Source organism: Nerophis lumbriciformis, linkage group LG27, assembly GCF_033978685.3.
Source record: "Nerophis lumbriciformis linkage group LG27, RoL_Nlum_v2.1, whole genome shotgun sequence".
NCBI lineage: Eukaryota > Metazoa > Chordata > Actinopteri > Syngnathiformes > Syngnathidae > Nerophis > Nerophis lumbriciformis.
Genome location: NC_084574.2, coordinates 19,439,347 through 19,511,435, shown reverse-complemented (window position 1 = coordinate 19,511,435; position 72,089 = coordinate 19,439,347). Strand labels below are relative to the sequence as shown.

At 36.8% G+C, this 72,089-nt stretch overlaps 1 long non-coding RNA gene across 1 annotated transcript; it reads left to right on the top strand.

The window, feature by feature from the left end:
• Positions 1-64,291: 64,291 nt before the first annotated feature.
• Positions 64,292-65,941, top strand: LOC140679948 (uncharacterized). The gene is made up of 2 exons (XR_012051222.1): positions 64,292-64,421; positions 65,733-65,941. It is a non-coding gene; the product is annotated as an uncharacterized lncRNA (long non-coding RNA).
• The last annotated feature ends 6,148 nt before the right edge of the window (positions 65,942-72,089 follow it).

Below are 72,089 nucleotides of genomic sequence, written 5' to 3'. Positions count from 1 at the left end.
AGTTTTACTGGAAAAAAAATATTTCGTAATGTTTGTACTGACACAAGTTAGTTTTTTTTACTCAATATGACAGTGTTACTGTCATACTAAATATGAAAGTTATATAAACATAACTCCAAAACCAAACATGCATTATCTCTAAAAATGCCTGTCATTTTGTATCCATGTGAGTTTTACTAGAATCAGTTGTTTTTGTAAGGTTTGCAAATACAAAATATGGGTTTTACTCACAGTATACTGTCACACTCAATCTGGCAGTTATATAAACATAACTCCTAAACCACACATGCCAAATGGCTAATAATGCCTGGAGAAATGTCTCTTTGTGAGTTTTGCAGGAAAACAAATATTTTGTAAGGTTTGTAAAGACACAAGTTAGTTTTTATTACTCAATATTACTGTAATACTAAATATGAAAGATATATAAACACAACTCCAAAATCAAACATGCATCATGTCTAAAAATGCCTGCAATATTGCATCCATGTGAGTTTTACTAGAATCAGTTGTTTTTGTAAGGTTTTTGCAAATACAAAAATTAGGTTTTACTCACTATGACAGTTATTTAAACATAACTCCTAAACAACAAATGCAAAATGACTAATAATGCTTGGAGAAATGTATCTTTGTTAGATTAACTAAAACAATGATCTTTTGTATGGTTTGCAAAGACACAAGTTTGTTTTTTGTACTCAATATGATAGTATAACTGTTATACTAAATATGAAAGTTGTATAAACGTAACCCCAAAACCAAACATGTAATCCGTCTAAAAATGCCTGTAATATTGAATCTTTGTGAGTTTTACCAGAATCAGGTATTTTGGTAAGGTTTACAATTACAAAAATTAGGTCATGATGACAGTATTACTGCCACATTCAATATGACAGTTATTTAAACATAACTCCTAAACCACACATGCAAAATGGCTAATAATGCCTGTAGATATGTATCTTTGTGAGTTTTACTAGAAAAAATATATTTTGTAAGTTAGTTTTTTTTACTTAATATGACAGTATAACTGTCATACTAAATCCATCCATTTTCTTCCGCTTATCCGAGGTCCGGTTGCAGGGGCAGCAGCCTAAGCAGAGAAGCCCGGACTTCCCTATCCCCAACCACTTCGTCCGGCTCTTCTCGGGGATCCCGAGGCGTTCGACAGCCCAGCCGGGAGACATAGTCTTCCCAATGTGTCCTGGGTCTTCCCCGCGGCCTCCTGCCCGTCGGACTTGCCCTAATGAAAAAAGCAATACAAATGTATTCAAACACAACTCTAAACCAAACATGTAAAATGTCTAAAAATGCCTGTAATATTGAATCTATGTGAGTTTTACCAGAATCAGGTATTGTGGTAAGGTTAACATTTACAAAAATTAGGTTTTACTCATAATAACAGTATAACTGCCACATTCAATTTGACATTTATTTAAACATAACTCCTAAACCACATGTGCACAATGGCTAATAATGCCTGGAGAAATGTCTCTTTGTGAGTTTTACTGGAAAAAAAAAAATTTTTAAGGTTTGTACAGATACAAGTTAGTTTTTTTTATTCAATATGACAGTATTACTGTCATACAAAATATGAAAGTTATATAAACATTACTCCAAAACCAAACATGCATTATGTCTAAAAATTCCTGTAATATTGTATCCATGTGAGTTTTAGTAGAATCATTTGTTTTCATAAGGTTTGCAATTACAAAATATGGGTTTTACTCACTATGACAGTATACTGTCACACTCAATCTGATGATTATTTAAACATAAGTCCTAAACCACACATGCAAAATGGCTAATAATGCCTTGAGTTATGTATCTTTGTGAGTTTTACTAGAAAAAAAATATTTTTCTAATGTTTGCAAAGACACAAGTTAGTTTTTTACTTAATATGACAGTATAACTGTCATACTAAATCCATCCATTTTCTTCCTGCTTATCCGAGGTCAGGTTGCGGGGGCAGCAGCCTAAGCAGAGAAGCCCAGACTTTCCTCTCCCCAGCCACTTTGTCCAGCTCTTCTCGGGGGATCCTGAGGCATTTACAGGCCAGCCAGGAGACATAAATAGATAGATAGATAGATAGATAGATAGATAGATAGTACTTTATTGATTCCTTCAGGAGAGTTCCCTCAGGAAAATTTAAATTCCAGCAGTAGTGTACAAAATTGTAAAAAGTGAAAAGTAAATAATGGGGGTACAAATTGAAACAAAATAGAAACATATTACAATAGAATAAAAATAAAAAGCAACAATGAGAATAAAAATATAACAGTAAAATAAGAATATAACAAGAGAAACTAGGCAGTAGTGACCATGTTTTGAAAAAATATTGCACTCTTATTGATTTGCATCCCCTGTCATCCTAGTAGCCCCCCTCCCCCCAGAGAGAGTTTGGCCTTACGCGCCAAACGGCAGCTCAGAGTACCCACCCTTTTTTGGATTCACTCGAGGGAGTACTGGAAAGTGCTCCACCGGGTGATTCCCTCATTCTACTGGGGGCCTTCAACGCTCATCTTGATGTAGTCTTGTGATTTTTTCCCCCACACATACATACTTAATATGACAGTATAACTATATATATATATATATATATATATAAATATAATATATATATATATATATATATATATATATATATATATATATATATATATAATATATATATATATATATATATATATATATATATATATATATATATATATATATATATATATATATATATATATTTATATATACACACATATATAAAAAAAACTTGACTTTCAGTGAATTCTAGCTATATATATATATATATATATATATATATATATATATATGTATGTGTGGGGGAAAAAATCACAAGACTACTTCAAGATGAGCGTTGAAGGCCCCCAGTAGAATGAGGGAATCACCCGGTGGAGCACTTTCCAGTACTCCCTCGAGTGAATCCAAAAAAGTGTGGGTACTCTGAGCTGCCGTTTGGCGCATAAGGCCAAACAACAGTCAGGACCCGTCCCCCCACCCGAAGGCGGAAGAAAGCTACCCACTGGTCCACTGGGTTGAACTCCAACGTGCAGGCTTTGAGCCGGGGGGCAACAAGAATTGCCACCCGAGCCCGTCGCCTCTCAACGCAAGCATTATAACTCCAAAACAAAAAAATGCTAATAATGCTTGGAAAAGTGTATCTTTGTTAGTTTTACTAGAATAATAATCTTTTGTAAGGTTTGCAGACACAAGTTTTTTTTTTTTTTTTACTCAATATGACAGTATAACTGTCATACTAAATATGAAAGTTGTATAAACATATCTCCAAAACAAAACATGCAATCCATCTAAAGATGCCTGTAATATTGAATCTATGAAAAATAGTTTTTTACTCAATATGACAGTATAACTGTCATACTAAATCCAACCATTTTCTTCCGCTTATCCGAGGTCGGGTTGCGGGGGCAGCAGCCTAAGCAGAGAAGCCCAGACTTCCCTCTCCCCAGCCACTTTGTCCAGCTCTTCTCGGGGGATCCCGAGGCGTTCCCAGGCCAGCCTGAGACATAGTCTTCCCAATGTGTCCTGGGTCTTCCCCGTGGCCTCCTGCCGATCGGACTTGCCCTAACGAAAAAAAGCAATAAAAATTATATTCAAACATGTGAAATGTCTAAAAATGCCTGTAATATTGAATCTATGTGAGTTTTACTAGAATCAGATGTTTTTGTAAGGTTTGCAAATACAAAATTTTGGTTTTACACATAATAACAGTATAACTGCCACATTCAATATGACAGTTATTTAAACATATTTCCTAAACCACACATGAAAAATGTCTAATAATGACTGGAAAAAATTATTTTTGTGAGTTTTACTGGAAAAACATAGTTTGTAATGTTTGTAAAGACACAAGTTAGTTTTACTCAAGATGACAGTATAACTGTCATAATACAAAATGAAAGTTATATAAACATAATTCCAAAACCAAACATGCATTATGTCTAAAAATACCTGTAAAATTGTATCCATGTGAGTTTTACTAGAATCATTTTTTGCGACTTGTCCGGGGAGTACCCCGCCTTCCGCCCGATTGTAGCTGAGATAGGCTCCAGCGCTCCCTGCCACCCCAAAAGGGAATAAGCGGTAGAAAATGGATGGATGGGCATTGTTTGTTGTCGTTACTAAATCCATCCATTTTCTTCCGCTTAACCGAGGTCGGGTTTTGGGGGCAGCAGCCTAAACAGAGAAGCCCAGACTTCCCTCTCCCCAGCCACTTCTTCCAGCTCTTCTCGGGGGATCCTGTGGCGTTCCCAGGCCAGCCGGGAGACATAATCTTCCCAATGTGTCCTGGGTCTTCCCCGTGGCCTCCTGCCGGTCGGACTTGCCCGAAACACATCCCTCGGGAGGCGTCCGGGTGGCATCCTGAGCAGATGCCCGAACCACCTCATCTGGCTCCTCTCAATGTGGAGGAGCAGCGCTTTACTCTGAGTTCCTCCCGGATGACAGAGCTTCTTATCCTATCTCTAAGGGAGAGACCCGCCACCCGGCGGAGGAAACTCAATTTGGCCGCTTGTACCCGGGATCTTGTCTTTTCGGTCATAACCATGACCATGGGTGCAGGATGGGAATGTAGATCGACCGGTAAATTTAGAGCTTTTAGTTCTGGCTCAGCTCCTTCTTCACCACAATGGATCGATATAGCGTCCTCATTACTGAAGACGCCGCACCGATCCGCCTGTGGATCTCATGATCCACTCTTCCCTCACTCGTGAACAAGACTCCTAGGTACTTGAACTCCTCCACTTGGGGCCATCTAGTATGTGCCATCGCCTCCTCAACCTGGAAATGGCACCCCACCCTTTACCGGGCGAGAACCATGGACTCGGACTTGGAGGTGCTGATTCTCATCCCAGTCGCTTCATACTCGGCCATCCAATGAGAGCTGGAGATCCTGGCCAGTTGAAGCCATCAGGACCACATCAACTGCAAAAAGCAGAGACCTAATCCTGCAACCACCAAACCGGATCCCCTCAACGCCATGACTGCAATTCTGTCCATAAAAGTTAACAACAGAATCGGTGACAAAGGGCAGCCTTGGAGGACCAAGGCTGCCCTACACTGATCATACAGGGAGCGACACGCCACAATCAGACAGTCCGATACCCCATACTCTTGTCTTTGAGCCGGGGGGACAACAAGAATTGCCACCCCAGCCTCTCATTGCTTGCAACGCCATAGTGGAAGAGAGTCCAGCCCCTCTCGAGAGAACAGGTTCCTGTGCGTCGAAGTGAGTCCAACTATATCTAGCCGGAACTTCTCCACCTCGCACACCAGCTCAGGCTCCTTCCCTCCCAACGAGGTGACATTTCACGTCAGAAGAGCTAGCTTATGTAGCCGATGATCGGACTGCCAAGTGCCCTGCCTTCGGCTGCCGCTCAGCTCACACTGCACCCGACCTCTATACCCAGCCCATGAGTGGTGAGCCCATTGGAGGAGGGAACCACGTTGCTTCATTGAGCTGAGCCAGCCAACAGGCGCTCGCCATCGTGCCCCACCTCTGGGCCTGGCTCCACAGGGGAGCCACGGTGACCCGCGTCCGGGCGAGGAAAAATCTAGGACCTCGATTTGTACTTTTCATAAAGGTCTTTGAGCTGCTCTTTGTCTGATCCCTCACCTAGGACCTATTTGTCTTGGGAGAGCCTACGAGGGGGCATAGAAGCCCACAGACAGCGTAGCTCCTAGGATCAGTGGGACACGCAAACTCATCTACCACGATAAGGTGGCGGCTCAGAAAGGAGGTTATATAAACATAACTCCAAAACCAAACATGCATTATGTCTAAAAATGCCTAAAATATTGTATCTGTGTGACTTTTACTAGAATGGGTTGTTTTTGTAAGGTTTGTAAATACAAACATTTGGTTTTACTCACTATGGTAAATGGGCTATACTTGTATAGCGCTTTTCTACCTTCAAGGTACACAAAGTGCTTTGACACTATTTTTACATTCATCCATTCACACACACATTCACACACTGATGGCGGAAGCTGGCATGCAAGGCCCTAACCACAACCCATCAGGAGCGTCCGTTGTGTCCCTCAAGGACACAACGGACGTTACGAGGTTGGTAGAAGGTGGGGATCGAACCAAGTTCTAGTTTTACTGGAAAAAAATATTTTGTAAGGTTTGCAAAGACACAAGTCTTTTTTTTTTTTTTTTTTACTTAACATGACAGTATAACTGTCATATGAAAAGTTATAAACCTAACTCCAAAACCAAACCTGCATTATGTCTAAAAATGCCTGTAATATTGTATATTTGTGAATTTTACTAGAATCCGGAGGTTTATAAGGTTTAAAAATACAAAAATTAGGTTTTACTCATAATGACAGTATAACTGCCACACGCAATATGACAGTTATTTAAAAACTCCTATTCCACACAAGCAAAATGGCTATTGATGCCTGAAATAATGCATCCTTAGGAGTTTTCCTCGAAACATATGCTTTTTTAAATCTTGCAAACACAAAAAGTAGTTTTTTACTCAATATGACAGTAATGTTCTTAAAATCCTGAGATAATACGAAAAAAGCAAAAACAAATGTATTCCATTATAATTCCTAAACCAAACATGCAAAATGTGTAAAAATGCCTGTAATATTGAATCAATGTATGTTTTACTAGAATCAGTTGTGTTTGAAAGGTTTGCAATTAGAAAAATTAGGTTTTTTTCAACATGACAAAGTACACTCAATATGACAGTAAATTAAACATAACTCCTAAACTACACATAAAAATGAGCTAATATTGCCTGAAATAATGCATTCTTGTAAGTTTTACTAGAAACATATGCTTTTTTAAGGCTTGCAAACAAAAAAATTAGTTTTTTACTCAATATGACAGTAATGTTCTTAAAATTCTGAGATAATGCGAAAAAAGCAATAAAAATGTATTCCAACACATTTCCTTAACCAACAATGCAAAATGTCTAAAAAAGCCTGTAATACTATATCCATGTGAGTTTTAATAGAATCAGTTGTTTTAGTAAGGTTTGCAAAAACAAAAATTAGGTTTTACTCTTTATGAAAGTAAACTGTCACAATCAATATGACAGTTTTTTAATCATAACTCCTAAACTACTAATGCAAAATGGCTAATAATGTTTGAAATAATGGATCCTTGGGAGTTTTCCTCGAAACATGTGCTTTTTTTCTGGCTTGCAAACACAAAAAGTATATTTTTACTCAATATGACAGTAATGTTCTTAAAATCCTGAGATAATGCGAAAAAAGCAATGAAAATATAATTAATCATATTTCTTAAATCAAACATGCAAAATGTGTAAAAATGCCTGTAATATTAAATCCATGTGAGATTTACTAGATTATGTTGTGTTTGAAATTTTTGCAAATACAGAATTTAGGTTTTTTTCACCATGACAATGTACACTCAATATGACAGTAAATTAAACATAACTCCTAAACTACACTTAACAATGAGCTAATATTGCCTGAAATAATGCATTCTTGTGAGTTTTACTCGAAACATATGCTTTTTTAAGGCTTGCAAACACAAAAAGTAGTTTTTACTCAATATGACAGTAATGTGCTTAAAATTCTGAGATAATGCGAAAAAAGCAATAAAAATGTATTCCAACATAATTCCTAAACCAACAATGCAAAATGTCTAAAAATGCCAGTAATATTAAATCCATGTGAGTTTTACTAGAATCAGTTGTTTTAGTAAGGTTTGCAAAAGCAAAAATTAGGTTTTACTCTTTATGAAAGTAAACTGTCACACTCAATATGACATTTATTTAATCATAACTCCTAAACTACACATGCAAAATGTCTAATGATGCCTCAAATAATGCATTCTACGGAGTTTTACTCGAAACATATGCTTTTTCAAATCTTGCATACGCAAAAAGTAGTTTTTTACTCAATATGACAGTAATATTCCTAAACTACTGAGATGATGCAAAAAAGCAATAAAAATGTATTCAATCATAATTTCTAAACTAAACATGCAAAATGTGAAAAAATGCCTGTATTATTGAATCCATGTGAGTTTTACTAGAATCAGTTGTTTTAGTAAAGTTTGCAAAAACAAAAATTAGGTTTTTCTCTTTATGAAAGTAAACTGTCACACTCAATATGACAGTTTTTTAATCATAACTTCTAAACTACTCATGCAAAATGGCTAATAATGTTTGAAATAATGGATCCTTCGGTTTTCCTCGAAACATATGCTTTCTTAAGGCTTGCAAACACAAAAAGTATTTTTTTTACTCAATATGACAGTAATGTTCTTAAAATCCTGAGATAATGCGAAAAAAGCAATAAAAATGTATTCAATCATAATTTCTAAACTAAACATGCAAAATGTGTAAAAATGCCTGTATTATTGAATCCATGTGAGTTAAACTAGAATCAGTTGTTTTAGTAAGGTTTGCAAAAGCAAAAATTAGGTTTTACTCTTTATGAAAGTAAACTGTCACACTCAATATGACATTTATTTAATCATAACTCCTAAACTACACATGCAAAATGTCTAATGATGCCTCAAATAATGCATTCTACTGAGTTTTACTCGAAACATATGCTTTTTCAAATCTTGCAAACACAAAAAGTAGTTTTTTACTCAATATGACAGTAATATTCCTAAAATACTGAGATAATGCGAAAAAAGCAATGAAAATATATTCAATCATATTTCCTAAATCAAACATGCAAAATGTGTAAAAATGCCTGTAATATTGAATCCATGTGAGTTTTACTAGATTAGGTTGTGTTTGAAATTTTTGCAAATACAAAAATTAGGTTTTTTTCACCATGACAATGTACACTCAATATGACAGTAAATTAAACATAACTCCTAAACTACACTTAAAAATGAGCTAATATTGCCTGAACTAATGCATTCTTGTGAGTTTTACTCGAAACATATGCTTTTTTAAGGCTTGCAAATACAAAAAGTAGTTTTTATTCAATATGACAGTAATTTTCTTAAAATTCTGAGATAATGCGAAAAAAGCAATAAAAATGTATTCCAACATAATTCCTAAACCAACAATGAAAAATGTCTAAAAATGCCTGTAATATTAAATCCATGTGAGTTTTACTAGAATCAGTTGTTTTAATAAGGTTTGCAAAAACAAAATTAGGTTTTACTCTTTATGAAAGTAAACTGTCACAATCAATATGACAGTTTTGTAATCATAAATCCTAACTACACATGCAAAATGGCTAATGATGCCTCAAATAATGCATTCTACGGAGTTTTACTCTGAACATATGCTTTTTTAAATCTTGCAAACACAAAAAGTAGTTTTTTACTCAATATGACAGTTATATCCCTAAAATCCTGAGATAATGCGAAAAAAGCAAGAAAAATGTATTCAATCATAATTTCTAAACTAAACATGCAAAATTTGTAAAAATGCCTGTAATATTGAATCCATGTGAGTTTTCCTAGAATCGGTTGTTTGAAATTTTCGCAAATAAAAAAATTAGTTTTTTTTTACCATGACAAGTACACTCAATATGACAGTAAATAAACATAACTCCTAAACTACACATAAAAATGAGCTATTATTGCCTGAACTAATGCATTATTGTGAGTTTTACTCGAAACATATCCTTTTTTAAGGCTTGCAAACACAAAAAGTAGTTTTTTACTTAATATGACAGTAATGTTCTTAAAATCCTGAGATAATGCGAAAAAAGCAATAAAAATGTATTCCAACATAATTCCTAAACCAAAAATGCAAAATGTCTAAAAATGCCTGTAATATTAAATCTATGTGAGTTTTACTAGAATCAGTTGTTTTTATAAGGTTTTCAAATACAAAAATTAAGTTTTACTCACTATGACAGTATACTGTCACACTCAATATGACAGTTATTTAAAAATAACTCCTAACTACACATGCAAAATGGCTAATGATGCCTCAAATAATGCATTCTACGGAGTTTTACTCGAAACATATGCTGTTTCAAATCTTGCAAACACAAAAAGTAGTTTTTACTCAATATGACAGTAATATTCCTAAAATCCTGAGATAATGCGAAAAAAGCAATGAAAATATATTCAATCATGTTTCCTAAATCAAACATGCAAAATGTGTAAAAATGCCTGTAATATTGAATCCATGTGAGTTTTACTAGAATCGGTTGTGTTTGAAATTTTTGCAAATAAAAAAATTAGTTTTTTTTCACCATGACAATGTACACTCAATATGACAGTAAATAAACATAACTCCTAAACTATACATAAAATGAGCTAATATTGCCTGAAATAATGCATTATTGTGAGTTTTACTCGAAACATATGCTTTTTTAAGGCTTGCAAACACAAAAAGTAGTTTTTTACTCAATATGACAGTAATATTCCTAAAATCCTGAGATAATGCGAAAAAAGCAATAAAAATGTATTCCATCATAATTTCTAAACCAAACAGGCAAAATGTCTAAAAATAGCTGTAATATTGAATTCATGTGAGTTTTACTAGAATCAGTTGTTTTTGTAAGGTTTGCAAATACAAAAATTAGGTTTTACTCTATATGAGAGTATACTGTTACATTTAATATGACAGTTATTTAAACATAACTTCTAAACTACAAATGCTAAATGGCTAATGATGCCTGAAATAATGCATCCTTAGGAGTTTTACTCGAAAAATATGCTTTTTTTAATCCTTGCAAACACAGAAAGTAGTTTTTACTCAATGTGACAGTAATATTCTTAAAATCCTGAGATAATGCGAAAAAAGCAATAAAAATGTGTTCCATCATAATTTCTAAACCAAACATGCAAAATGTGTAAAAATGCCTGTAATATTGAATCCATGTGAGTTTTACTAGAATCAGTTGTTTTTGTAAGGTTTTCAAATACAAAAAATAGGTTTTACTTACTATAACAGTTATTTAAACTCTATGTATCTTTGTGAGTTTTACTAGAAAAAATATCTTTTGAATGTTTACAAAAACAAAAGTTAGGTTTTTTTTACTCAATATGATAGTATAACTGTCATACTAAATCCGTCCATTTTCTTCCGCTTATCTGAGGTCGTGTTGCAGGGGCTGCAGCCTAAGCAGAGAAGCCCAGACTTCCCTATCCCCAGCTACTTCGTCCAGCTCTTCTCGGGGGATCCCGAGGCGTTCCCAGGCCAGCCAGCTGATATAATCTTCCCAATGTGTCCTGTGTCTTCCCCGTGGCCTCCTGCCGTTTGGACTTGCCTTAACGAAAAAAGCAATACTAATGCATTCAAACACAACTCCTAAACAAAACATGTAAAATGTCTAAAATGCCTTTAATATTGAATCTATGTGAGTTTTACAAGAATCAGTTGTTTTTGTAAGGTTTGCAAATACAAAAATTAGGTTTTGCACTTAACTTTATAACTCAATATGTGTGGCAGTTATACTACCACACTCAAAATGACTGTTATTTAAACATAACTCCTAAACTACACATGACCATTTTCTAATAATGCATGAAGAAATGTATCTTTGTGAGTTTTACTAGTAACATTTTCTTCTGTAAGGTTTGCAAAGACACGAGTTAGTTTTTTTTTACTCACTTTGACAGTATACTGTCACACTCAATTTCAGTTATTTAAACATAACTCCTAAACCACACATAAAATGGCTAATAATGCCTGTAGAAATGTATCTTTGTGAGTTTTACTGGGAAACAATATTTTGTAAGGTTTGTAAAGACACAAGTTAGTTTTTTTTTACTCAATATAACAGTATAACTGTCATACTATATATGAAAGTTATATCAACATAACTTCAAAACTACACATGAACATTTTCTAATAATGCATGAAGAAATGTATCTTTGTGAAATTTACTAAAATGTTCTTTTGTAAGGTTTGCAAAGACACAAGTTAGTTTTTTTTACTCAATATGATAGTATCACACTGAAAAAAATATAAGATTTACTTAAAAAAATTATTGTAAGTATTTGCACGCAAATGATTTAAGTAAAATGTAATGCTGCAATATCAAGTAACACTCACTTGCCAGTATCAAGTAAATTTTACCTACCATATAACATAACATTTGTGAAGATATTAAGTAACAGTTACTTAATTACATCCAAGTTTTAAGTTATATTTATTTAAACAAATTAAGTAAAGTCTACTTGTTTTTCATCAGCAGGAACATCATTTTACTCAAAATTTTAAGTAAATTTTATATATCTGTAGTATTTGCTGTTATGAAGTGATTCAGTAGATTTTAATTATTTTCTTGTGCTTGACATTTTAATTTACTTGGTTGCATTACTTTACATTACTCACTAAAATTAGGTAATCATTGCCAGTTTTCTTTTGATAAATGTTACCAAATAAATTTATCCAATACTCTATGCATTTAATATATATGTATCACATATCACACAACTAAATTACAATGCAATTCAACAGTTTCTTTTTAGTTCAATCTTACAACCCTCTGAAACAGAGTTTCTACATTCATTGCAGAAATATAATACTCAACAACAACTTCTGGGAGAGGGTCAGGACAGAAACAGCCTCTTAAACTTTGAGCAGTGGTGTATGGATTATGTATACCCCTATTTAAATGTGGGGAAAAACAGAATGTACACTGAAAAAAATAACTCATAAGATTTACTTTAAAAAATTATTGTAAGTATTTGCACGCAAATGATTTAAGTAAAATTTAATGCTGCAATATCAAGTCACACTCACTTGCCAGTATCAAGTAAATTCTACTTACCATATAACATAACATTTGTGAAGATATTAAGTAACAGTTACTTAATTACATCCAAGTTTTAAGTTATATTTATTTAAACAAATTAAGTAAAGTCTACTTGTTTTTCATCAGCAGGAACATAATTTTACTCAAAATTTTAAGTAAATTTTATATATCTGTAGTATTTGCTGTTATGAAGTAATTCAGTAGATTTTAATTATTTTCTTGTGCTTGACATTTTAATTTACTTGGTTGCATTACTTTACATTACTCACTAAAATTAGGTAATCATTGCCAGTTTTCTTTTGATAAATGTTACCAAATAAATTTAACCAATACTCTATGCATTTAATATATATGTATCACATATCACACAACTAAATTACAATGCAATTAAACAGTTTCTTTTTAGTTCAATCTTACAACCCTCTGAAACAGAGTTTCTACATTCATTGCAGAAATATAATACTCAACAACTTCTGGGAGAGGGTCAGGACAGAAACCGCCTCTTAAACTTTGAGCAGTGGTGTATGGATTATGTATACCCCTATTTAAATGGGGGGAAAAACAGAATGTACTGTACAAGTACTGCGTTAATAGTAAAAGTGCATTATATTGTACTGCATTAGAATTTGTACTAACAGTAAATCAAAGATGTATCTCCAGCAAAAGGTATTCAAAGTAAATAGTAGTAATAGTATATTTTTTAAAGAAAATATCCAAAGGTTGGTATGACTGGTAAACAACAAATACACAGTATTACACATTATACACCAAATCCAACATAGATCTGGTAACATAGTCACTTCTCAAATATGCAATTAAAATCTTACAAACTACACTGAAAAAGTGCAATTTCAACATTTAAACCAGTCCTCTGACTAGTGCACTTTTAAGTATGCAATTAAAACATTAATGAAATAAAATCAACAATACCAACTAAAAATAACAGCTTAAGGTGTCTAACCATTCTTGTTGAAGAATACAATCTTTACTGTCATTAACAGATACCTTATTTGACAAAAAATGAAAAACATTTATGACAGGCAACCCACTAGTACACCAAGATGAACTGGAACTCAGTGCTAATTCTTGGCATTTCTTCACAAGAGTCCATGCATGATGCTACGTCCTCAACAAGGGTCCATAAATGATGTCATTTTCCTCCTCTAGGATGACAAAGTCATGACATGCATTTAGGAAAGCAACTTCAACTTCAAGGTGTTTACTTTTGGGGACAGTTTCAATCCATCCAGCTCCAGCATGAGTTTTTGGAAGACTTCAAAAGTGTAGCGCAAAGTGGGAGGGTATGCCAAGTTCAGGGCATAAATCAGTCCCATGAGCAGTGAGCAAGCTTTCGCAGTACTGTTGCACCCTGGCAAAATCTCATGGCCTTCCACAAGGATGGAGACATCAACTGGATCCTCATCAGCACCGTGGACGACGAGTATTTTGAGGATGTGGTTACTGACATCACTCAGGCTGTCCTCCTGCATACAAAATATAACAAAAAAGAAGAATGTTATTGAGAAACAAATAATAGAACTGCATGAATCATTCAAAGTGACTTCATTATCAGGGAAGAATGAACACAAGAATATATGTTCCTTTGTCTGCTTTCCTCTTAACTTTAACATTAAATTAACCTGTGTCATTAAAACATATTTTTAAATGATTAAAATAATGCTATACCAAGCAGTCTTCAAAAAGTTCCTCTTCCTTCTCGCCAAGGTACAGTATAAGGCTGCGGATAATGGTTTCACGCCTCATCTCAATGCTCTGTTTCTGTGAACAGATTAAGAACATGAACATAACCATTATATATACACAATCAACTGTCAAGTGAAAACACAAGTGCATATATTTGCTCGTGTTTTAAGTGCATGGACCCAGAGCGTGCAAGGGCATGGAATCTACCAAGTGTGAGGCTTGTCCTGTATGTGTATACTGTATGTGTCTGTGAGTGAGAAAAAAAAGTAGGTCCAGCTCCCTGTAAAACATACTGTATGAACAAGCAAAACAAGCACACCTGACTCAGTCTGTCCAGGAGCGGCCTCATCTTGATCCCCACGGCACCTCCCTTGCACAAAGTCCACTGGCTCCTCCAAAGGGCACCCTGAAAATGAAGAGACACAATTTGTGGTATTAAAACAATGGTCTAAAATATTCAGCCACAATTTTAATATTACATTATGATGGATGAATAAGGGAAAATAACAAAGCAATATAATGCATACATTATTTTCTACTTGCCTGAATTATGAGAATAATGTTCTGTTCTGATTTGCTTCCTGTTGATGGAAAACTATTTCAATAAGAAATAAACTACATCATAAACATTAATGAACATTTTGTTTTGTCTAGCTAAATAAAACAATTAACACATGACAGATTTATTTGCGAGTAGAAGTTGTAATGAACAATCCATTCTTTCATTGAATTACAAAAACATGTTGCTGTGGGCTTCACACCGATAGCTAGCTTCTTGTCAAAAAAAAAAAGGAAAGAAAACTGCCAGCGAAGTCTCTTTGTAATCGCAAGCTGATGCTCTCAAAGACCTCTGGCGCTTCTGTCGGTAAATGTGTGTTTTAAAAACCTATTCTTGGGCATTTCTCCCAAACATTCAGCAGTATCGCCCCCTCATTCCCAAAGCACATTAATTAACATTAATTCACTAACGTTAACTCCTAAACTACACATGCACAATGGCTAATAATACCTGGGGAAATGTCTCTTTGTGAGTTTTACTAGAAAAAATATATTGTGTAAGGTTTGTAAAGACACAAGTTAGTTTTTTTTACTCAATATAACAGTATCTTACTATATATAAATAAATAAATAAATGGGTTGTACTTGTATAGCGCTTTTCTACCTTCAAGGTACTCAAAGCGCTTTGACACTACTTCCACATTTACCCATTCACACACTGATGGAGGGAGCTGCCATGCAAGGCGCTAACCAGCACCCATCAGGAGCAAGGGTGAAGTGTCTTGCTCAGGACAAAACGGACATGACGAGGTTGGCACTAGGTGGGGATTGAAACAGGGACCCTCGGGTCGCGCACGGCCATTCTTCCACTGCGCCAAACATTACTCCAAAACCAAACATGTATTATGTCTAAAAATGCCTGTAATATTGTATCTGTGTGAGTTTTACTAGAATCAGTTGTTTTTGTAAGGTTTTCAAATACCAAAATTAGGTTTTATTTACTTTGACAGTTATTTAAACATAACTCCTAACCAACAAATGCAAAATGGCTAATAATGCTTGGAGAAATGTATCTTTGTTTGTTTTACTAGAATGATTATATTTTGTAAAGTTTGCAAAGACACAAGTTAGTTTGTTTTACTCACTATGACTTTACGGTCACACTCCATATGACAGTTATTTAAACATAACTTCTAAACCACACATGCAAAATGGCTAATAATGCCTGTTGAAATGTATCTTTGTGAGTTTTACTGGGAAAACAATATTTTGTAAGGTTTGTAAAGACACAAGTTAGTGTTTTTTTATTAAATATAACAGTATAGCTGTCATACATATGAAAGTTATAGAAACATAACTCCAAAACCAAACATGCATTATGTCTAAAAATGCCTGCAATATTGTATCTGTGCGAGTTTTACTAGAATCAGTTGTTTTTGAAAGGTTTGCAAATACAAAATTTAGGTTTTACTCACTATGACAGTTATTTGAACATAACTCCTAAACAACAAATGCAAAATAGCTAATAATGCTTGGAGAGATGTATCTTTGTTATAGCGAGCCTGCTGACCAACAGCATCTCTGTCTGGACTGGAGCCTGCAGTGCCTCAGACTGGAAGTATCTCCAGAGAGTGGTGAGGACGGCGGAAAAGATCATCAGGACTCCTCTTCCTCCTATCCAGGAGATCGCAAAAAGTGCTGCCTGACCAGGGCTCAGAAAATTTGCAAAGACTCCTCCCACCCCCACCAAGGACAGTTTTCACTGCTGGACTCTAGAAAGAGGTTCCGCAGCCTCCGAAGCAGAACCTCCAGCTTCTGTAACAGCTTCTTTCCTCAGGCCGTAAGACTCTTGAACGCATCATAATTAAATTATCTCCTCAACTCCCCTCAAAATGAATTAACTCGCCGGAATGAAAAAAACAATATAACATACACCCATAAACGTGGGCGCATGTGGAAAAAGTGCAATATATTTATCTGCACAGTAATCTATTTATCTATTTATATATATTTATTATATATATATATATATATATATATATATATATATATATATATATATATATATATATATATATATATATATATATATATATATATATATATATATATATAGTATTTATATATTTATTTATCGAAATATGCACCTTGTTGCTTTTTTATCCTGCACTACGACATTTCGTTCTTATCTGTGCTGTAAAGTTCAAATTTGAATGACAATAAAAAGAAAGTCTAAGTCTAAGTCTAAGTCTTTACTAGAATAACGATCTTTTGTAAGGTTTGCAAAGACACAAGTTAGGTTTTTTTTTTACTCAATGGTAATATACAGTATAACTGTCATACTAAATATGAAAGGTGTATAATGATAACTCCAAAACCAAACATGCAATCCGTCTAAAAATGCATGTAATATTGAATCTATGTGAGTTTTACCAGAATCAGGTATTTTGGTAAGGTTTACAATTACAAAAATTAGGTTTCACTCACAATGTGTCCTGGGTCTTCCCCGCGGCCGCCTGCCCGTCGGACTTGCCCTAATGAAAAAAGCAATACAAATGTATTCAAACACAACTCTAAACCAAACATGTAAAATGTCTAAAAATGCCTTTAATATTGAATCTATGTGAGTTTTAACAGAATCAGGTATTGTGGTATGGTTAACATTTACAAAAATTAGGTTTTACTCATAATAACAGTATAACTGCCACATTCAATTGGACATTTATTTAAACATAACTCCTGAACCACATGTGCACAATGGCTAATAATGCCTGGAGAAATGTCTCTTTGTGAGTTTTACTGGGGAAAAAAATATTTTTTAAGGTTTGTACAGATACAAGTTAGTTTTTTTTATTCAATATGACAGTATTATTGTCATACTAAATATGAAAGTTATATAAACATTACTCCAAAACCAAACATGCATTATGTCTAAAAATGCCTGTAATATTGTATCCATGTGAGTATTAGTAGAATCATTTGTTTTCATAAGGTTTGCAATTACAAAATATGGGTTTTACTCACTATGACAGTATACTGTCACACTCAATCTGACGGTTATTTAAACATAAGTCCTAAACCACACATGCAAAATGGCTAATAATGCCTTGAGTTATGTATCTTTGTGAGTTTTACTAGAAAAAATATATTTTGTAATGTTTGCAAAGACACAAGTTAGTTTTTTACTTAATATGACAGTATAACTGTCGTACTAAATCCATCCATTTTCTTCCTGCTTATCCGAGGTCAGGTTGCGGGGGCAGCAGGCTAAGCAGAGAAGCCCAGACTTTCCTCTCCCCAGCCACTTCGTCCAGCTCTTCTCGGGGGATCCCGAGGCATTTTCAGGCCAGCCAGGAGACATAAATAGATAGATAGATACATAGTACTTTATTGATTCCTTTAGGAGAGTCCCCTCAGGAAAATTTAAATTCCAGCAGTAGTGTACAAAATTGTAAAAAGTGAAAAGTAAATAATGGGGGTATAAATTGAAACAAAATAGAAACATATTACAATAGAATAAAAATAAAAAGCAACAATGAGAATAAAAATATAACAGTAAAATAAGAATATAACAAGAGAAACTAGGCAGTAGTGACCATGTTTTGAAAAAATATTGCACTCTTATTGATTTGCATCCCCTGTCATCCTAGTAGCCCCCCTCCCCCCAGAGAAGAGTTGTACAGTCTAATGGCGTGTGGGACGAAGGACAGCCGCCTCAGGAAGTACAGCTCTGTCCTTTCCTGTACAAGTGGTCTGTGTTAACAGTCTAGTCCAGCTTATTGTCCACCCACACCCGAAGGTACTTGAATGATAGTCTTCCCAATGTGTCCTGGGTCTTCCCCGTGGCCTCCTGCCGGTCGGCCTCCTGCTGGTCGGCCTTGCCCTAACGAAAATAGCAACAAAAAATGTATTCAAACACAACTCCTAAACAAAACATGTAAAATGTCTAAAAATGCCTGTAAAATTGAATCTATGTTTTACTAGAATCAGTTGTTTTTATAAGGTTTGCAAATACAAAATTAGGTTTTACACATAATGACAGTATAACTGCCACACTCAATATGACAGTTATTTAAACATAACTCCTAAACCACAAATGAAAAATGTCTAATAATGCGTGAAGAAATGTATCTTTGTAATTTTTATTAGAAACATTTTCTTTTGTGAGGTTTGCAAAGACACAAGTTAGTTTTTTTTACTCAATATGACAGTGTAACTGCCACACTCACTATGACAGTTATTTAAACATAACTCCTAAACTCATACTTGCTAACATTGAGACCTCCGATTTCAAGAGGTAGGGGTGGGGAAGGCGTGGTCAGGGGTGGGGTGGGGGCGTGGTTGGGGGTGTGGTTAAGAGGGGAGGAGTATATTTAGAGCTAGAATTCACCAAGTCAAGTATTTCATATATATATATATATATATATATATATATATATATATATATATATATATTTATATATATATATATATATATATATATATATATATATATATACTGTATATATATATATATATATATATATAAAATATATATATATATATATATATATATATATATATACATATATATATATATATATCAATCAATCAATCAATCAATGTTTATTTATATAGCCCTAAATCACAAGTGTCTCAAAGGGCTGCACAAGTGTCTCAAAGGGCTGCACAAGCCACAACGACATCCCACATAAGGGCAAGGAAAAACTCACCCCAGTGGGACGTCGATGTGAATGACTATGAGAAACCTTGGAGAGGACCGCATATGTGGGTAACCACCCCCCCCCCCTCTAGGGAGACCGAATGCAATGGATGTCGAGTGGGTCTAACATAATATTGTGAGAGTCCAGTCCATAGTGGATCCAGCACAACAGTAAGAGTCCAGTCCACAGTGGGGTCAGCAGGAAACCATCCCGAGCGGAGACGGGTCAGCAGCGCAGAGATGTTCCCAACCGATATACAGGCGAGCGGTCCACCCCGGGTCCCGACCCCGGACAGCCAGCACCCCATCCATGGCCACCGGATCTGTGTGTCTCCCCTTCCCCAAGGGATAGGGGGGAGCAGAGGAGAAAAGAAAAGAAACGGCAGATCAACTGGTCTAAAAAAAGGGGGGCTATTCAAAGGCTAGAGTATACAAATGAGTTTTGAGATGGGACTTAAATGTTTCTACTGAGGTAGCATCTCTAACTGTTACCGGGAGGGCATTCCATAGTGCTGGAGCCCGAATAGAAAACGCTCTACAGCCCGCAGACTTTTTTTGGGCTCTGGGAATCACTAATAAGCCGGAGTTCTTTGAACGCAGATTTCTTGCCGGGACATATGGTACAATACAATCGGCAAGATAGGCTGGAGCTAGACCGTGTAGTATTTTATACGTAAGTAGTAAAACCTTAAAGTCGCATCTTAAGTGCACAGGAAGCCAGTGCAGGTGAGCCAGTATAGGCGTAATATGATCAAACTTTCTTGTTCTTGTCAAAAGTCTAGCAGCCGCATTTTGTACCAACTGTAATCTTTTAATGCTAGACATAGGGAGACCCGAAAATAATACGTTGCAGTAGTCGAGACGAGACGTAACGAACGCATGAATAATGATCTCAGCGTCGCTAGTGGACAAAATGGAACGAATTTTAGCGATATTACGGAGATGAAAGAAGGCCGTTTTAGTAACACTCTTAATGTGTGACTCAAAGGAGAGAGTTGGGTCGAAGATAATACCCAGATTCTTTACTGAGTCGCTTTGTGTAATTGTTTGGTTGTCAAATGTTAAGGTGGTATTATCAAATAAATGTCGGTGTTTAGCAGGACCGATAATCAGCATTTCCGTTTTCTTAGTGTTGAGTTGCAAGAAGTTAGCGGACATCCATTGTTTAATTTCATTAAGACACGCCTCCAGCTGACTACAATCCGGCGTGTTGGTCAGCTTTAGGGGCATGTAGAGTTGGGTGTCATCAGCATAGCAATGAAAGCTAACACCGTATTTGCGTATGATGTCGCCTAGCGGCAACATGTAAATACTAAAGAGTGCAGGGCCAAGAACCGAACCTTGGGGGACTCCGCACGTTACCTTAACATAGTCCGAGGTCACATTGTTATGGGAGACGCACTGCATCCTGTCAGTAAGATAAGAGTTAAACCACGACAAGGCTAAGTCTGACATACCAATACGTGTTTTGATACGCTCTAATAAAATGTTATGATCGACGGTATCGAAAGCAGCGCTAAGATCAAGAAGCAGCAACATAGATGACGCATCAGAATCCATCGTTAGCAGTAGATCATTAGTCATTTTTGCGAGGGCTGTCTCCGTAGAGTGATTTGCCCTGAAACCGGATTGAAAAGGTTCACAGAGATTGTTAGACATTAAGTGTTCATTTAGCTGCTGTGCGACAATTTTTTCGAGGATTTTCGAGATAAACGGAAGGTGGGACACCGGCCGGTAGTTTACCATGAGGTCAGGATCGAGGTTAGGTCTTTTGAGCAAAGGATGAATAACCGCTTTTTTGAATGCTAGTGGAACAGTGCCAGAGGAAAGTGATAAGTTTATAATATTTAGCACTGATGGACCTAATAATACAAAAAGCTCCTTAATAAGTTTCCCAGGAAATGGGTCAAGTAGACATGTTGTTTGTTTTGTCCCATTGACACATCTTAACAATTCCTCTAGTGTTATTTCATCAAAGAGAGAGAAACTATTTTGGAGGGCGGTATCCTTCGTAGATACAGTCGTATCTGTGTTAATAGAACCCAGTTGTAGCTGCGATGCATTGTCTTTAATCTCCTTTCTAATGAGTTCAATTTTCTTATTAAAGAAATTCATAAAATCATCTGCTGAGTGGGTGGAGCTACTGGGAGGAGTCCCTTGTTGGGTTAGCGATGCTACTGTACTAAACAAAAATTTCGGATCATTTTTGTTGAGGTGGATGAGATTTGAGTAATATTTAGCTTTAGCTAGGGTAAGCATGTGTTTATAAGTTATTAAACTATCACTCCATGCTTGATGGAAAACCTCAAGTTTAGTAGCGCGCCATTTGCGTTCCAGCTTTCTACATGATAATTTATGGGCTCTAGTTTCTTCTGTAAACCATGGGGTGCGCCTTTTAGGGGCTCTTTTCAGCTTTAGCGGTGCTATACTATCAATGGTGTCGCGCAGGGCGTCGTTAAAGTTGTTAGTGAGGTTATCAATAGAGCCGACATAATTTGGGAATGGTGCCATTACCGAAGGCAGTAGGCCAGCAAGAGTCATCGTTGTGGCAGCATTAATGTTGCGGCTGCTATAGTAGTTATTATTATTAGTTTGTTGACAATGAGTCAGAACTTCAAATTTTATAAGGTAATGATCGGACATTACTTTAGTATACGGGAGTATCGTAACTTTGGAGGTGGTGACACCCCTGACCAGCACTAGATCTATCGTATTTCCGTTGCGATGCGTAGGTTCATTTATTATTTGTGTAAGACCACAGCTATCAATTATAGTCTGGAGCGCCATGCACTGAGGGTCCGATGGGGTATTCATATGGATATTAAAGTCCCCCATTATGATTATATTGTCGGCGTGCGTCACTAAATCAGCAACGAACTCTGAAAATTCACTGATGAAGTCCGAATTGGGTCCTGGGGGGCGGTAGATAACAGCCAGGTGGAGAGGCAGCGGTGTGACAAACCTCATAGTAAGCATCTCAAACGAGTTATATTTATTATTTAGGTTCGGGGTAAGATTAAAGTTTTTATTGTGTATGAGTGCAACTCCCCCACCCCTTTTAATGGGACGGGCAATATGCGCTCCCGCATAGCCAGGAGGAGACGCCTCACCCAGCGCAAAGAAATCGTCTGGTTTGAGCCAGGTCTCGGCGAGACCAATAACGTCAAGATTATTGTCTCTAATGACCTCATTAACTAATAACGTTTTGGAAGATAATGATCTTATGTTTAAGAAGCCCATATTATAGGTAGTGGGCTGTTTTGAGGAGTTTTTGTTGAAATTATCCGTAGTAGCAATATTAATAATGTTGTGTTTATTATGTGTAGTGCACTTTAAATAATTTCGACCATATCTAGGAATTGATATGACGGGAATTTTCCGATTGTTTGCTTGATGTTGTGATAAACCGAACGCATCATAACTTGCCACCTCTGTAGAGTGCATGTCTACTTCTGACACAGAAAAAACATTTTTTGAGTTGTGTATTGTTCTAAAATAGTTGCTATGTGTGCAGGTATTATCCAGCCTGGCGCTGGCTAGTTCTATTTAAACAAACTTCTCACCCGGACTCGCGCTTCTTTGAGGATTAGCCTTTCGCTTTGTTGTTAGCCCCGCTCGGCATCCCCGCTTCTGCTTCCGCTCACACCGCTTACGTGTCTTCCGTTGAAGGTTCCCGCTGGCACTTATGTGTGTATATATATATATACACACATATATAAGAAAAACTTGACTTTCAGTGAATTCTAGCTATATATATATATATATATATATATATATATATATATATATATATATATATATATATATATATATATATATATATATATATATGTATGTGTGGGGAAAAAAATCACAAGACTACATCTCTACAGGCCTGTTTCAAGAGGGGTTCCCTCAATCATCAGGAGATATAAGTCATTTTTCCATCCATCCATCCATCTTCTTCCGCTTATCCGAGGTCGGGTCGCGGGGGCAGCAGCCTAAGCAGGGAAGCCCAGACTTCCCTCTCCCCAGCCACTTCGTCCAGCTCCTCCCGGGGGATCCCGAGGCGTTCCCAGGCCAGCCGGGAGACATAGTCTTCCCAACGTGTCCTGGGTCTTCCCCGTGGCCTCCTACCGGTCGGACGTGCCCTAAACACCTCCCGAGGGAGGCGATCGGGTGGCATCCTGACCAGATGCCCGAACCACCTCATCTGGCTCCTCTCGATGTGGAGGAGCAGCGGCTTTACTTTGAGCTCCCCCCGGATGACAGAGCTTCTCACCCTATCTCTCAGGGAGAGCCCTGCCACCCGGCGGAGGAAACTAATTTCGGCCGCTTGTACCCGCTTGTACCCGTGTCCTTTCGGTCATAACCCAAAGCTCATGACCATAGGTGAGGATGGGAACGTAGATCGACCGGTAAATTGACAGCTTTGCCTTCCGGCTCAACTCCTTCTTCACCACAACGGATCGATACAGCGTCCGCATTACTGAAGACGCCGCACCGATCCGCCTGTCGATCTCACGATCCACTCTTCCCTCACTCGTGAACAAGACTATATATATATATATATATATATATATATATATATATATATAAATAAAATAAATACTTAAATTTCAGTTTTCATTTATTTACACATATACACACACATAACACTCATCTACTCATTGTTGAGTTAAGGGTTGAATTGTCCATCCTTGTTCTATTCTCTGTCACTATTTTTATAACCATGCTGAACACCCTCTCTGATGATGCATTGCTGTGTGGCACGCACAAAAGTGCTTCCATCAAATGCACGAGAGTCTGGAATTTTCCATCCCTCCCGAGCATGGCCAAAAACCGGTCAATCTTTGCTTCCTGAGGAAGATCTTCACTGCCAAGCACTTGGTATTCCACTACTTCTTCCCGGAGGCTATCCAGGTCCAATCGCAGCTGCGGCTTGGAACTTATAAGCGTGTTTCTTCATCTTACTCGTCGTCGGCGTCGCCATGGCTGTATCTTCCGCGTTCTTCTGCTTTGTCTCCTTGTTGTGTGCGCAGTTGTGCACTGCACTCTCTAAAAGCCCTGGATGTTATTGTCACATATGCATGTACAGTAGATGGCAGTATTGCCCTGTTTAAAGAGTGTCACAACATTGCTGTTTACGGCAGACAAACTGCTTTACGGTAGACGAAAACGTGACTGCTGTTGTTTTGTGTTGTTACCGCGCTGGGAGGACGTTAATGAAACTCCCTAACAATAAACCCACATAAGAAACCAAGAACTCGCCCTCGATCATTCTACAGTTATAACGTGATTGGGCAGGCATGCTGTTTATATCGTGGGAAAGCAGACGTGAATACAGGCTGTCCTCACTCAGATCAGCCTGAATTTCGGGAGATTTTCGGGAGAAAATTTGTCCCAGGAGGTTTTCGGGAGAGGCGCTGAATTTCGGGAGTCTCCTGGAAAATCCAGGAGTATTGGCAAGTATGCCTAAACTAAACATAAAAAATGGCTAATAATGCCTGAAATAAGGCATTCTTGTGAGTTTTACTCGAAACATATGCTTTTCTAAGGCTTGCAAACACAAAAAGTATTTGGTTTCCTCTATATGACAGTAAAGTTCTTAAAATCCTGAGATAATGCAAAATAATCCAAAACAATGTATTCCATCATAATTCCTACACCAAATAAGCAAAATGTCTAAAAATGCCTGTAATATTGAATCTGTGTGAGTTTTACTAAAATCAGTTGTTTTGGTAAGGTTTACAAATACAAAAATGAGGTTTTACTCTTTATGACAGTTATTTAAACAGAACTCCTCCACTTGGGGCGAGATCTCCTCCCCAACCCGGAGATGGCACTCCACCCTTTTCCGGGCGAGAACCATGGACTCGGATTTGGAGGTGCTGATTCACATCCCAGTCACTTCACACTCGTCTGCGAACCGATCCAGTGAGGGCTGAAGATCTTGGCCAGATGAAGCCATCAGGACCACATCATCTGCAAATAGCAGAGACCTAATCCTGCAGACACCAAACCGGATCACCTCAACGCCCTGACTGCGCCTAGAAATTCTGTCCATAAAGGTTATGAACAGAATCGGTGACAAAGGGCAGCCTTGGCGGAGTCCAACCCTCACTGGAAACGGGTCCGACTTACTGCCGGCAATGCGGACCAAGCTCTGACTCTTGCAAAGGGAGCGAACCGCCACAATAAGACAGTCCGTTACCCCATACTCTCTAAGCACTCCCCACAGGACTTCCAGGGGTAAATGGTCGAATGCCTTCTCCAAGTCCATAAAGCACATGTAGACTGGTTGGGCAAACTCCCATGCACCCTCAAGGACCCTGCCGAGAGTATAAACCTGGTCCGCAGTTCCACGACCAGGACGTAAACCACACTGTTCCTCCTGAATCCGAGGTTCGACTATCCGGCGTAGCCTCTTCTCCAGTACACATGAATAGACCTTACCGGGAAGACTGAGGAGTGTGATCTCACGATAGTTGAAACACACCCTCTGGTTCCCCTTCTTAAAGAGAGGAACCACCACCCCGGTCTCCCAATCCAGAAGTACCGCCCCCGATGTCCACACGATGTTGCAGAGTCTTGTCAACCAAGACAGCCCCACAGCATCCAGAGCCTTAAGGAACTCCGGACGGATCTCATCCACCCCCAGGGCGTTGCCATTGAGGAGCTTTTTAACTACCTTGGCATCCTCAGCCCCAGAAATAGGAGAGCCCACCACAGATTCCCCAGGCACTGCTTCTTCATAGGAAGACATGTTGGTGGGATTAAGGAGGTCTTCGAAGTATTCCCTCCACCGATCAATAACAGCTGCAGTAGAGGTCAGCAGCGCACCATCCTCACCATACACGGTGTTACAGTGCACTGCTGCCCCTCCTTGAGCCGGCGGATGGTGGTCCAGAATCGCTTCGAAGCCGTCTGGAAGTCGTTTTCCATGGCTTCTCCAAACTCCTCCCATGTCCGAGTTTTTGCCTCTGCGACCGCTGAAGCCGCACTTCGCTTGGCCTGTCGGCTGCCTCTGGAGTCCCATGAGCCAAAAGGACCCGATAGGCTCTTTCTTCAGCTTGACGGCATCCCTCACTGCTGGTGTCCACCAGCGGGTTCTAGGATTACCGCCACGACAGGCACCAAACTCCTTGCGGCCACAGCTCCAATCAGCCGGCTCGACAAGAGAGGCACGGAACATGGTCCACTCAGACTCAATGTCCAGCGCCTCCCTCGTGACATGTTCAAAGTTCTTCCGGAGGCGTTCCCAGCAAACCCTCACAATGCGTTTGGGCCTGCCAGGTCTGTCAGGCATCCTCCCCCACCATCGCAGCCAACTCACCACCAGGTGGTGATCGGTAGAAAGCTCCGCCCCTCTCTTCACCCGAGTGTCCAAAACATGAGACCGCAAATCCGATGACACAACTACAAAATCGATCATGGAACTGCGGCCTAGGGTGTCCTGGTGCCAAGTGCACATATGGACACCCTTATGTTTGAACTTGGTGTTTGTTATTGACAATCTGTGACAAGCACAAAAGTCCAATAACAAAATACCACTCGGGTTCAGATCCGGGCGGCCATTCTTCCCAATCACGCCTCTCCAGGTTTCACTGTTGTTGCCAAGATGAGCGTTGAAGGCCCCCAGTAGAACGAGGGAATCACCCGGTGGAGCACTTTCCAGTACTCCCTCGAGTGAATCCAAAAAGGGTGGGTACTCTGAGCTGCCGTTTGGCGCGTAAGGCCAAACAACAGTCAGGACCCGTCCCCCCACCCGAAGGCGGAGGAAAGCTACCCACTGGTCCACTGGGTTGAACTCCAACGTGCAGGCTTTGAGCCGGGGGGCAACAAGAATTGCCACCCGAGCCCGTCGCCTCTCAACGCAAGCATTATAACTCCAAAACAACAAATGCTAATAATGCTTGGAAAAATGTATCTTTGTTAGTTTTACTAGAATAATAATCTTTTGTAAGGTTTGCAGACACAAGTTGTTGTTTTTTTACTCAATATGACAGTATAACTGTCATACTAAATATGAAAGTTGTATAAACATATCTCCAAAACCAAACATGCAATCCATCTAAAGATGCCTGTAATATTGAATCAATGAAAAATAGTTTTTTTACTCAATATGACAGTATAACTGTCATACTAAATCCATCCATTTTCTTCCGCTTTTCCGAGGTCGGGTTGCGGGGGCGGCAGCCTAAGCAGAGAAGCCCCAGCCACTTTGTCCAGCTCTTCTCGGGGGATCCCGAGGCGTTCCCAGGCCAGCCTGAGACATAGTCTTCCCAATGTGTCCTGGGTCTTCCCCGTGGCCTCCTGCCGATCGGACTTGCCCTAACGAAAAAAGCAATAAAAATGTATTCAAACATGTGAAATGTCTAAAAATGCCTGTAATATTGAATCTATGTGAGTTTTACTAGAATCAGTTGTTTTTGTAAGGTTTGCAAATACAAACATTTGGTTTTACACATAATAACAGTATAACTGCCACATTCAATATGACATTTATTCAAACATATTTCCTAAACTACACATGAAAAATGTCTAATAATGCCTGGAAAACATTATATTTGTGAGTTTTACTGGAAAAACATAGTTTGTAATGTTTGTAAAGACACAAGTTAGTTTTACTCAAGATGACAGTATAACTGTCATAATACATATGAAAGTTATATAAACATAATTCCAAAACCAAACATGCATTATGTCTAAAAATACCTGTAAAATTGTATCCATGTGAGTTTTACTAGAATCATTTTTTGTTGTTGTTACTAAATCCCTCCATTTTCTTCCGCTTAACCGAGGTCGGGTTGCGGGGGCAGCAGCCTAAACAGAGAAGCCCAGACTTCCCTCTCCCCAGCCACTTCTTCCAGCTCTTCTCGGGGGATCCTGAGGCGTTCCCAGGCCAGCCGGGAGACATAATCTTCCCAATGTGTCCTGGGTCTTCCCCGTGGCCTCCTGCCGGTCGGACTTGCCCTAAACACCTCCCTCGGGAGGCGTTCGGGTGGCATCCTGAGCAGATGCCCGAACCACCTCATCTGGCTCCTCTCAATGTGGAGGAGCAGCGCTTTACTCTGAGTTCCTCCCGGATGACAGAGCTTCTTATCCTATCTCTAAGGGAGAGACCCGCCACCCGGCGGAGGAAACTCATTTTGGCCGCTTGTACCCGTGATCTTGTCTTTTCGGTCATAACCATGACCATGGGTGCAGGATGGGAATGTAGATCGACCGGTAAATTTAGAGCTTTTAATTCTGGCTCAGCTCCTTCTTCACCACAATGGATCGATATAGCGTCCTCATTACTGAAGACGCCGCACCGATCCGCCTGTGGATCTCATGATCCACTCTTCCCTCACTCGTGAACAAGACTCCTAGGTACTTGAACTCCTCCACTTGGGGCCATCTAGTATGTGCCATCGCCTCCTCAACCTGGAAATGGCACCCCACCCTTTACCGGGCGAGAACCATGGAGGTGCTGATTCTCATCCCAGTCGCTTCATACTCGGCCATCCAATGAGAGCTGGAGATCCTGGCCAGTTGAAGCCATCAGGACCACATCAACTGCAAAAAGCAGAAGCCTAATCCTGCAACCACCAAACCGGATCCCCTCAACGCCATGACTGCAATTCTGTCCATAAACGTTAACAACAGAATCGGTGACACACTGATCATACAGGGAGCGACCCGCCACAATCAGACAGTCCGATACCCCATACATTTGTCTTTGAGCCGGGGAGATAACAAGAATTGCCACCCCAGCCTCTCATTGCTTGCAACGCCATAGTGGAAGACTGTCCAGCCCCTCTCGAGGGAACAGGTTCCTGTGCGTCGAAGTGAGTCCAACTATATCTAGCCGGAACTTCTCCACCTCGCACACCAGCTCAGGCTCCTTCCCTCCCAGCGAGGTGACATTTCACGTCAGAAGAGCTAGCTTATGTAGCCGATGATCGGACCGCCAAGTGCAGTCCGATCATACCACTGATCATACCACCGATCATTCGGCTGCCGCTCAGCTCACACTGCACCCGACCTCTATAACCCAGCCCATGAGTGGTGAGCCCATTGGAGGAGGGAACCACGTTGCTTCATTGAGCTGAGCCAGCCAACAGGCGCTCGCCATCGTGCTCCACCTCTGGGCCTGGCTCCACAGGGGAGCCACGGTGACCCGCGTCCGGGCGAGGAAAAATCTAGGACCTCGATTTGTACTTTTCATAAAGGTCTTTGAGCTGCTCTTTGTCTGATCCCTCACCTAGGACCTATTTGTCTTGGGAGAGCCTACGATTTATTGATGCCTGAAATAATGCATCCTTGGGAGTTTTACTCAAAACATATGCTTTTTTAAATCTTGCAAACACAAAAGTAGTTTTTTACTCAATATGACAGTAATGTTCTAAAAATCCTGAGATGATACAAAAAAAGCAAAAACAAATGTATTCCATTATAATTCCTAAACCAAACATGCAAAATGTGTAAAAATGCCTGTAATATTGAATCAATGTATGTTTTACTAGAATCAGTTGTGTTTGAAAGGTTTGCAATTAGAAAAATTAGGTTTTTTTCACCATGACAAGGTACACTCAATATGACAGTAAATTAAACATAACTCCTAAACTACACATAAAAATGTGCTAATATTGCCTGAAATAATGCATTCTTGTGAGTTTTACTCGAAACATATGCTTTTTTAAGGCTTGCAAACACAAAAAGTAGTTTTTTACTCAATATGACAGTAATGTTCTTAAAATTCTGAGATAATGCGAAAAAAGCAATAAAAATGTATTCCAACATATTTCCTAAACCAACAATGCAAAATGTCTAAAAATGCCTGTAATACTATATCCATGTGAGTTTTAATAGAATCAGTTGTTTTAGTAAGGTTTGCAAAAACAAAAATTAGGTTTTACTCTTTATGAAAGTAAACTGTCACAATCAATATGACAGTTTTTTTAATCATAACTCCTAAACTACTAATGCAAAATGGCTAACAATGTTTGAAATAATGGATCCTTGGGAGTTTTCCTCGAAACATGTGCTTTTTTTTAAGGCTTGCAAACACAAAAAGTATATTTTTACTCAATATGACAGTAATGTTCTTAAAATCCTGAGATAATGCGAAAAAAGCAATGAAAAGATATTCAATCATATTTCCTAAATCAAACATGCAAAATGTGTAAAAATGCCTGTAATATTGAATCCATGTGAGTTTTACTAGATTAGGTTGTGTTTGAAATTTTTGCAAATAAAAAAATTAGGTTTTTTCACCATGACAATGTACACTCAATATGACAGTAAATTAAACATAACTCCTAAACTACACTTAAAAATGAGCTAATATTGCCTGAAATAATGCATTCTTGTGAGTTTTACTCGAAACATATGCTTTTTTAAGGCTTGCAAACACAAAAAGTAGTTTTTACTCAATATGACAGTAATGTTCTTAAAATTCTGAGATAATGCGAAAAAAGCAATAAAAATGTATTCCAACATAATTCCTAAACCAACAATGCAAAATGTCTAAAAATGCCAGTAATATTAAATCCATGTGAGTTTTACTAGAATCAGTTGTTTTAGTAAGGTTTGCAAAAGCAAAAATTAGGTTTTACTCTTTATGAAAGTAAACTGTCACACTCAATATGACAATTCTTTAATCATAACTCCTAAACCACTCATGCAAAATGGCTAATAATGTTTGAAATAATGGATCCTTGGGAGTTTTCCTCAAAACATATGCTTTTTTAAGGCTTGCAAACACAAAAAGTATTTTTTTACTCAATATGACAGTAATGTTCTTAAAATCCTGAGATAATGCGAAAAAAGCAATAAAAATGTATTCAATCATAATTTCTAAACTAAACATGCAAAATGTGTAAAAATGCCTGTATTATTGAATCCATGTCAGTTTTACTAGAATCAGTTGTTTTAGTAAACTTTGCAAAAACAAAAATTAGGTTTTACTCTTTATGAAAGTAAACTGTCACACTCAATATGACAGTTTTTTAATCATAACTCCTAAACTACTGATGCAAAATGGCTAATAAAGTTTGAAATAATGGATCCTTGGGAGTTTTCCTCGAAACATATGCTTTCTTATGGCTTGCAAACACAAAACGTATTTTTTTTACTCAATATGACAGTAATGTTCTTAAAATACTGAGATAATGCGAAAAAAGCAATATAAATGTATTCAATCATAATTTCTAAACTAAACATGCAAAATGTGTAAAAATGCCTGTGTTATTGAATCCATGTGAGTTTTAATAGAATCAGTTGTTTTAGTAAGGTTTGCAAAAACAAAAATTAGGTTTTACTCTTTATTAAAGTAAACTTTCACAATCAATATGACAGTTTTTTTAATCATAACTCCTAAACTACTAATGCAAAATGGCTAATAATGTTTGAAATAATGGATCCTTGGGAGTTTTCCTCGAAACATGTGCTTTTTTTTAAGGCTTGCAAACACAAAAAGTATATTTTTACTCAATATGACAGTAATGTTCTTAAAATCCTGAGATAATGCGAAAAAAGCAATGAAAATATATTCAAGCATATTTCCTAAATCAAACATGCAAAATGTGTAAAAATGCCTGTAATATTGAATCCATGTGAGTTTTACTAGATTAGGTTGTGTTTGAAATTTTTGCAAATACAAAAATTAGGTTTTTTCACCATGACAATGTACACTCAATATAACTCCTAAACTACACTTAAAAATGAGCTAATATTGCCTGAAATAATGCATTCTTGTGAGTTTTACTCGAAACATATGCTTTTTTTAAGGCTTGCAAACACAAAAAGTAGTTTTTACTCAATATGACAGTAATGTTCTTAAAATTCTGAGATAATGCAAAAAAAGCAATAAAAATGTATTCCAACATAATTCCTAAACCAACAATGCAAAATGTCTAAAAATGCCAGTAATATTAAATCCATGTGAGTTTTACTAGAATCAGTTGTTTTAGTAAGGTTTGCAAAAGCAAAAATTAGGTTTTACTCTTTATGAAAGTAAACTGTCACACTCAATTTGACAATTTTTTAATCATAACTCCTAAACCACTCATGCAAAATGGCTAATAATGTTTGAAATAATGGATCCTTGGGAGTTTTCCTCGAAACATATGCTTTCTTAAGGCTTGCAAACACAAAAAGTATTTTTTTACTCAATATGACAGTAATGTTCTTAAAATCCTGAGATAATGCGAAAAAAGCAATAAAAATGTATTCAATCATGATTTCTAAACTAAACATGCAAAATGTGTAAGAATGCCTGTATTATTGAACCATGTCAGTTTTACTAGAATCAGTTGTTTTAGTAAACTTTGCAAAAACAAAAATTAGGTTTTACTTTTTTTATGAAAGTAAACTGTCACACTCAATATGACAGTTTTTTAATCATAACTCCTAAACTACTCATGCAAAATGGCTAATAAAGTTTGAAATAATGGATCTTTGGGAGTTTTCCTCGAAAAATATGCTTTCTTAAGGCTTGCAAACACAAAACGTATTTTTTTTACTCAATATGACAGTAATGTTCTTAAAATACTGAGATAATGCGAAAAAAGCAATATAAATGTATTCAATCATAATTTCTAAACTAAACATGCAAAATGTGTAAAAATGCCTGTGTTATTGAATCCATGTGGGTTTAACTAGAATCAGTTGTTTTAGTAAGGTTTGCAAAAACAAAAATGAGGTTTTACTCTTTATGAAAGTAAACTGTCACACTCAATATGACATGTATTTAATCATAACTCCTAAACTACACATGCAAAATGTCTAATGATGCTTCAAATAATGCATTCTACTGAGTTTTACTCGAAACATATGCTTTTTCAAATCTTGCAAACACAAAAAGTAGTTTTTTACTCAATATGACAGTAATATTTCTAAAATACTGAGATAATGCGAAAAAAGCAATGAAATTATATTCAATCATATTCCCTAAATCATCATGCAAAATGTGTAAAAATGCCTGTAATATTGAATCCATGTGAGTTTTACTAGATTAGGTTGTGTTTGAAATTTTTGCAAATACAAAAATTAAGTTTTTTTCACCATGACAATGTACACTCAATATGACAGTAAATTAAACATAACTCCAAAACTACAGTTAAAAATGAGCTAATATTGCCTGAAATAATGCATTCTTGAGTTTTACTCGAAACATATGCTTTTTTAAGGCTTGCAAACACAAAAAGTAGTTTTTTACTCAATATGACAGTAATGTTCTTAAAATTCTGAGATAATGCGAAAAAAAGCAATAAAAATGTATTCCAACATATTTCCTAAACCAACAATGCAAAATGTCTAAAAATGCCTGTAATACTATATCCATGTGAGTTTTAATAGAATCAGTTGTTTTAGTAAGGTTTGCAAAAACAAAAATTAGGTTTTACTCTTTATGAAAGTAAACTGTCACAATCAATATGACAGTTTTTTTAATCATAACTCCTAAACTACTAATGCAAAATGGCTAATAATGTTTGAAATAATGGATCCTTGGGAGTTTTCCTCGAAAAATGTGCTTTTTTTTAAGGCTTGCAAACACAAAAAGTATATTTTTACTCAATATGACAGTAATGTTCTTAAAATCCTGAGATAATGCGAAAAAAGCAATGAAAATATATTCAATCATATTTCCTAAATCAAACATGCAAAATGTGTAAAAAGGCCTGTAATATTGAATCCATGTGAGTTTTACTAGATTAGGTTGTGTTTGAAATTTTTGCAAATACAAAAATTAGGTTTTTTCACCATGACAATGGACACTCAATATGACAGTAAATTAAACATAACTCCTAAACTACACTTAAAAATGAGCTAATATTGCCTGAAATAATGCATTCTTGTGTTTTACTCGAAACATATGCTTTTTTTAAGGCTTGCAAACACAAAAAGTAGTTTTTACTCAATATGACAGTAATGTTCTTAAAATTCTGATATAATGCGAAAAAAGCAATAAAAATGTATTCCAACATAATTCCTAAACCAACAATGCAAAATGTCTAAAAATGCCAGTAATATTAAATCCATGTGAGTTTTACTAGAATCAGTTGTTTTAGTAAGGTTTGCAAAAGCAAAAATTAGGTTTTACTCTTTATGAAAGTAAACTGTCACACTCAATATGACAATTCTTTAATCATAACTCCTAAACCACTCATGCAAAATGGCTAATAATGTTTGAAATAATGGATCCTTGGGAGTTTTCCTCGAAACATATGCTTTCTTAAGGCTTGCAAACACAAAAAGTATTTTTTTACTCAATATGACAGTAATGTTCTTAAAATCCTGAGATAATGCGAAAAAAGCAATAAAAATGTATTCAATCATAATTTCTAAACTAAACATGCAAAATGTGTAAGAATGCCTGTATTATTGAATCCATGTCAGTTTTACTAGAATCAGTTGTTTTAGTAAACTTTGCAAAAACAAAAATTAGGTTTTACTCTTTATGAAAGTAAACTGTCACACTCAATATGACAGTTTTTTAATCATAACTCCTAAACTACTCATGCAAAATGGCTAATAAAGTTTGAAATAATGGATCCTTGGGAGTTTTCCTCGAAACATATGCTTTCTTAAGGCTTGCAAACACAAAACGTATTTTTTTTACTCAATATGACAGTAATGTTCTTAAAATCCTGAGATAATGCGAAAAAAGCAATATAAATGTATTCAATCATAATTTCTAAACTAAACATGCAAAATGTGTAAAAATGCCTGTATTATTGAATCCATGTGGGTTTAACTAGAATCAGTTGTTTTAGTAAGGTTTGCAAAAACAAAAATTAGGTTTTACTCTTTATGAAAGTAAACTGTCACACTCAATATGACATATATTTAATCATAACTCCTAAACTACACATGCAAAATGTCTAATGATGCCTCAAATAATGCATTCTACAGAGTTGTACTCGAAACATATGCTTTTTCAAATCTTGCAAACACAAAAAGTAGTTTTTTACTCAATATGACAGTAATATTTCTAAAATACTGAGATAATGCGAAAAAAGCAATGAAATTATATTCAATCATATTCCCTAAATCATCATGCAAAATGTGTAAAAATGCCTGTAATATTGAATCCTGTGAGTTTTACTAGATTAGGTTGTGTTTGAAATTTTTGCAAATACAAAAATTAGGCTTTTTTCACCATGACAATGTACACTCAATATGACAGTAAATTAAACATAACTCCTAAACTACAGTTAAAAATGAGCTAATATTGCCTGAAATTATCTATTCTTGTGAGTTTTACTCGAAACATATGCTTTTTTAAGGCTTGCAAACACAAAAATTAGTTTTTTACTCAATATGACAGTAATGTTCTTAAAATTCTAAGATAATGCGAAAAAAAGCAATAAAAATGTATTCCAACATATTTCCTAAACCAACAATGCAAAATGTCTAAAAATGCCTGTAATACTATATCTATGTGAGTTTTAATAGAATCAGTTGTTTTAGTAAGGTTTGCAAAAACAAAAATTAGGTTTTACTCTTTATGAAAGTAAACTGTCACAATCAATATGACAGTTTTTTTAATCATATCTCCTAAACTACTAATGCAAAATGGCTAATAATGTTTGAAATAATGGATCCTTGGGAGTTTTCCTCGAAACATGTGCTTTTTTTTAAGGCTTGCAAACACAAAAAGTATATTTTTACTCAATATGACAGTAATGTTCTTAAAATCCTGAGATAATGCGAAAAAAGCAATGAAAATATATTCAATCATATTTCCTAAATCAAACATGCAAAATGTGTAAAAATGCCTGTAATATTGAATCCATGTGAGTTTTACTAGATTAGGTTGTGTTTGAAATTTTTGCAAATACAAAAATTAGGTTTTTTCACCATGACAATGTACACTCAATATGACAGTAAATTAAACATAACTCCTAAACTACACTTAAAAATGAGCTAATATTGCCTGAAATAATGCATTCTTGTGAGTTTTACTCGAAACAAATGCTTTTTTAAGGCTTGCAAACACAAAAAGTAGTTTTTACTCAATATGACAGTAATGTTCTTAAAATTCTGAGATAATGCGAAAAAAGCAATAAAAATGTATTCCAACATAATTCCTAAACCAACAATGCAAAATGTCTAAAAATGCCAGTAATATTAAATCCATGTGAGTTTAACTAGAATCAGTTGTTTTAGTAAGGTTTGCAAAAGCAAAAATTAGGTTTTACTCTTTATGAAAGTAAACTGTCACACTCAATATGACAATTTTTTAATCATAACTCCTAAACCACTCATGCAAAATGGCTAACAATGTTTGAAATAATGGATCCTTGGGAGTTTTCCTCGAAACATATGCTTTCTTAAGGCTTGCAAACACAAAACGTATTTTTTTTTTACTCAATATGACAGTAATGTTCTTAAAATCCTGAGATAATGCGAAAAAAGCAATATAAATGTATTCAATCATAATTTCTAAACTAAATATACAAATGTGTAAAAATGCCTGTATTATTGAATCCATGTGGGTTTAACTAGAATCAGTTGTTTTAGTAAGGTTTGCAAAAACAAAAATTAGGTTTTACTCTTAATGAAAGTAAACTGTCACACTCAATATGACATGTATTTAATCATAACTCCTAAACTACACATGCAAAATGTCTAATGATGCCTCAAATAATGCATTCTACTGAGTTTTACTCGAAACATATGCTTTTTCAAATCTTGCAAACACAAAAAGTAGTTTTTTACTCAATATGACAGTAATATTTCTAAAATACTGAGATAATGCGAAAAAAGCAATGAAATTATATTCAATCATATTCCCTAAATCATCATGCAAAATGTGTAAAAATGCCTGTAATATTGAATCCATGTGAGTTTTACTAGATTAGGTTGTGTTTGAAATTTTTGCAAATACAAAAATTAGGTTTTTTTCACCATGACAATGTACACTCAATATGACAGTAAATTAAACATAACTCCTAAACTACAGTTAAAAATGAGCTAATATTGCCTGAAATAATGCATTCTTGTGAGTTTTACTCGAAACATATGCTTTTTTAAGGCTTGCAAACACAAAAAGTAGTTTTTTACTCAATATGACAGTAATGTTCTTAAAATTCTGAGATAATGCGAAAAAAAGCAATAAAAATGTATTCCAACATATTTCCTAAACCAACAATGCAAAATGTCTAAAAATGCCTGTAATACTATATCCATGTGAGTTTTAATAGAATCAGTTGTTTTAGTAAGGTTTGCAAAAACAAAAATTAGGTTTTACTCTTTATGAAAGTAAACTGTCACAATCAATATGACAGTTTTTTTTAATCATAACTCCTAAACTACTAATGCAAAATGGCTAATAATGTTTGAAATAATGGATCCTTGGGAGTTTTCCTCGAAACATGTGCTTTTTTTTAAGGCTTGCAAACACAAAAAGTATATTTTTACTCAATATGACAGTAATGTTCTTAAAATCCTGAGATAATGCGAAAAAAGCAAATGAAAATATATTCAATCATATTTCCTAAATCAAACATGCAAAATGTGTAAAAATGCCTGTAATATTGAATCCATGTGAGTTTTACTAGATTAGGTTGTGTTTGAAATTTTTGCAAATACAAAAATTAGGTTTTTTCACCATGACAATGTACACTCAATATGACAGTAAATTAAACATAACTCCTAAACTACAGTTAAAAATGAGCTAATATTGCCTGAAATAATGCATTCTTGTGAGTTTTACTCGAAACATATGCTTTTTTAAGGCTTGCAAACACAAAAAGTAGTTTTTTACTCAATATGACAGTAATGTTCTTAAAATTCTGAGATAATGCGAAAAAAAGCAATAAAAATGTATTCCAACATATTTCCTAAACCAACAATGCAAAATGTCTAAAAATGCCTGTAATACTATATCCATGTGAGTTTTAATAGAATCAGTTGTTTTAGTAAGGTTTGCAAAAACAAAAATTAGGTTTTACTCTTTATGAAAGTAAACTGTCACAATCAATATGACAGTTTTTTTTAATCATAACTCCTAAACTACTAATGCAAAATGGCTAATAATGTTTGAAATAATGGATCCTTGGGAGTTTTCCTCGAAACATGTGCTTTTTTTTAAGGCTTGCAAACACAAAAAGTATATTTTTACTCAATATGACAGTAATGTTCTTAAAATCCTGAGATAATGCGAAAAAAGCAAATGAAAATATATTCAATCATATTTCCTAAATCAAACATGCAAAATGTGTAAAAATGCCTGTAATATTGAATGCATGTGAGTTTTACTAGATTAGGTTGTGTTTGAAATTTTTGCAAATAAAAAATTAGGTTTTTTCACCATGACAATGTACACTCAATATGACAGTAAATTAAACATAACTCCTAAACTACAGTTAAAAATGAGCTAATATTGCCTGAAATAATGCATTCTTGTGGGTTTTACTCGAAACATATGCTTTTTTAAGGTTTGCAAACACAAAAAGTAGTTTTTTACTCAATATGACAGTAATGTTCTTAAAATCCTGAGATAATGCGAAAAAAGCAATAAAAATGTATTCAATCATAATTTCTAAACCAAACATGCAAAATGTGTAAAAATGCCTGTAATATTGAATCCATGTGAGTTTTACTAGAATCAGTTGTTTTTGTAAGGTTTTACCAGAGCCGGCCCAAGGCATAAGCGTACTACTCGCTTGCTTAGGGCCCCGCGGCCACCAGGGGGCCCCCAAAAGCAATTAACAAAAATTCCTTTTTTTTTATTTTTTGCATGTACGAGTCTGACTGATGATTTCTAAATGATCAAAGATATATTATTGTACAAAAACACAATTTTAGGTCAACAGAGTGCTGCTGCTGATCTAGGCCTAGTGATTCTTCCTGCCTCTTTTTAAATGTAAAACTGCGCCTCTGCTGCACCTGTGACGTTTGCCGCCCGCCGTGCAATGCCAGTGCGCACTGGGCATCAAAAGCGCAGATAGAGGCAAAACAATGTCACAAAAAAGGACATATCCTTCAGGTGCAGAAAAACGGAAGAAGAAGAAAGTGGAAGAGGAGAAAAAATGCCATGATAAAGGTATGTTTGCATGACTTGGTAATAAAAAGTTTATCAAAGAGATTTGTAGCTGTAATTAGCTTCAACTAGGTGACGTTAGCTAGCTAGCAATATGTTTTTAGCATCAGGTGCTAGCAATATGTTTTTAGCATCAGGCTACTAGTGAGATATGTTGTTTGCAAAAATTGTTTGCAGCAGAGCACGGTAATTTTTTTGAGTAAAATAAACATAATTTTTTACATCAACTCATAAGTTATGTGAAACTTCCCCAGGAGCATTGTTAAAATACTTTGGAGGCACAGAATCAGCCCAGAGCCAGTCCACATCCTCAGGCTCAACTGTGAGTGATGAATCAGGTGAGGAAAAGACTGTCACGGTATACATTTAATTTCTTAGTATAAACATTACACTTGAAGGGAAATTAATATAGTCAAAGTATCTCATTAATATGTGTGCCTATATGTTTGTATGTATGTATTTCATCTTAGGTCCATCTCCATCCTCTACAGTGCTCTCTCACACACCTCCACCCTCTGTGCCCACTGTCCCCTCCATGTCTGAAACCACAGCTGATTTATCTAGTAAGTTAACTGCAAAACACCCTTTGTAATTGCTCATTGTACTGCAGAACATTCTGAGATTAATAATTATGTCCAACAGTGCAATTTAATGACCTTATAGGTCCTTCTTTTTTAGTCATTGTCTTTCTTTGGTCACTTCCTCAGCAACTTCCACCACAACGTCCCCTTCACACCATGGACCATCATCAGCTCTGCCAGTTGACCCAGCTGAGTGGCCTTCTTTCCTCTCAGATTCAGACAGGACTGAGCAGGTGATCAGAGGACCACTGTCTATTAAGGAGAACTTTTCATTCCCCAAACGGCATGATGGCCGAAGTTTTCATTATCATTATACCTACAGACAGCTAGTCAATGGAGAAAAAGTCAAGCGTAGCTGGCTGACTTATTCAAGAAGTAAAGATGCAGTCTATTGCTTTTGCTGCAAATTATTTTCCAAAAAGTCCTAAAAACTGGCAGCCGAGGGACAGCTGGATTGGGTCAACATAGGTGCACTGCTGAAACAGCATGAAAACAGTGAAGATCATTGTAGCAACATGGTGAAATGGAAGGAATTTCCCTTGCGTCTGTCATTGAGAATTTAACTTCAGTAGACTGCGCTCTCTTTGTACAAAGTAAACATTAAATATGAACAATTAACTAAAAATACAAACTAGTAATTAAAGACTAATATGTACAAGACTGATGAGACAAGATGACACTTTTACCGTAAATGCAAAGCTTTATCACTTGGACTGTTCAACCCCAGGCCACTCTTGTAGCTGAATGTTTTCTACATTTTAAGATTAGGAACCATATGTGGCACTCTGGACATCATTCGTTCATTCATTGGTATTATTTATGTTATAAACTGGGCCACCCCCATATCTTTATAAATGACATGTCATTTGTAAAGACATGCCAGGCTGACAATAGGATAATGTAAACAACACTGCCAGAGCCGCAATGAGTTTATAGTAGGAGTGTGAATGATCAATCAATATTATTGGCAGAAATAAAGGGCCCCAAAATCTAATTTTGCTTAGGGCCCCATGGAGGCTTGGGCCGGCACTGGGTTTTACTTACTATGACAGTTATTTAAACTCTATGTATCTTTGTGAGTTTTACTAGAAAAAATATATTTTGAATGTTTACAAAAACAAAAGTTAGTTTGATTTTACTCAATATGATAGTATAACTGTCATACTAAATCCATCCATTTTCTTCCGCTTATACGAGGTCGTGTTGCGGGGGCTGCAGCCTAAGCAGAGAAGCCCAGTTACTTCGTCCAGCTCTTCTCGGGGGATCCCGAGGCGTTCCCAGGCCAGCCAGCTGATATAATCTTCCCAATGTGTCCTGTGTCTTCCCCGTGGCTTCCTGCCGTTTGGACTTGCCTTAACGAAAAAAGCAATACTAATGTATTCAAACACAACTCCTAAACAAAACATGTAAAATGTCTAAAATGGCTTTAATATTGAATCTATGTGAGTTTTACAAGAATCAGTTGTTTTTGTAAGGTTTGCAAATACAAAAATTAGGTTTTACACTTAACTTTATAACTCAATATGTGTGGCAGTTATACTACCACACTCAAAATGACAGTTATTTAAACATAACTCCTAAACTACACATGACCATTTTCTAATAATGCATGAAGAAATGTATCTTTGTGAGTTTTACTAGTAACATTTTCTTTTGTAAGGTTTGCAAAGACACGAGTTAGTTTTTTTTTTTACTCACTTTGACAGTATACTGTCACACTCAATTTCAGTTATTTAAACATACCTCCTAAACCACACATACAAAATGGCTAATAATGCCTGTAGAAATGTATCTTTGTGAGTTTTACTGGGAAACAATATTTTGTAAGGTTTGTAAAGACACAAGTTAGTTGTTTTTTTACTCAATATAACAGTATAACTGTCATACTATATATGAAAGTTATATAAACATAACTTCAAAACTACACATGAACATTTTCTAATAATGCATGAAGAAATGTATCTTTGTGAGTTTTACTAAAATGTTCTTTTGTAAGGTTTGCAAAGAAACAAGTTAGTTTTTTTACTCAATATGATAGTATCACTGTCATACTAAATAAGAAAGTTGTATAAACATAATTTCATAACTACACATGCAATCCGTCTAAAAATGCCTGTAATATTGAATCTATGTGAGTTTTACCAGAATCAGGTATTTTGGTAAGGTTTACAATTACAAAAATTAGGTTTTACTCATAATGACAGTATAACTGCCACATTCAATATGGCAGTTATTTAAACATAACCCCTAAACCACATGCAAAATGGCTTATAATGCCTGGAGATGTATCTTTGTGAGTTTTACTAGAAAACATATAATTTGTAAGGTTTTTAAAGACACAAGTTAGTTTTTTTTACTCAATATAATAGTATAACTGTCATACTAAATGTATCCATTTTCTTCCGCTTATCCGAGGTCGGGTTGCGGGGGCAGCAGCCTAAGCAGAGAAGCCCAGACTTCCCTCTCCCCAGCCACTTCGTCCAGCTCTTCTCGGGAGATCCCGAAGCGTTCCCAGGCCAGCCGGCTGACATAGTCTTCCCAATGTGTCCTGGGGCTTCCCCGTGGCCTCCTGCCGGTCGGACTTGCCGTAACGAAAAAAGCAATTAAAATGTATTCAAACACAACTCCTAAACCAAACATGTGAAATGTCTAAAATGCCTGCAATATTGAATCTATGTGAGTTTTACTAGAATCAGTTGTTTTTGTAAGGTTTGCAAATACAAAAATTAGGTTTAACACTTAATGACAGTATAACTGCCACTCAATTTGACAGTTATTAAAACATAACTCCTAAACTACACATGAACATTTTCTAATAATGCATGAAGAAATGTATCTTTTGTGAGTTTTACTAGTAACATTTTCTTTTGTAAGCATTGCAAAGACACAAGTTAGTTTGTTTTACTCACTATGACTTTACTGTCACACTCAATATGACAGTTATTTAAACATAAATCCTAATCCGCACATGCAAAATGGCTAATAATTCCTGTAGAAATGTATCTTTGAGTTTTACTGGGAAAAATGTTTTGTAAGGTTTGTAAAGACACAAGTTAGTTTTTTTTTTTTTTACTCAATATGACAGTATTACTGTAATACTAAATATGAAAGTTATATAAACACCACTCCAAAACCAAACATGCATTATGTCTAAAAATGACTGTGATATTGTATCTGTGAGTTTTACTAGAATCAATTGTTTTTGTAAGGTTTGCAAATACAAAATTTAGGTTTTACTCACTATGACAGTTATTTAAACATAAATCCTAAACAACAAATGCAAATAGCTAATAATGCTTGGAGAACTGTATCTTTGTTATAGAGAGCCTGCTGACCAACAGCATCTCTGTCTGGACTGGAGCCTGCAGTGCCTCAGACTGGAAGTCTCTCCAGAGAGTGGTGAGGACGGCGGAAAAGATCTTCAGGAATCCTCTTCCTCCTACCTAGGAGATCGCAAAAAGCGCTGTATATGTAATGAAATTGTGTTATCTATACTGTAAAGTTCAAATTTGAATGACAATAAAAAGAAAGTCTAAGTCTTTACCAGAATAATGATCTTTTGTAAGGTTTGCAAAGACGCAAGTTAGTTGTTTTTTTTACTCAATATGACAGTATAACTGTCATACTAAATATGAAAGTAGTAAAAACATAACTCCAAAACCAAACAAGCAATCTGTCTAAAAATGCATGTAATATTCAATCTATGTGAGTTTTACCAGAATCAGGTATTTTGGTAAGGTTTACAATTACAAAAATTAGGTTTTACTCATGACAGTATACCTGCCACATTCAATTTGACATTTATTTAAACATAACTCCTAAACCACACATGCACAATGGCTAATAATACCTGGGGAAATGTCTCTTTGTGAGTTTTACTAGAAAAAATATATTGTGTAAGGTTTGTAAAGACACAAGTTAGTTTTTTTTACTCAATATAACAGTATAGCTGTCATACTATATATAAATAAATAAATAAATGGGTTGTACTTGTATAGCGCTTTTCTACCTTCAAGGTACTCAAAGCGCTTTGACACTACTTCCACATTTACCCATTCACACACACTGATGGAGGGAGCTGCCATGCAAGGCGCTAACCAGCACCCATCAGGAGCAAGGGTGAAGTGTCTTGCTCAGGACACAACGGACATGACGAGGTTGGTACTAGGTGGGGATTGAACCAGGGACCCTCGGGTCGCGCACGGCCATTCTTCCAGTGCACCAAACATTACTCCAAAACCAAACATGTATTATGTCTAAAAATGCCTGTAATATTGTATCTGTGTGAGTTTTACTAGAATCAGTTGTTTTTGTAAGGTTTTCAAATACCAAAATTAGGTTTTATTTACTTTGACAGTTATTTAAACATAACTCCTAAACAACAAATGCAAAATAGCTAATAATGCTTGGAGAGATGTATCGTTGTTATAGCGAGCCTGCTGACCAACAGCATCTCTGTCTGGACTGGAGCCTGCAGTGCCTCAGACTGGAAGTATCTCCAGAGAGTGCTGAGGACGGCGGAAAAGATCATCAGGACTCCTCTTCCTCCTATCCAGGAGATCGCAAAAAGTGCTGCCTGACCAGGGCTCAGAAAATTTGCAAAGACTCCTCCCACCCCCACCAAGGACAGTTTTCACTGCTGGACTCTAGAAAGAGGTTCCGCAGCCTCCGAAGCAGAACCTCCAGCTTCTGTAGCAGCTTCTTCCCTCAGGCCGTAAGACTCTTGAACGCATCATAATTAAATTATCTCCTCAACTCCCCTCAAAATGAATTAACTCGCTGGAATGAAATAAACAATATAACATACACCCATAAACGTGGGTGCATGTGGAAAAAGTGCAATATATTTATCTGCACAGTAATCTATTTATCTATTTATATATATTTATATATATTTATTTATTATATATATATATATATGTATATATATATATATATATATATATATATATATATATATATATATATATATATATATATATATATATATATATATATATATAGTATTTATATATTTATATATATTTATTTATCGAAATATGCACCTTATTGCTTTTTTATCCTGCACTACGACATTTCGTTCTTATCTGTGCTGTAAAGTTCAAATTTGAATGACAATAAAAATAAAGTCTAAGTCTAAGTCTAATTCTTTACTAGAATAACGATCTTTTGTAAGGTTTGCAAAGACACAAGTTAGGGTTTTTTTTTACTCAATGGTATAACTGTCATACTAAATATGAAAGTTGTATAATCAAAACTCCAAAACCAAATGCAATCCGTCTAAAAATGCATGTAATATTGAATCTATGTGAGTTTTACCAGAATCAGGTATTTTGGTAAGGTTTACAATTACAAAAATTAGGTTTCACTCATAATGACAGTATAACTGCCACATTCAATTTGACATCTATTTAAACATAACTCCTAAACCACACTAGCACAATGGCTATTAATGCCAGGAGAAATGTCTCTTTGTGAGTTTTACTGGAAAAAAAATATTTCGTAATGTTTGTACCGACACAAGTTAGTTTTGTTTACTCAATATGACAGTGTTACTGTCATACTAAATATGAAAGTTATATAAACATAACTCCAAAACCAAACATGCATTATCTCTAAAAATGCCTGTAATTTTGTATCCATGTGAGTTTTACTAGAATCAGTTGTTTTTGTAAGGTTTGCAAATACAAAATATGGGTTTTACTCACAGTATTCTGTCACACTCAATCTGACAGTTATTTAAACATAACTCCTAAACCACACATGCCAAATGGCTAATAATGCCTGGAGAAATGTCTCTTTGTGAGTTTTACTAGAAAAAATATATTTTCTAAGTTAGTTTTTTTTACTTAATATGACAGAATAACTGTCATACTAAATCCATCCATTTTCTTCCGCTTATCCGAGGTCCGGTTGCAGGGGCAGCAGCCTAAGCAGAGAAGCCCGGACTTCCCTATCCCCAACCACTTCGTCCAGCTCTTCTCGGGGGATCCCGAGGCGTTCGACAGCCCAGCCGGGAGACATAGTCTTCCCAATGTGTCCTGGGTCTTCCCCGCGGCCTCCTGCCCGTCGGACTTCCCCTAATGAAAAAAGCAATACAAATGTATTCAAACACAACTCTAAACCAAACATGTAAAATGTCTAAAAATGCTTGTAATATTGAATAAATGTGAGTTTTAACAGAATCAGGTATTGTGGTAAGGTTAACATTTACAAAAATTAGGTTTTACTCATAATAACAGTATAACTGCCACATTCAATTGGACATTTATTTAAACATAACTCCTAAACCACATGTGCACAATGGCTAATAATGCCTGGAGAAATGTCTCTTTGTGAGTTTTACTGAAAAAAAAAATATTTTTTAAGGTTTGTACAGATACAAGTTAGTTTTTTTTATTCAATATGACAGTATTACTGTCATACAAAATATGAAAGTTATATAAACATTACTCCAAAACCAAACATGCATTATGTCTAAAAATGCCTGTAATATTGTATCCATGTGAGTTTTAGTAGAATCATTTGTTTTCATAAGGTTTGCAATTACAAAATATGGGTTTTACCACAGTATACTGTCACACTCAATCTGACGATTATTTAAACATAAGTCCTAAACCACACATGCAAAATGGCTAATAATGCCTTGAGTTATGTATCTTTGTGAGTTTTACTAGAAAAAATATATTTTCTAATGCTTGCAAAGACACAAGTTAGTTTTTTACTTAATATGACAGTATAACTGTCATACTAAATCCATCCATTTTCTTCCTGCTTATCCGAGGTCAGGTTGCGGGGGCAGCAGCCTAAGCAGAGAAGCCCAGACTTTCCTCTCCACAGCCACTTTGTCCAGCTCTTCTCGGGGGATCCCGAGGCATTTACAGGCCAGCCAGGAGACATAAATAGATAGATACATAGTACTTTATTGATTCCTTCAGGAGAGTTCCCTCAGGAAAATTTAAATTCCAGCAGTAGTGTACAAAATTGTAAAAAGTGAAAAGTAAATAATGGGGGTATAAATTGAAACAAAATAGAAACATATTACAATAGAATAAAAATAAAAAGCAACAATGAGAATAAAAATATAACAGTAAAATAGGAATATAACAAGAGAAACTAGGCAGTAGTGACCATGTTTTGAAAAAATATTGCACTCTTATTGATTTGCATCCCCTGTCATCCTAGTAGCCCCCCTCCCCCCAGAGAAGAGTTGTACAGTCTAATGGCGTGTGGGACAAAGGACAGCCGCCTCAGGAAGTACAGCTCTGTCCTTTCCTGTAAGAGTGGTCTGTGTTAACAGTCCGGTGCAGCTTATTGTCCACCCACACCCCAAGGTACTTGAATGATAGTCTTCCCAATGTGTCCTGGGTCTTCCCCGTGGCCTCCTGCCGGTCATCCTTGCCCTAACGAAAATAGCAATAAAAAATGTATTCAAACACAACTCCTAAACCAAACATGTAAAATGTCTAAAAATGCCTGTAAAATTGAATCTATGTTTTACTAGAATCAGTTGTTTTTATAAGGTTTGCAAATACAAAATTAGGTTTTACACATAATGACAGTATAACTGCCACACTCAATATGACAGTTATTTAAACATAACTCCTAAACTCATACTTGCCAACATTGAGACCTCCGATTTCAGGAGGTGGGGGTGGGGAAGGCATGGTCGGGGGTGGGGGGGGGGGGGGGGGGGGGGGAGGGGGGGGCGTGGTTGGGGGTGTGGTTAAGAGGGGAGGAGTATATTTAGAGCTAGAATTCACCAAGTCAAGTATTTCATATATATATATTGCGTGGTTGGGGGTGTGGTTAAGAGGGGAGGAGTATATTTAGAGATAGAATTCACCAAGTCAAGTATTTCATATATATATATATATATATATATATATATATATATATATATATATATATATATATATATATATATATATATATATATATATATATATATGTATGTGTGGGGAAAAAAAATAAAAAATTTTCCCCACACATACATATATTGCGCTCTACTACGGTATCGAGCACTATTTCTTGGATAACCTTATTAAGACATATATATATATATATATATATATATATATATATATATATATATATATATATATATATATATATATATATATATATGTATGTGTGGGGGAAAAAATCACAAGACTACTTCATCTCTACAGGCCTGTTTCATGAGGGGTTCCCTCAATCATCAGGAGATATAAGACATATATATATATATATATATATATATATATATATATATATATATATATATAAATAAATTAAATAAATACTTAAATTTCAGTTTTCATTTATTTACACATATACACACACATAACACTCATCTACTCATTGTTGAGTTAAGGGTTGAATTGTCCATCCTTGTTCTATTTTCTGTCACTATTTTTATAACCATGCTGAACACCCTCTCTGATGATGCATTGCTGTGTGGCACGCACAAAAGTGCTTTCATCAAATGCACGAGAATTTTCCATCCCTCCCGAGCATGGCCAAAAACCGGTCAATCTTTGCTTCCTGAGGAAGATCTTCACTGCCAAGCACTTGGTATTCCACTACTTCTTCCCGGAGGCTATCCAGGTCCAATCGCAGCTGCGGCTTGGAACTTATAAGCGTGTTTCTTCATCTTACTCGTCGTCGGCGTCGCCATGGCTGTATCTTCCGCGTTCTTCTGCTTTGTCTCCTTGTTGTGTGCCCAGTTGTGCACTGCACTCTCTAAAAACCCTGGATGTTATTGTCACATATGCATGTACAGTAGATGGCAGTGTTGCCCTGTTTAAAGAGTGTCACAACATTGCTGTTTACGGCAGACAAACTGCTTTACGGTAGACGAAAACGTGACTGCTGTTGTTTTGTGTTGTTACCGCGGTGGGAGGACGTTAATGAAACTACCTAACAATAAACCCACATAAGAAACCAAGAACTCGCCCTCGATCATTCTACAGTTATAACGTGATTGGGTAGGCATGCTGTTTATATTGTGGGAAAGCAGACGTGAATACAGGCTGTCCTCACTCAGATCAGCCTGAATTTCGGGAGATTTTCGGGAGAAAATTTGTCCCGGGAGGTTTTCGGGAGAGGCGCTGAATTTCGGGAGTCTCCTGGAAAATCCAGGAGTATTGGCAAGTATGCCTAAACTACACATAAAAAATGGCTAATAATGCCTGAAATAAGGCATTCTTGTGAGTTTTACACAAAACATATGCTTTTTTAAGGCTTGCAAACACAAAAAGTATTTGGTTTCCTCTATATGACAGTAAAGTTCTTAAAATCCTGAGATAATGCGAAATAAGCAAAAACAATATATTCCATCATAATTCCTACACCAAATAAGCAAAATGTCTAAAAATGCCTGTAATATTGAATCTGTGTGAGTTTTACTAAAATCAGTTGTTTTGGTAAGGTTTACAAATACAAAAATGAGGTTTTACTCTTTATGACAGTTATTTAAACATAACTCCTCCATCCAGCCATCCATTTTCTTCCGCTTATCCGAGGTCGGGTCGCGGGGGCTGCAGCCTAAGCAGGGAAGCCCAGACTTTCCTCTCCCCAGCCACTTCGTCCAGCTCCTCCCGGGGGATCCTGGGGCGTTCCCAGGCCAGCCGGGAGAGATAAGCTTCCCGTTTCCTGGGTCTTCCTGGGCCTCCTACCGGTCGGACGTGCCCGAAACACCTCCCTAGGGAGGCGTTCGGGTGGCATCCTGACCAGATGCCCGAACCACCTCATCTGGCTCCTCTCGAAATGGAGGAGCAATGGCTTTACTTTGAGCTCCTCCCGGATGACAGAGCTTCTCACCCTATCTCTAAGGGAGAGCCCCGCCACCCGGCGGAGGAAACTCATTTTGGCCGCTTGTACCCGTGATTTTGTCCTTTCGGCCATGACACAAAGCTCATGACCATAGGTGAGGATGGGAACGTAGATCGACCGGTAAATCGAGAGCTTTGCCTTCCGGCTCAGCTCCTTCTTCACCACAACGGATCAATACAGCGTCCGCATTACTGAAGACGCCGCACCGTTCCGCCTGTCGATCTCACGATCCACTCTTCCCTCACTCGTGAACAAGACTCTGAGGTCCTTGAACTCCTCCACTTGGGGCAAGATCTCCTCCCCAACCCGGAGATGGCACTCCACCCTTTTCCGGGCGAGAACCATGGACTCGGACTTGGAGGTGCTGATTCACATCCCAGTCACTTCACACTCGTCTGCGAACCGATCCAGTGAGGGCTGAAGATCTTGGCCAGATGAAGCCATCAGGACCACATCATCTGCAAATAGCAGAGACCTAATCCTGCAGACAGCAAACCGGATCCCCTCAACGCCCTGACTGCGCCTAGAAATTCTGTCCATAAAGGTTATGAACAGAATTGGTGACAAAGGGCAGCCTTGGCGGAGTCCAACCCTCACTGGAAACGGGTCCGACTTACTGCCGGCAATGCGGACCAAGCTCTGACTCTTGCAAAGGGAGCGAACCGCCACAATAAGACAGTCTGTTACCCCATACTCTCTAAGCACTCCCCACAGGACTTCCAGGGGTAAATGGTCGAATGCCTTCTCCAAGTCCATAAAGCACATGTAGACTGGTTGGGCAAACTCCCATGCACCCTCAAGGACCCTGCCGAGAGTATAAAGCTGGTCCGCAGTTCCACGACCAGGACGTAAACCACACTGTTCCTCCTGAATCCGAGGTTCGACTATCCGGCGTAGCCTCTTCTCCAGTACACATGAATAGACCTTACCGGGAAGACTGAGGAGTGTGATCTCACGATAGTTGAAACACACCCTCTGGTTCCCCTTCTTAAAGAGAGGAACCACCACCCCGGTCTCCCAATCCAGAAGTACCGCCCCCGATTTCCACGCGATGTTGCAGAGTCTTGTCAACCAAGACAGCCCCACAGAATCCAGAGCCTTAAGGAACTCCGGACGGATCTCATCCACCCCCAGGGCGTTGCCATTGAGGAGCTTTTTAACTACCTTGGCATCCTCAGCCCCAGAAATAGGAGAGCCCACCACAGATTCCCCAGGCACTGCTTCCTCATAGGAAGACATGTTGGTGGGATTAAGGAGGTCTTCGAAGTATTCCCTCCACCGATCAATAACAGCTGCAGTAGAGGTCAGCAGCGCACCAACCTCACCATACACGGTGTTACAGTGCACTGCTCCCCCCCCTTGAGCCGGCGGATGGTGGTCCAGAATCGCTTCGAAGCCGTCTGGAAGTCGTTTTCCATGGCTTCTCCAAACTCCTCCCATGTCCGAGTTTTTGCCTCTGCGACCGCTGAAGCCGCACTTCGCTTGGCCTGTCGGCTGCCTCTGGAGTCCCATGAGCCAAAAGGACCCGATAGACTCTTTCTTCAGCTTGACGGCATCCCTCACTGCTGGTGTCCACCAGCGGGTTCTAGGATTACCGCCAAGACAGGCACCAAACTCCTTGCGGCCACAGCTCCAATCAGCCGGCTCGACAAGAGAGGCACGGAACATGGTCCACTCAGACTCAATGTCCAGCGCCTCCCTCAAGGCATGTTCAAAGTTCTTCCGGAGGCGTTCCCAGCAAACCCTCACAATGCGTTTGGGCCTGCCAGGTCTGTCAGGCATCCTCCCCCACCATCGCAGCCAACTCACCACCAGGTGGTGATCGGTAGAAAGCTCCGCCCCTCTCTTCACCCGAGTGTCCAAAACATGAGACCGCAAATCCGATGACACAACTACAAAATCGATCATGGAACTGAGGCCTAGGGTGTCCTGGTGCCAAGTGCACATATGGACACCCTTATGTTTGAACTTGGTGTTTGTTATTGACAATCTGTGACGAGCACAAAAGTCCAATAACAAAACACCACTCGGGTTCAGATCCGGGCGGCCATTCTTCCCAATCACGCCTCTCCAGGTTTCACTGTTGTTGCCAAGATGAGCGTTGAAGACCCCCAGTAGAATGAGGGAATCACCCGGTGGAGCACTTTCCAGTACTCCCTCGAGTGAATCCAAAAAGGGTGGGTACTCTGAGCTGCCATTTGGCGCGTAAGGCCAAACAACAGTCAGGACCCATCCCCCCACCCGAAGGCGGAGGAAAGCTACCCACTGGTCCACTGGGTTGAACTCCAACGTGCAGGCTTTGAGCCGGGGGGCAACAAGAATTGCCACCCGAGCCCGTCGCCTCTCAACGCAAGCATTATAACTCCAAAACAACAAATGCTAATAATGCTTGGAAAAATGTATCTTTGTTAGTTTTACTAGAATAACAATCTTTTGTAAAGTTTGCAGACACAAGTTGTTGTTTTTTTACTCAATATGACAGTATAACTGTCATACTAAATATGAAAGTTGTATAAACATATCTCCAAAACCAAACATGCAATCCATCTAAAGATGCCTGTAATATTGAATCTATGAAAAATAGTTTTTTTTACTCAATATGACAGTATAACTGTCATACTAAATCCATCCATTTTCTTCCGCTTATCCGAGGTCGGGTTGCGGGGGCAGCAGCCTAAGCAGAGAAGCCCAGACTTCCCTCTCCCCAGCCACTTTGTCCAGCTCTTCTCGGGGGATCCCGAGGCGTTCCCAGGCCAGCCTGAGACATAGTCTTCCCAATGTGTCCTGGGTCTTCCCCGTGGCCTCCTGCCGATCGGACTTGCCCTAGCGAAAAAAGCAATAAAAATGTATTCAAACATGTGAAATGTCTAAAAATGCCTGTAATATTGAATCTATGTGAGTTTTACTAGAATCAGTTGTTTTTGTAAGGTTTGCAAATACAAAAATTTGGTTTTACACATAATAACAGTATAACTGCCACATTCAATATGACAGTTATTTAAACATATTTCCTAAACCACACATGAAAAATGTCTAATAATGCCTGGAAAAAATTATTTTTGTGAGTTTTACTGGAAAAACATAGTTTGTAATGTTTGTAAAGACACAAGTTAGTTTTACTCAAGATGACAGTATAACTGTCATAATACATATGAAAGTGATATAAACATAATTCCAAAACCAAACATGCATTATGTCTAAAAATACCTGTAAAATTGTATCAATGTGAGTTTTACTAGAATCATTTTTGGCGATGAGGTGGCGACTTGCCGGGGTGTACCCCGCCTTCCACCCGATTGTAGCTGAGATAGGCTCCAGCGCCACCTGCCACCCCAAAAGGGAATAAGCGGTAGAAAATGGATGGATGGGCATTTTTTGTTGTCGTTACTAAATCCATCCATTTTCTTCCGCTTAACCGAGGTCGGGTTGCGGGGGCAGCAGCCTAAACAGAGAAGCCCAGACTTCCCTCTCCCCAGCCACTTCTTCCAGCTCTTCTCGGGGGATCCTGAGGCGTTCCCAGGCCAGCCGGGAGACATAATCTTCCCAATGTGTCCTGGGTCTTCCCCGTGGCCTCCTGCCGGTCGGACTTGCCCTAAACACCTCCCTCGGGAGGCGTTCGGGTGGCATCCTGAGCAGATGCCCGAACCACCTCATCTGGCTCCTCTCAATGTGGAGGAGCAGCGCTTTACTCTGAGTTCCTCCCGGATGACAGAGCTTCTTATCCTATCTCTAAGGGAGAGACCCGCCACCCGGCGGAGGAAACTCAATTTGGCCGCTTGTCCGGGATCTTGTCTTTTCGGTCATAACCATGACCATGGGTGCAGGATGGGAATGTAGATCGACCGGTAAATTTAGAGCTTTTAATTCTGGCTCAGCTCCTTCTTCACCACAATGGATCGATATAGCGTCCTCATTACTGAAGACGCCGCACCGATCCGCCTGTGGATCTCATGATCCACTTTTCCCTCACTCGTGAACAAGACTCCTAGGTACTTGAACTCCTCCACTTGGGGCCATCTAGTATGTGCCATCGCCTCCTCAACCTGGAAATGGCACCCCACCCTTTACCGGGCGAGAACCATGGACTCATCCCAGTCGCTTCATACTCGGCCATCCAATGAGAGCTGGAGATCCTGGCCAGTTGAAGCCATCAGGACCATATCAACTGCAAAAAGCAGAGACCTAATCCTGCAACCACCAAACCGGATCCCCTCAACGCCATGACTGCAATTCTGTCCATAAAAGTTAACAACAGAATCATACAGGGAGCGACCCGCCACAATCAGACAGTCCGATACCCCATACTCTTGTCTTTGAGCCGGGGGGACAACAAGAATTGCCACCCCAGCCTCTCATTGCTTGCAACGCCATAGTGGAAGAGAGTCCAGCCCCTCTCGAGAGAACAGGTTCCTGTGCGTCGAAGTGAGTCCAACTATATCTAGCCCGAACTTCTCCACCTCGCACACCAGCTCAGGCTCCTTCCCTCCCAGCGAGGTGACATTTCATGTCAGAAGAGCTAGCTTATGTAGCCGATGATCGGACTGCCAAGTGCCCTGCCTTCGGCTGCCGCTCAGCTCACACTGCACCCGACCTCTATACCCAGCCCATGAGTGGTGAGCCCATTGGAGGAGGGAACCACGTTGCTTCATTGAGCTGAGCCAGCCAACAGGCGCTCGCCATCGTGCCCCACCTCTGGGCCTGGCTCCACAGGGGAGCCACGGTGACCCGCGTCCGGGCGAGGAAAAATCTAGGACCTCGATTTGTACTTTTCATAAAGGTCTTTGAGCTGCTCTTTGTCTGATACCTCACCTAGGACCTATTTGTCTTGGGAGAGCCTACGAGGGGGCATAGAAGCCCACAGACAGCGTAGCTCCTAGGATCAGTGGGACACGCAAACTCCTCTACCACGATAAGGTGGCGGCTCAGAAAGGAGGTTATATAAACATAACTCCAAAACCAAACATGCATTATGTCTAAAAATGCCTAAAATATTGTATCTGTGTGACTTTTACTAGAATGGGTTGTTTTTGTAAGGTTTGTAAATACAAACATTTGGTTTTACTCACTATGGTAAATGGGCTATACTTGTATAGCGCTTTTCTACCTTCAAGGTACACAAAGCGCTTTGACACTATTTTTACATTCATCCATTCACACACACATTCACACACTGATGGCGGAAGCTGGCATGCAAGGCCCTAACCACAACCCATCAGGAGCGTCCGTTGTGTCCCTCAAGGACACAACGGACGTGACGAGGTTGGTAGAAGGTGGGGATCGAACCAAGTTCTAGTTTTACTGGAAAAAAATATTTTGTAAGGTTTGCAAAGACACGTCTTTTTTTTTTTTTTTTTTTTTTTACTTAATATGACAGTATAACTGTCATATGAAAAGTTATAAACCTAACTCCAAAACCAAACCTGCATTATGTCTAAAAATGCCTGTAATATTGTATCTTTGTGAATTTTACTAGAATCAGGAGGTTTATAAGGTTTAAAAATACAAAAATTAGGTTTTACTCATAATGACAGTATAACTGCCACACGCAATATGACAGTTATTTAAAAACTCCTAATCCACACAAGCAAAATGGCTATTGATGCCTGAAATAATGCATCCTTGGGAGTTTTACTCAAAACATATGCTTTTTTAAATCTTGCAAACACAAAAAGTAGTTTTTTTTACTCAATATGACAGTAATGTTCTTAAAATCCTGAGATAGTACGAAAAAAGCAAAAACAAATGTATTCCATTATAATTCCTAAACCAAACATGCAAAATGTGTAAAAATGCCTGTAATATTGAATCAATGTATGTTTAACTAGAATCAGTTGTGTTTGAAAGGTTTGCAATTAGAAAAATTAGGTTTTTTTCAACATGACAATGTACACTCAATATGACAGTAAATTAAACATGACTCCTAAACTACTATAAATACTATATCCATGTGAGTTTTAATAGAATCAGTTGTTTTAGTAAGGTTTGCAAAAACAAAAATTAGGTTTACTTTATGAAAGTAAACTGTCACAATCAATATGACAGTTTTTTAATCATATCTCCTAAACTACTAATGCAAAAGGGCTAATAATGTTTGAAATAATGGATCCTTGGGAGTTTTCCTCAAAACATGTGCTTTTTTTCTGGCTTGCAAACACAAAAAGTATATTTTTACTCAATATGACAGTAATGTTCTTAAAATCCTGAGATAATGCGAAAAAAGCAATGAAAATATATTCAATCATATTTCTTAAATCAAACATGCAAAATGTGTAAAAATGCCTGTAATATTGAATCAATGTGAGTTTTACTAGATTAGGTTGTGTTTGAAATTTTTGCAAATACAAAAATTAGGTTTTTTTCACCATGACAACGTACACTCAATATGACAGTAAATTAAACATAACTACTAAACTACACTTAAAAATGAGCTAATATTGCCTGAAATAATGCATTCTTGTGAGTTTTACTCGAAACATATGCTTTTTTAAGGCTTGCAAACACAAAAAGTATTTTTTTACTCAATATGACAGTAATGTTCTTAAAATTCTGAGATAATGCGAATAAAGCAATAAAAATGTATTCCAACATAATTCCTAAACCAACAATGTAAAATGTCTAAAAATGCCAGAAATATTAAATCCATGTGAGTTTTACTAGAATCCGTTGTTTTAGTAAGGTTTGCAAAAGCAAAAAATAGGTTTTACTCTTTATGAAAGTAAACTGTCACACTCAATATGACAATGTTTTAATCATAACTCCTAAACCACTCATGCAAAATGGCTAATAATGTTTGAAATAATGGATCCTTGGGAGTTTTCCTTGAAACATATGCTTTCTTAAGGCTTGCAAACACAAAAAGTATTTTTTTACTCAATATGACAGTAATGTTCTTAAAATCCTGAGATAATGCGAAAAAAGCAATAAAAATGTATTCAATCATAATTTCTAAACTAAACATGCAAAATGTTTTACTAGAATCAGTTGTATTAGTAAAGTTTGCAAAAACAAAAATTAGGTTTTACTCTTTATGAAAGTAAACTGTCACACTTTTGTCACACTCAATATGACAGTTTCTTAATCATAACTCCTAAACCACTTCTGCAAAATGGCTAATAATGTTTGAAATAATAGAACCTTGGGAGTTTTCCTTGAAACATATGCTTTCTTAAGGCTTGCAAACACAAAAAGTAGTTTTTTACTCAATATGACAGTAATGTTCTTAAAATCCTGAGATAATGCGAAAAAAGCAATAAAAATGTATTCAATCATAATTTCTAAACTAAACATGCAAAATGTGTAAAAAATGCCTGTATTATTGAATCCAGGTTAGTTTTACTAGAATCAGTTGTTTTAGTAAAATTGCAAAAACAAAAATTAGGTTTTACTCTTTATGAAAGTAAACTGTCACACTCATTATGACAGTTTTTTAATCATAACTCCTAAAATACTCATGCAAAATGGCTAATAATGTTTGAAATAATGGATCCTTGGGAGTTTTCCTCGAAACATATGCTTTCTTAAGGCTTGCAAACACAAAACGTATTTCTTTTACTCAATATGACAGTAATGTTCTTAAAATCCTGAGATAATGCGAAAAAAGCAATGAAAATATTTTCAATCATATTTCCTAAATCAAACATGCAAAATGTGTAAAGATGCCTGTAATATTGAATCCATGTGAGTTTTACTAGATTAGGTTGTGTTTGAAATTTTTGCAAATACAAAAATTAGGTTTTTTTCACCATGACAATGTACACTCAATATGACAGTAAATTAAACATAAATCCTAAACTACACTTAAAAATTAGCTAATATTGCCTGAAATAATGCATTCTTGTGAGTTTTACTCGAAACATATGCTTTTTTTAAGGCTTGCAAACACAAAAAGTAGTTTTTTACTCAATATGACAGTAATGTTCTTAAAATCCTGAGATAATGCGAAAAAAGCAATAAAAATGTATTCAATCATAATTCCTAAACTATACAAGCAAAATGTGTAAAAATGCCTGGATTATTGAATCCATGTCAGATTTACTAGAATTAGTTGTTTTAGTAAAGTTTGCAAAAACAAAAATTAGGTTTTACTCTTTATGAAAGTAAACTGTCACACTCAATATGACAGTTTTTTAATCATAACTCCTAAACTACTCATGCAAAATGGCTAATAATGTTTGAAATAATGGATCCTTCGGAGTTTTCCTCGAAACATATGCTTTCTTAAGGCTTGCAAACACAAAAAGTATTTTTTTTACTCAATATGACAGTAATGTTCTTAAAATCCTGAGATAATGCGAAAAAAGCAATAAAAATGTATTCAATCATAGTTTCTAAACTAAAAATGCAAAATGTGTAAAAATGCCTGTATTATTGAATCCATGTGAGTTAAACTAGAATCAGTTGTTTTAGAAAAGGTTTGCAAAAACAAAAATTAGGTTTTACTCTTTATGAATGGAAACTGTCACCTCAATATGACATTTATTTAATCATAACTCCTAAACTACACATGCAAAATGTCTAATGATGCCTCAAATAATGCATTCTACGGAGTTTTACTCGAAACATATGCTTTTTCAAATCTTGCAAACACAAAAAGTAGTTTTTACTCAAAATGATAGAAATATTCCTAAAATACTGAGATAATGCGAAAAAACCAATGAAAATATATTCAATCATGTTTCCTAAATCAAACATGCAAAATGTGTAAAAATGCCTGTAATATTGAATCCATGTGAGTTTTACTAGATTAGGTTGTGTTTGAAATTTTTGCAAATACAAAAATTAGGTTTTTTCACCATGACAATGTACACTCAATAAGACAGTAAATTAAACATAACTCCTAAACTACATTTAAAAATGAGCTATTTTGCCTGAAATAATGCAATCTTGTGAGTTTTACTCGAAACATATGCTTTTTTAAGGCTTGCAAACAAAAAGTAGTTTTCTATCAATATGACAGTAATGTTCTTAAAATTCTGAGATAATGCGAAAAAAGCAATAAAAATATATTCCAACATAATTCCTAAACCAACAATGCAAAATGTCTAAAAATGCCTGTAATATTAAATCCATGTGAGTTTTACTAGAATCAGTTGTTTTAGTAAGGTTTGCAAAAAACAAAAATTAGGTTTTACTCTTTATGAAATTAAACTGTCACAATCAATATGACAGTTTTGTAATCATAAATCCTAACTACACATGCAAAATGGCTAATGATGCCTCAAATAATGCATTCTACGGAGTTTTACTCTGAACATATGCTTTTTTAAATCTTGCAAACACAAAAAGTAGTTTTTTACTCAATATGACAGTTATATCCCTAAAATCCTGAGAAAATGCGAAAAAAGCAATAAAAATGTATTCAATCATAATTTCTAAACTAAACATGCAAAAATTGTAAAAATGCCTGTAATATTGAATCCATGTGAGTTTTCCTAGAATCGGTTGTGTTTGAATTTTTTGCAAATAAAAAAATTAGGTTTGTTTCACCATGACAAGTACACTCAATATGACAGTAAATAAACATAACTCCTAAACTACACATAAAAATGAGCTAATATTGCCTGAACTAATGCATTATTGTGAGTTTTACTCGAAACATATGCTTTTTTAAGGCTTGCAAACACAAAAAGTAGTTTTTTACTCAATATGACAGTAATGTTCTTAAAATCCTGAGATAATGCGAAAAAAGCAATAAAAATGTATTCCAACATAATTCCTAAACCAACAATGCAAAATGTCTAAAAATGCCTGTAATATTAAATCCATGTGAGTTTTACTAGAATCAGTTGTTTTTATAAGCTTTGCAAATACAAAAATTAAGTTTTACTCACTATGACAGTATACTGTCACACTCAATATAACAGTTATTTAAAAATAACTCCTAACTACACATGCAAAATGGCTAATGTTGCCTCAAATAATGCATTCTACGGAGTTTTACTCGAAACATATGCTTTTTTAAATCTTGCAAACACAAAAAGTAGTTTTTTACTCAATATGACAGTAATATTCCTAAAATCCTGAGATAATGCGAAAAAAGCAATGAAAATATATTCAATCATATTTCCTAAATCAAACATGCAAAATGTGTGAAAATGCCTGTAATATTGAATCCATGTGAGTTTTACTAGAATCGGTTGTGTTTGAAATGTTTGCAAATAAAAAAATTAGGGTTTTTTTTCACCATGACAATGTACACTCAATATGACAGTAAATAAACATAACTCCTAACATAACTCCTAAACTACACATAAAAATGAGCTAATATTGCCTGAAATAATGCATTATTGTGAGTTTTACTCGAAACATATGCCTTTTTAAGGCTTACAAACACAAAAAGTAGTTTTTTACTCAATATGACAGTAATATTCCTAAGATCCTGAGATAATGCGAAAAAAGCAATACAAATGTATTCCATCATAATTTCTAAACCAAACAGGCAAAATGTCTAAAAATAACTGTAATATTGAATGCATGTGAGTTTTACTAGAATCAGTTGTTTTTGTAAGGTTTGCAAATACAAAAATTAGGTTTTACTCTATATGAGAGTATACTGTTACATTTAATATGACAGTTATTTAAACAAAACTCCTAAACTACAAATGCTAAATGGCTAATGATGCCTGAAATAATGCATCCTTAGGAGTTTTACTCGAAAAATATGTTTCTTTTAATCCTTGCAAACACAAAAAGTAGTTTTTACTCAATGTGACAGTAATATTCTTAAAATCCTGAGATAATGCGAAAAAAGCGATAACAATGTGTTCCATCATAATTTCTAAACCAAACATGCAAAATGTGTAAAAATGCCTGTAATATTGAATCCATGTGAGTTTTACTAGAATCAGTTGTTTTTGTAAGGTTTTCAAACACAAAAAATAGGTTTTACTTACTATGACAGTTATTTAAACTCCATGTATCTTTGTGAGTTTTACTAGAAAAAATATATTTTGAATGTTTACAAAAACAAAAGTTAGTTTTTTTTTACTCAATATGATAGTATAACTGTCATACTAAATCCATCCATTTTCTTCCGCTTATCCGAGGTCGTGTTGCGGGGGCTGCAGCCCAAGCAGAGAAGCACAGACTTCCCTATCCCCAGCTACTTCGTCCAGCTCTTCTCGGGGGATCCCGAGGCGTTCCCAGGCCAGCCAGCTGATATAATCTTCCCAATGTGTCCTGTGTCTTCCCCGTGGCCTCCTGCCGTTTGGACTTGCCTTAACGAAAAAAGCAATACTAATGTATTCAAACACAAATCCTAAACAAAACATGTAAAATGTCTAAAATGCCTTTAATATTGAATCTGTGTGAGTTTTACAAGAATCAGTTGTTTTTGTAAGGTTTGCAAATACAAAAATTAGGTTTTACACTTAACTTTATAACTCAATATGTGTGGCAGTTATACTACCACACTCAAAATGACAGTTATTTAAACATAACTCCTAAACTACACATGACCATTTTCTAATAATGCATGAAGAAATGTATCTTTGTGAGTTTTACTAGTAACATTTTCTTTTGTAAGGTTTGCAAAGACACGAGTTAGTTTTTTTTCCTCACTTTGACAGTATACTGTCACACTCAATTTCAGTTATTCAAACATAACTCCTAAACCACACATACAAAATGGCTAATAATGTCTGTAGAAATGTATCTTTGTGAGTTTTACTGTGAAACAATATTTTGTAAGGTTTGTAAAGACACAAGTTAGTTTTTTTTTACTCAATATAACAGTATAACTGTCATACTATATATGAAAGTTATATAAACATAAATTCAAAACTACACATGAACATTTTCTAATAATGCATGAAGAAATGTATCTTTGTGAGTTTTACTAGTAACATTTTCTTTTGTAAGGTTTGCAAAGACACAAGTTAGTTTTTTTTACTCAATATAACAGTATAACTGTCATACTATAAACGCAAGTTATATAAACATAACTCCAAAACCAAACATGCATTATGTCTAAAAATTCAGCACTGCAACTACATATGCACCGAATTTAAACTAAATGTCCCTGCTGCTGTTATCCGAGTTGCAGGGCTGGCCACCACGCCAACATCATCCAGGGCTCCAGAAACATTTGTAGGTCAATGCCCCACAATACAAGTAGATGCTGGAGGCACTATTCTGCCAGGACTTTTAGACACCGGGTCCCAAGTGACGCTAATGTCCGAAAGCCTATTTAATGCTCACTTTACCGAAGCGAAGCTCGAAAGGACCCCTACCCTTTTTCGTCTAAGAGCAGCTAATGGCCTGGAAATCCCCTATATCGGCTATGCGGTTCTTGATTTTGAGGTAGAGGGTGTTAAAGTTCCCGAAAGAGGAGTAGTAATTGTTGCGGATCAAAACTGTACACACCCCTTCATAATAGGTATGAATCTAATCGTGGGTTGTTGGGATGCCGTTTTTAAATGTCCTAAAACCTCTACTCTTCGGCATCTTCAAAAGCAAAAGGTGTGGAGGGAAGCTTTTGCTACATGTTCCCGTATAGAAGCTGTTGCTGCTGAAGATGGCTTGCTAGGCCACGTGAGAATGGTCTCGAAGACTAGTATTACATATCCCCCAAAGGAGATGTTGGTGCGGGGCTAACTACTGTGCCCTGCAAAATCACTGGTCGTGGTGAACAGAGGTAGGCTGCCCCTCCGTGCTTATAACCCCCATTCCTACAGTATTTCCTTAAAACAATTTGAGAAGCTAGGGCAGCTGTTCCGTGTTGATGATAGTGATGTGCATGCAGCTGAGGATCTGTGTTTATCTCTAGTAGAGGAGGGTGTGGTAGAAGTGTCACTCATTGATGCCACAGCCCAAACCAATCCAGAACTGTCCCCAGATGTTAGGGATTTGAGTGATAAGCCGGATCTGTCTGAGCAGCAACAAGTGCAGCTACGCGCCCTGCTGGCGAAGTGGGAGAAGGTGTTTGCACAACATGAGGACTTTGGAAGGACCAGTGTTGTGCAACACAGGATACTGACTGGAGATTCCGCCCCTACCAGGGAGAGATACCGACCCATCCCGCCTCTGTTGCATAAGGAAGTGAAGACACTGCATGCTTTCAGGTATGCTTGAACAGAGAGTGATAAAGGAAAGCTGCAGTCCCTGGGCAGCGCCTATAGTGTTAGTCCGCAAAAAGGATGGGAGTTGGCGCTTTTGTGTAGACTACCGGAGGTTAAACTCAGTTACACATAAAGACGCCTTTCCGTTCCCCTGAATCGAAGAGACCCTAACTGGTCTGAGCAAATCTGAATGGTTTTCGACCTTAGACCTCGCTAGTGGGTATTGGCAAGTGGAGGTGCACCCGGACGATCGTGAAAAGACTGCATTTACAACTCCCCTCGGACTGTTCGAGTTTGAACGCATGCCATTTGGTCTATGCAATGCACCTGCCACTTTCCAACATCATTGTTTGAATGGTCAAATAGCGGAATCATTGTTGGTTTATCTTGATGACATAATAATTTTTTCTGTTGATTTCACTGCCCATCTACAGCACCTGGACCAGGTGTTTGAACGGTTGCAGCGACATGGACTTAAACTCAAGCCCCCTAAGTGCAAGCTCTTTCAGCGTGAGGTGAAATTCTTGGGACACGTGGTGGATCGGGATGGAGTGAGACCGGACCCAGGTAAAATTAAGGCAGTACAGGACTGGGCCGCTCCGACCACTGTCAAGGAAGTGAGAGCGTTTCTTGGATTGGCAGGCTATTACCAACGTTTTGTGGCTGGGTTTGCTAAAATAGCCCGTCCCCTATAAATGTCGGTGGGACGGCCTCACTGGCCGTCCCACCGACAAGAAGGCACAGGCCCACAAAATAGTGTGGACACCAGAGTGTCAGACGTCCTTTGAAGAGCTAAAAAAGGCTTTGACCGACAGTTGCCTGCCCGCTATGCAGACGAGAGTTCCCCCCGTTGCAGGGACTGACAACGATAATGTATGGGGGGGATGTGATGGGACACAAGTAGGGGATTTTATTTTTTTTGTTTCATTGTCATGCATGTCTGAGTGTTTTTATTGTTTTAGATTTTAATTGCATGTTTTTACATTTTACAATTTGATTGCATGTTTTTACACTTTGAGGACTTTGACTGTATTTTTAATTGCATAAGTTTATTCCTTGTGGACTTTGCTGGCATTTTAAGACGTTGCCCCTTTTAGCTTGTTGCCCCTGACAACCAAAGTGCCCAATCGAACGGCACCTGAAATCAGACGCACCTGTGGAGCATTAGGGCTGCACACATTTAAAAAGGAGCGACCAGGAGGATCGTCAGGCTTGACAAGGAGGACCGGGTGAACGCGCGCAGGTTGAGAAGGAATCCCCAAGACTACCCAGCAGACCCGCAGGCTACCGAAAAGAACCCCCAGAATCCCACAATACGCAGGGGCAGAGGAAACTCTGACTCCAAAGTAAGTGTCGTGCCTTGTGGATTTGCAGGGGTATTTAACTGCCTTGGGCTGTGGGCTTGTGGCTCGTGTGTTGTGCGCTGGCTGTGTGGTTCTGTGAGCAGGAGCAATCGAACATGATTCATAAACCAAAGATGTATTATGTCTAAAAATGCCTGTAATATTTTATCCATGTGAGTTTTACGACAATCAGTTGTTTTTGTAAGGTTTGCAAATACAACAATTAGGTTTTACACATAATGACAATATAACTGCCACACCCAATCAGTAGTTTTTTACTCAATATGACTAATATTTTTACAATCCTGAGATAATGCAAAAAAAGCAATAAAAATGTATTGCAACATAATTCCTAAACCAACAATGCAAAATGTCTAAAAATACCTGTAATATTAAAACTATGTGACAATTACTGTAATCAGTTGTTTTTGAAAGATTTGCAAAAACAAAAATTAGGTTTTACGCATTGACATATAACTGCCACCTAAATATGACAGTTGTTTAAAACATATCTCCTAAACCACACATGCAAAGTGGCTAATAATGCCTGGAGGAATGTATCTTTGTGAGTTTTACTAGAATAATGATCTTTTGTAAGAATTGCAAAGACACAAGCTAGTTTTTTTTACTCAATATGACAGTTTTACTATCATACTAAATATGAAAGTTATATAAACATAACTCTAAAACCAAACATGCATTATGTCTAAAAATGCCTGTAATATTGTATCCATGTGAGTATTACTAGAATCAGTTGTTTTTGTAAGGTTTGCAAATACAAAAATTAGGTTTTACTCACTATGCCAGTTATTTAAACATAACTCCTAAACAACAAATGCAAAATGGCTAATAATGCCTGGAGATGTATCTTTTACTAAAATGTTCTTTTGTAAGGTTTGCAAAGACACAAGTTAGTTTTTTTTACTCAATATGTAGTATCACTGTATCACAACTGAGAAAGTTGTATAAACATAATTTCAAAACTACACATGCAATCAGTCTAAAAATGCCTGTAATATTGAATCTATGTGAGTTTTACCAGAATCAGGTATTTTGGTAAGGTTTACAATTACAAAAATTAGGTTTTACTCATAATGACAGTATAACTGCCACTTTCAATATGGCAGTTATTTAAACATAACCCCTAAACCACATGCAAAATGGCTTATAATGCCTGGAGATGTATCTTTGTGAGTTTTACTAGAAAACATATAATTTGTAAGGTTTTTTTAAAGACACAAGTTGGTTTTTATTACTCAATATAATAGTATAACTGTCATACTAAATGTATCCATTTTCTTCCGCTTATCCGAGGTCGGGTTGTGGGGGCAGCAGCCTAAGCAGAGAAGCCCAGACTTCCGTCTCCCCAGCCACTTCGTCCAGCTCTTCTCGGGGGATCCCAAAGTGTTCCCAGGCCAGCCGGCTGACATAGTCTTCCCAATGTGTCCTGGGGCTTCCCCGTGGCCTCCTGCCGGTCGGACTTGCCCTAACGAAAAAAGCAATTAAAATGTATTCAAACACAACTCCTAAACCAAACATGTGAAATGTCTAAAATGCCTGCAATATTGAATCTATGTGAGTTTTACTAGAATCAGTTGTTTTTGTAAGGTTTGCAAATACAAAAATTAGGTTTAACACTTAATGACGTATAACTGCCACACTCAATTTGACAGTTATTAAAACATAACTCCTAAACTACACATGAACATGTTTTAATAATGCATGAAGAAATGTATCTTACTCAATATGACAGTATTACTGTAATACTAAATATGAAAGTTATATAAACACAACTCCAAAACCAAACATGCATTATGTCTAAAAATGCCTGTGATATTGTATCTGAGTTTTACTAGAATCAATTGTTTTTGTAAGGTTTGCAAATACAAAATTTAGGTTTTACTCACTATGACAGTTATTTAAACATAAATCCTAAACAACAAATGCAAATAGCTAATAATGCTTGGAGAACTGTATCTTTGTTATAGAGAGCCTGCATGCTGACCAACAGCATCTCTGTCTGGACTGGAGCCTGCAGTGCCTCAGACTGGAAGTCTCTCCAGAGAGTGGTGAGGACGGCGGAAAAGATCTTCAGGAATCCTCTTCCTCTTATCCAGGAGATCGCAAAAAGCGCTGCCTGACCAGGGCTCAGAAAATTTGCAAAGACTCCTCCCACCCCCACCAAGGACTGTTTTCACTGCTGGACTCTAGAAAGAGGTTCCGCAGCCTCCGAAGCAGAACCTCCAGCTTCTTCCCTCATGCCGTAAGACTCTTGAACGCATTATAATTAAATTATCCCCTCAACTCCCCTCAAAATGGATTAACTCGCTGGAATAAACAAAAAACAATATAACATACACCCATAAACGTGGGCGCATGTGGAAAAGGTGCAATATATTTATCTACACAGTAATCTTTTTATTTATTTATATATATTTAAGTATATTTATTTATTTTATATGTATATTTATATATTTATTTATTTATATATGCACCTTATTGCTTTTTTATCCTGCACTACCATGAGCTTATGTAACAAAATTGTGTTATCTATGCTGTAAAGTTCAAATTTGAATGACAATAAAAAGAAAGTCTAAGTCTTTACCAGAATAATGATCTTTTGTAAGGTTTGCAAAGACGCAAGTTAGTTGTTTTTGTTACTCAATATGACAGTATAACTGTCATACTAAATATGAAAGTTGTAAAAACATAACTCCAAAACCAAACAAGCAATCCGTCTAAAAATGCATGTAATATTCAATCTATGTGAGTTTTACCAGAATCAGGTATTTTGGTAAGGTTTACAATTACAAAAAGTAGGTTTTACTCATGACAGTATACCTGCCACATTCAATTTGACATTTATTTAAACATAACTCCTAAACCACACATGCACAATGGCTAATAATACCTGGGGAAATGTCTCTGAGTTTTACTAGAAAAAATATATTGTGTAAGGTTTGTAAAGACACAAGTTAGTTTTTTTTACTCAATATAACAGTATAGCTGTCATACTATATATATATATATATATATATATATAAATAAATGGATTGTACTTGTATAGCGCTTTTCTACCTTCAAGGTACTCAAAGCGCCTTGACACTACTTCCACATTTACCCCTTCACACACTGATGGAGGGAGCTGCCATGCAAGGCGCTAACCAGCACCCATCAGGAGCAAGGGTGAAGTGTCTTTCTCAGGACACAACGGACATGACGAGGTTGGTACTAGGTGGGGATTGAACCAGGGACCCTCGGGTCGCGCACGGCCATTCTTCCACTGCGCCAAACATAACTCTAAAACCAAACATGCATTATGTCTAAAAATGCCTGTAATATTGTATCCATGTGAGTATTACTAGAATCAGTTGTTTTTGTAAGGTTTGCAAATACAAAAATTAGGTTTTACTCACTATGCCAGTTATTTAAACATAACTCCTAAACAACAAATGCAAAATAGCTAATAATGCTTGGAGAGATGTATCGTTGTTATAGCAAGCCTGCTAACCAACAGCATCTCTGTCTGGACTGGAGCCTGCAGTGCCTCAGACTGGAAGTATCTCCAGAGAGTGGTGAGGACGGGGGAAAAGATCATCAGGACTCCTCTTCCTCCTATCCAGGAGATCGCAAAAAGTGCTGCCTGACCAGGGCTCAGAAAATTTGCAAAGACTCCTCCCACCCCCACCAAGGACAGTTTTCACTGCTGGACTCTAGAAAGAGGTTCCGCAGCCTCCGAAGCAGAACCTCCAGCTTCTGTAGCAGCTTCTTCCCTCAGGCTGTAAGACTCTTGAACGCATCATAATTAAATTATCTCAACTCCCCTCAAAATGAATTAACTCGCTGGAATGAAATAAACAATATAACATACACCCATAAACGTGGGCGCATGTGGAAAAAGTGCAATATATTTATCTGCACAGTAATCTATTTATCTATTTATATATATTTATATTTATTTATTATATATATGTGTATATATATATATATATATATATATATATATATATATAGTATTTATATATTTATATATATATTTATTTATCGAAATATGCACCTTATTGCTTTTTTATCCTGCACTACGACATTTCGTTCTTATCTGTGCTGTAAAGTTCAAATTTGAATGACAATAAAAAGAAAGTCTAAGTCTTTACTAGAGTAATGATCTTTTGTAAGGTTTGCACACAAGTTAGGTTTTTTTTTACTCAATGGTAATATACAGTATAACTGTCATACTAAATATGAAAGTTGTATAAACGTAACCCCAAAACCAAACATGTAATCCGTCTAAAAATGCCTGTAATATTGAATCTTTGTGAGTTTTACCAGAATCAGGTATTTTGGTAAGGTATACAATTACAAAAATTAGGTCATGACAGTATTACTGCCACATTCAATATGACAGTTATTTAAACATAACTCCTAAACCACACATGCAAAATGGCTAATAATGCCTGTAGATATATATCTTTGTGAGTTTTACTAGAAAAAATATATTTTGTAAGTTAGTTTTTTTTTTACTTAATATGACAGTATAACTGTCATACTAAATGTATCCATTTTCTTCCGCTTACAATTACAAAAATTAGGTTTCACTCATAATGACAGTATAACTGCCACATTCAATTTGACATCTATTTAAACATAACTCCTAAACCACACATGCACAATGGCTATTAATGCCTGGGGAAATGTCTCTTTGTGAGTTTTACTGGAAAACAAATATTTCGTAATGTTTGTACTGACACAAGTTAGTTTTTTTTACTCAATATGACAGTGTTACTGTCATACTAAATATGAAAGTTATATAAACATAACTCCAAAACCAAACATGCATTATCTCTAAAAATGCCTGTCATTTTGTATCCATGTGAGTTTTACTAGAATCAGTTGTTTTTGTAAGGTTTGCAAATACAAAATATGGGTTTTACTCACAGTATACTGTCACACTCAATCTGGCAGTTATATAAACATAACTCCTAAACCACACATGCCAAATGGCTAATAATGCCTGGAGAAATGTCTCTTTGTGAGTTTTGCAGGAAAACAAATATTTTGTAAGGTTTGTAAAGACACAAGTTAGTTTTTATTACTCAATATTACTGTAATACTAAATATGAAAGATATATAAACACAACTCCAAAATCAAACATGCATCATGTCTAAAAATGCCTGCAATATTGCATCCATGTGAGTTTTACTAGAATCAGTTGTTTTTGTAAGGTTTTTGCAAATACAAAAATTAGGTTTTACTCACTATGACAGTTATTTAAACATAACTCCTAAACAACAAATGCAAAATGACTAATAATGCTTGGAGAAATGTATCTTTGTTAGATTAACTAAAACAATGATCTTTTGTATGGTTTGCAAAGACACAAGTTTGTTTTTTGTACTCAATATGATAGTATAACTGTTATACTAAATATGAAAGTTGTATAAACGTAACCCCAAAACCAAACATGTAATCCGTCTAAAAATGCCTGTAATATTGAATCTTTGTGAGTTTTACCAGAATCAGGTATTTTGGTAAGGTTTACAATTACAAAAATTAGGTCATGATGACAGTATTACTGCCACATTCAATATGACAGTTATTTAAACATAACTCCTAAACCACACATGCAAAATGGCTAATAATGCCTGTAGATATGTATCTTTGTGAGTTTTACTAGAAAAAATATATTTTGTAAGTTAGGTTTTTTTACTTAATATGACAGTATAACTGTCATACTAAATCCATCCATTTTCTTCCGCTTATCCGAGGTCCGGTTGCAGGGGCAGCAGCCTAAGCAGAGAAGCCCGGACTTCCCTATCCCCAACCACTTCGTCCGGCTCTTCTCGGGGGATCCCGAGGCGTTCGACAGCCCAGCCGGGAGACATAGTCTTCCCAATGTGTCCTGGGTCTTCCCCGCGGCCTCCTGCCCGTCGGACTTGCCCTAATGAAAAAAGCAATATAAATGTATTCAAACACAACTCTAAACCAAACATGTAAAATGTCTAAAAATGCCTGTAATATTGAATCTATGTGAGTTTTACCAGAATCAGGTATTGTGGTAAGGTTAACATTTACAAAAATTAGGTTTTACTCATAATAACAGTATAACTGCCACATTCAATTTGACATTTATTTAAACATAACTCCTAAACCACATGTGCACAATGGCTAATAATGCCTGGAGAAATGTCTCTTTGTGAGTTTTACTGGAAAAAAAATATTTTTTAAGGTTTGTACAGATACAAGTTAGTTTTTTTTTTTCAATATGACAGTATTACTGTCATACAAAATATGAAAGTTATATAAACATTACTCCAAAACCAAACATGCATTATGTCTAAAAATTCCTGTAATATTGTATCCATGTGAGTTTTAGTAGAATCATTTGTTTTCATAAGGTTTGCAATTACAAAATATGGGTTTTACTCACTATGACAGTATACTGTCACACTCAATCTGATGATTATTTAAACATAAGTCCTAAACCACACATGCAAAATGGCTAATAATGCCTTGAGTTATGTATCTTTGTGAGTTTTACTAGAAAAAAAATATTTTTCTAATGTTTGCAAAGACACAAGTTAGTTTTTTACTTAATATGACAGTATAACTGTCATACTAAATCCATCCATTTTCTTCCTGCTTATCCGAGGTCAGGTTGCGGGGGCAGCAGCCTAAGCAGAGAAGCCCAGACTTTCCTCTCCCCAGCCACTTTGTCCAGCTCTTCTCGGGGGATCCTGAGGCATTTACAGGCCAGCCAGGAGACATAAATAGATAGATAGATAGATAGATAGATAGTACTTTATTGATTCCTTCAGGAGAGTTCCCTCAGGAAAATTTAAATTCCAGCAGTAGTGTACAAAATTGTAAAAAGTGAAAAGTAAATAATGGGGGTATAAATTGAAACAAAATAGAAACATATTACAATAGAATAAAAATAAAAAGCAACAATGAGAATAAAAATATAACAGTAAAATAAGAATATAACAAGAGAAACTAGGCAGTAGTGACCATGTTTTGAAAAAATATTGCACTCTTATTGATTTGCATCCCCTGTCATCCTAGTAGCCCCCCTCCCCCCAGAGAGAGTTTGGCCTTACGCGCCAAACGGCAGCTCAGAGTACCCACCCTTTTTTGGATTCACTCGAGGGAGTACTGGAAAGTGCTCCACCGGGTGATTCCCTCATTCTACTGGGGGCCTTCAACGCTCATCTTGATGTAGTCTTGTGATTTTTTCCCCCACACATACATATATATATATATATATATATATATATATATATATATATATAATATATATATATATATATATATATATATATATATATATATATATATATATATATATATATTTATATATACACACATATATAAAAAAAACTTGACTTTCAGTGAATTCTAGCTATATATATATATATATATATATATATATATATATATGTATGTGTGGGGGAAAAAATCACAAGACTACTTCAAGATGAGCGTTGAAGGCCCCCAGTAGAATGAGGGAATCACCCGGTGGAGCACTTTCCAGTACTCCCTCGAGTGAATCCAAAAAAGTGTGGGTACTCTGAGCTGCCGTTTGGCACATAAGGCCAAACAACAGTCAGGACCCGTCCCCCCACCCGAAGGCGGAAGAAAGCTACCCACTGGTCCACTGGGTTGAACTCCAA